This window comes from Mus caroli, chromosome 6 (assembly GCF_900094665.2).
Source record: "Mus caroli chromosome 6, CAROLI_EIJ_v1.1, whole genome shotgun sequence".
Lineage (NCBI taxonomy): Eukaryota > Metazoa > Chordata > Mammalia > Rodentia > Muridae > Mus > Mus caroli.
In genome coordinates this window covers 110085972-110145077 of record NC_034575.1, presented here as the reverse complement: position 1 = coordinate 110145077, position 59106 = coordinate 110085972, and the positions used below count along the sequence as shown (strand labels likewise).

Genomic DNA, 59106 nt, shown 5'->3' with positions numbered 1-59106 from the left:
CACAGAGAAAGGAGCTTCAGTTGAGGAAATGCCTCCATGAGATCCAACTGTAAGGCATTTTCTCAATTAGTGATCAAGGGGGAAAGGCCCCTGTGGGTGGGACCATCTCTGGGCTGGTTGTCTTGGTTCTATAAGAGAGCAGGCTGAGCAATCTAGGGGAAGCAAGCCAGTAAAGAGCATCCCTCCATGGCCTCTGCATCAGCTCCTGCTTCCTGACCTACTTGAATTCTAGTCCTGACTTCTTTCAGTGATGAACAGCAATGTGGAAGTGTAAGCTGAATAAACCCTTTCCTCCCAACTGCTTCTTGGTCATGATGTTTGTGCAGGAATAGAAATCCCGACTAAGACAAATTGGTACCAGAAGTGGGGTCTTCCTGTGACAACCTGACCATGTTTTGGGGAGGACTGTGGAAGGACTTTGGAACTTTGGGACAGAAGATCCATTCGGTGTTAAGAGCTCTGTAAGATATTGAGTAGGAGCTTGGAAGATAATGTTGAGAATAGTGCAGAAAATGGAGACCTGGCTTGTGAAATTTCAGAGGGAAAATTAAAGACTCTTTTCAGGGCCATTGCTATTTTGGATTGTGAAGATTCTGTGGTTCTGGTTAGCTGGGGCTGAAGAATCAGCTGTGATTAACAAGATACCAGAACTACTAAGATGAAAACTTGGCATTACTGGGACTATTGGTGCTGGTTAGCTGGAGCTAAGAAATTAGCAGTGATTAAGAGGAGACCAGCATCATTGAGATGGCATCTTCTGGGAAGTGTTTTCTGAAAGCACAAAGAGGCTGTGTTCCATAGATAGCCAAAGTTGTACCTCTTGCTGCATCAGGACTTGGTAATGTGTAAGAGTTACCTAGGTGGTACTGGATTTGAAGGCATGAAGGGGTCATAAAAAGCAGCTGAGGCTTAGCACTGTGAGAGGCCATGGAAGGCCATTTGTGAAGGTGCAGCCTCAGAAGCAATTAATGTCCCAGGACTGAAGGGATCATGCAAAGGAGTTGAAGCTTAGCACCATGAAGAGAGCCTATGAGAGGCTATTGGTGAAGCCTAATTACAGCGGAAGACGGCAGCGTTTTGGAGATGCCAGTACCATGAATGACCACCAAGAACAGTAGCAGCAGTGGAGTACAGGCATCTGGAGCCGAGAAGACAAGCTGTGTGCTACAAAGGACAGGGCTGAAGAAGTGACTCAAGCCCTTGGAGGATCCCAGAAGATCGTGAGTTGGATCCCAGACATTGGATAATTTTTGCTTTTGATTGTGACTGTGCCCTGATATTTTTCCCTCTTGAAGAAAGGAAGTATTTTAGTGGATCCCACAGTTAAGAGACTTTTAATTGTAAAAAAGACTGGATTTTAAAAGAGATGGATATTTCAAAGAGATTGAAAATTTAAGAATATGTAAAGACTGTGGGACTTTTAAAGTTATTTAGATCTTGGGGATGAATAAGAATGTAAGGGTTGAGGCTTACTAGTGATGTGTTTGTGTGTCAAGTTGACAAGGGGTCAATTGTACTGGCTAGTTTTGTGNCAACTTGACNCAGCTGGAGTTATCACAGAGAAAGGAGCTTCAGTTGAGGAAATGCCTCCANGAGATCCANCTGTAAGGCATTTTCTCAATTAGTGATCAAGGGGGAAAGGCCCCTTGTGGGTGGGACCATCTCTGGGCTGGTAGTCTTGGATTCTATAAGAGAGCAGGCTGAGCAATCCAGGGGAAGCAAGCCAGTAAAGAGCATCCCTCCATGGCCTCTGCATCAGCTCCTGCTTTTTGACCTGCTTGAGTTCCAGTCCTGACTTCCTTGGTGATGAACAGCAATGTGGAAATGTAAGCTAAATAAACCCTTTCCTCCCCAACTGCTTTTTGGTCATGATATTTGTGCAGGAATAGAAACCCTGACTAAGACACCATCCCTAAAGGGGCAAGAAGGCTTCTCTGATCCTAAAATTGAATGCAAATGTGAGGGAATATTCATACAAAATGTTTCCTTTTATGGAGCATTTTATTTATTGTCAGACTTGAAAAAGACTTTTAACATGAAGAAACCACAGTCAGTTTCTAGCAATCACAATCCCCTGGGCCCGTCATGTTTTACATTTCTTTTGTTTTTCTAAATCTTCAAATGCTCCTACAACTTGGCACTAGAGGTGATAGCTCCACAATGTTGTGAATGAGGTAGTTCATGCCTTCATCTGAGCCCTTGGGAGACAGAGGCTGTGAGTTCGAGGCCAGCCTTGTCTATATAGCAAATTCCAGGGCTGTTGCACAGTGAAACCCTGTCTGAATGCTTTGAGGCCAGCCTGGTCTACATAGTTAGTTCCCGGACAGATAGGGATACACAGAGAAACCCTATCTCAAAAAAAAAAACAAAAAGAAAATCAATATAAGGATGCTATAATTAATTAAATTGTTTGATAACCATTCGTAGTTTTAGTGGTACAAAGGATTTGCAAGGCTCTATAGCAGGTTGTCACAGGATGGACATGTAATGTGCTCCTCCGCCGGCTAGAGGGCGCTACGGAGCCTCGGCCTCCCCGCAGGTTGCCAGCTGCCCGCTCTGAAGCGCGCGTGCGTGGAGGGGCGGGACCGGGCGGAAGCGCGGTCCGCACGACCGGGAATTGCGAGCACAGGGTCTGCACAGCACCGTCTGTCCCACCGGCGGGCCAGCCCGCCCATGGCGCTGCAGGCGCTGCACAGCTCGGGCGTGGGCCTGCGCAGGATCCTGGCTCACTTCCCGGAGGACCTGAGTTTGGCCTTCGCCTACGGCTCCGCGGTGTATCGCCAAGCAGGACCCAGTGCCCACCAGGAGGTGAGTCGGAGGCACCCTCGTTCCCCGACCAGTCCCATGCCTGGCACCTGTTCGCCCTCGCCGGTCCTCGCGTGCCTTCTATCCCCGCGGAGCCCGGACACGCCAAGAGCCAATTGTTGAAATGTTCATCCTAGCAAAGTGTCCTTCGGTGTGAGCGGAATTTGGATTTCCCTGGTCAGGGTTGGCTGAAGGCTGCCCTCGAACTCACAGTACTAGTATTAAAAGGCTCATGTTGTCTCGCCAGTCAAATCTATATGTTTACATTTACTTAGTGGTTATATTGCAAGCGCACATGTACTTCTGCGCACACTTGAAGGTCACAGGACGACTTGAGGGAGTTGTTTCTCTCCTTGCACCACGTGGGTCGTGGTAGGTTGAACTCAGTTTATCTGGTTTGGCAGCAAGTGCTATTATATGCCGATCCATCACCAGCCTGAGCTGATAGGATAAGTGAGGCATGAGTAGTCTGCCTGCAATCTAAGTTGGGAGCGGTGAGGAAGAGGTGGTGGCATTGCAGAGATGTAGTGGGAAGGGGAAAAAAAAACAAAGTAGCATCCTACTTAAGTGATTTCAGCCTTTGTTGTTGGAGTTTTCCATAGCTTTTTAGCAATACAAAGACTGGTTTTGTCCACAGGGATTGATTTCATTGGCCTAGGACTTTAGCGGTGTGTAAAACATCCCAGGAAGCTAACTTTGAAAATCCCATCGAAAGATAAGGAGAAAATACGGAATGACCCGTGGGCTTCAGGTCGTTGATGGACTGGGTGTAGGGCCCAAGCAGGTAGCACGTTTATTCAGGTCAGCACAGTTAGGATTGAGGCTTGTTACTCAGAGTACTGAGAACAGCAGTTCAAGTCTCAGTGTGGTCTCCAGAGATCACTGTACAGTAGGGCATCCTGGGGCTAGCTCCTGGCCAGGTCTTTCTTCCAGTTAAAATTCACCTCCTGGTGTTTCTTGAATTTCTTCTACAACCTACCGATTTTCTCTAACTTGGCCACAAATGGGAAAGTATGGATCATGGGCATATGAGAAATTTGTGAGCTGTCCAGTTGCTTCATATAGATTATATCATAATTATACATTTTTTTTTTTTTACAATCATCCTTCAGCTAGGCATTGTGATGTACCCACTTGTAATCCCAGCCTTAGGGAGTCAGAAACTGGTGGATCCCTGGGGCTTCCTGGCTCCCAGCATACTTGGCAAGCTTCAGGTCAGTAAGAGATCCTGTCTCAGAAACAGATTAGATGGCGCGTGAGAGCAACAACTCGCGCCCTCTGACCTGCAAACATGGCTTCATATATCTGTACATACGTGGAACTATCCATGTTACCTCCGAATCTTAAATAATCTCACCGATGGTTTAAGACCGGCCTGGGAAACATAGCATCCCTGAACCTCCCGATAGACAGCTTGTGGGTTTTCAGTGAGGTTCCGAGCTGACCTACGCATCTCTCCCAGAAAGGACCCTTCTTTCCTCTTCTTTTTCATTCTCTGCATTCATGCTAACAAGTCTGTTGTATTCTCCCAGGACGTCAGTGCCTGAGTGAAGAATGCATTTCATTTTCTCATCCATATGCTCCCTCCATCCATTCAGCTCCTCTGGAAAGTTCTTTAATGTGGAAAATCACCCTGATCTCATTTAGTACTGCATGAGTATGTTTTGTTAACAGCAGCATCAGACTGGGGGAGTGGGGTGGGGGGGCGGGTTCTGGTGCACACCTGGCTCCAGAACAGGGAAGAGTTTCCACTAACGTGACAGCCGTTTTCCACGCTTCCTGGGTTACTTCTCCATGCTGCGTCCCCCTCTTACATTCCTCAGAACTCATACATGTCACATCCAAGAAAAAAATCCTTTCTCCTTATTCTCCTGACTAATTTGAGTGCAGTTTGTATGTTAAGCGTTCCTATGTAGAGTCTACTTGGGCATAATTTGTCTATCTTTAGTGGTGGGCTCTTGAGTTCTCCACCCTGAAACCTACCAGCCTTTTTTTTCCTTAATATTTTTAAACTATTTTTAAAATACTTGTGTGTATGAGTGTTTTATCTGTGTGAATGTATGTGTGCCACGTGCATGCCTAGCGCCCACAGAAGGCAAAAGAAGGCATTTGAGAAACACGATGTGGGTGCTGGGAATCAAGCCCAAGTCCTCTGCAAGAGCAGCCAGTGCTCTTAACCACTGAGCCACCTCTCCTTGGGTCTCCTTGGGTCTTCTTGGGTCTCCCCGGGCTCTGTAGCCTTGGGTAAAGTGCTTTCCCCAGCTCTTCCTTTCCTTCCAATACAACTGGAATAGTATACTTGCCTGGTGGGATCATTTTGGAGATAAACTAACTCAGTGTATGTCAAGCGATCAGACGAGGGCTGGCACCTGACGCATGATAAGTGTGACATCATTATTTATATGGATGAAAAGCAAACTAGCGTTGCTGTGGGACCTGCTCAGGTTTCTAACGGCAGACCGCCCTAGGTCTTCTGACTGTGAAAGGTAATACTGTAGCACTTTGGAACTGTTAATTTTTTCTCCTAGTGTTTTTCTTAAGTGGTAGTGCTGAACTCTTTGTTCCTTCACTTCCCAGAATCCCATGTTAGACTTAGTGTTCACAGTAGACGACCCTGTTGCCTGGCATGCAATGAACCTGAAGAAGAATTGGAGCCACTACTCCTTCCTCAAACTCTTGGGGCCCAGGATCATCTCCTCCATCCAGAATAATTACGGTGCTGGAGTCTACTTCAACCCCCTGATCATGTGTGACGGGAAGGTAAGGGCCTTCATGCCTTGGCCTTAACTGAGTGGTTTTAATTTGGCAGTAGAATTCCAATGAAATATTATGTCCACATTCTTAGGAAACAGCCTCACCCCATCCATCTTTCTTAAACCTCAGCATAGACAGGACTGGAGTCTCCATCTGTGCTTGACTGTAACTGGTATCCAAGAGCATGGCTGGCTATGATTGGACTGTATGTTATCTTTTGACCTTTGGCCAAGTAGTTCTCAGGTTTTAATCTGTTGGCCACACGGCTTGACTGGGCCCTGGGTAGGAATGCATATTTGAGGGCTGCTGTCTGGGAAGTATGGAGAAGACCACTGAGGACCAGGATAGAGAGTGATGTCATCTAAGAGGTACTACCAGGAAGTGAAGAGGGTGTCAGGTGACTGGGAGCATGTGTTGTCACATGATGGGAGGGAAGTTCTTGGTGTCCGTAGGTGGATAGGATTTGAGAGTTGCATCTTAGACGGCAGGTAAGATATTTGGATCCCCACAAAATAGATTGTCTTATGTCAGGAACCCCACCTGTTATGCAGAACACGTCAGGCACTGGCGATACAGCTTAGCGACATTGTACTTACCTGGGTCCTGGATTTGATCCCCAGCATGGAGAGGAATCAAGCTAAATGAAGCATCCTGGTTTCTCAGAGGGGCGGTGGGAGATGGGGTCGATCGGGGATGACCTGTGGGTTTGCCTGTGCCAACACTAATGCCGATTGCTTAGGGCAGTCTAACCTTTACAGGTGTGTGAGTCTCCTGGGGATCCTGTTAAAATGCAGGTCCAGATTCAGTTGGTCTGGGATGGAACCTGAGATTCTGGATATTTGACAAGCCCCAGGTAATGACCCTACAATCGGTCAAAGGTCCAGGCTGTAAAGAGCAGAGACAGGATTATGAGCCTGTGCGGTGCTCCGTCTGTCATCTTAAGGTCATGCCTTAACTTTTCTTATTTTATTTTTGTTCTGTTGTGTTGTTTTGGTTTGTTTTTTGAGACACGGTTTCTCTGTGGGGTCCTGCCTGTCCTGGAACTTACACTGTAGACCAGGTTGAACTCAGAGATCCACCTGCCTCTGCCTCCTGAGTGCTGGGATTAGAAGTGTGCGCACCACACCTGGATTTACATTAGCTTTGCTGGTCCTTTGTGCACCTGCCTGCTGCCCTGTGCAGTAAAGGGAGCCTCAGTCTAGATAGGGGAAGTGACTTCGTAAGGTCACGCAGCAAGTGCCCTGAACTTCCAGGCCTGCAGTGACTCTGGGGACTCCTCGCTGCCACTTGTCTGACGCAGCACAGCCTTATGCTTCCTTTTGTGTTTTGCAAAACACATAGTTTGGCTCTTTCTTCATAATTAACAATCTGCCAAGGCTGGCTTTGATAAGTAATTTCCAAACAATATTACAAGCTCAAGGAACCAAATGTTTGTGCATGGTTGTGTGCCACAGCGGCTGTACTTTCTAATTGAAATCTGCTAGCTACTTTCTAAATATTTACAGCCTGAGAAGGCTACTTAGGTATTTATTAACACCGTTAGTAAGCTGGGAAGTCCATGTTGGAGTTTTACACAAATTATTGTGGAAATGGCCTTGTCTTGTCATTCCATGTGCTTAGATGATAAGGGGGTTTTCATCTTTGGATGTTAATTTGTAATTGTCACCATTTGGAAGAGTCAACAACACTGAAAGTCACTGTCAGGAAAAGGAAAAAAAATTAAAGAATTATTTATTTTATGAATAATAGTACACTGTAGCTGTCTTCAGACCCCCAGAAGAGGGCATTAAATCCCAATACAGATGGTTGTGAGCTACCATGTGGTTGCTAGGAATTGGACCTCAGGATCTCTGGAAGAGTAGTATGTGCTCTTAAGTGCTGAGCCATCTCTCCAGCACCAGTGAAAACTTTTAATGAAAGAAAAATTTCTAATATTTTGCAATGCAAAGAATATCAGAAGTCCAGGTTGCAGTTTTGGAGTGTAATTAATTGTTAAACCCTCACGGTTGACTGTTATTTGAGGCATATTGTCATCCAGGCTGGCCCCAGACTACTCCTGGGATTAAGCAATCCAGTATTCCACCAGGTTCTGCAATAGCAAGCTTGTGGGCATGCATTACTATGTTCGGCTGTAGGGACTAGGGGGCATGCATTACTGTGCTCAGCTGCAGGGACTAGGGGCATGCATTACTGTGCCCAGCTGTAGGACCTAGCTCACACTCTGTTGGTGCAGTGCCACTGTGACTTGTCATTTATTATCATTGGACCTCAATTTCTATTTAAGATTTACTCTGTGTGTGTGTCTCTCTGTGTGTCTGTGTGTGCGTGTGTGTCTGTATGTTTCAGTCAGAAGTCAACTGGTAGGATTCAGTTATCTTTTTCCATCTTAAGGGTTCCAGGCTCACACTCAAAGCCATCAGGATTGGCTGCAAGCAGCTTTACCTACCGAGCCCTTTTACTGGCCCCTAGCACTCAGTTTCTTATTTCTCAAGTGAGGAACATTACCTAAGTCATCACTGCTGAAACTGGAAGGATCTAGCATTGCAGACTGATACTAGATGGTGTCTAAGAGCAGTACTGCCTTTAACAATCATGTATGTTAAAATACTGGCCATCTCACTTGCGGTACCTTGGGAGACAGGTCAGTCTTGACACTAAATCTCTGGGCAGCTTTGATAGAGATGTGGGTTTGTTTGTTTGTTTGTCCTGTTTTCTTTGGGTTTTTTTTGGAGGGGATTGTTGTTTTTATTTTTTCCAAGTTTCTATATATAGCCTTGGCTGTCTTGGAATTCACTGTGTAGACCAGGCTGGCCTTGAACTCAGAGATCCTCCTGTCTCTGCCTGCGGAGTGCTGGGATTAAAGGCGTGCACCACCAACACCCAGAAAGACATGGGTATTTGAAGGGTAGGTAGGTCTCTTAAGTTGCTAAGGAGACCAGCATCTTGTCCCTGGACAAGCCCTTGGCCGCTCCCTCCCTCGCTCCCTCGCTCGCTCGCTTGTGGACGTGGACGTAGCAGCCTGGTAGTTTGCTTTTTGTCATGTTCTTGTCTTCTCTTGCAGCTTATCAAGTATGGGGTTATTAGCACTGGCACACTGATTGAGGACCTCCTGAACTGGAATAACCTCTATATTGCTGGACGCCTCCAAAAGCCGGTGAGTCTGTGCCCTTCAGGGTGCCACAGTTAGCACCATCTCCAGTCTCTGAACTTGACCTTACTTGATCTTTGTGAGCTCATAAATATGAAATTTCAGGAAATGGAAATATAGGTAGAGTCCCCTTCCCTCCCATGAAGCTCATCATCCCACAGTATAAAGAGATTACCCTGTGATGCTGCACCCTAAGAGGAGATGGTATACGTAATATGTATACATACATCTTTATGCATGTAATATGCATGTAAAACACATGGTGGGCTTTGTCCTGGCCCCTGGCAGAGAACTCCTAAACCCTTGGAATTCCTGGATGGAACAGAGGTACCATGGCTGTTAGTTACACTGCACCACACTGCCAAGCTAGTGACTCTGGACGAGCCTCTGCTTAGCTTCAGGATAGGGCTGATTACCAGAGGAAATCGGCCTGTGATGAGAGGGCTCTCCTGCCCAACTCTAGGAAGGAGAAGGGGTGCTGGAGACTGAGTAACTCAGAAGAGGCTGGGAACTTACCCGTCACAGATAACAGAAGAGCCGTCTGGAGAGATGACTCCGTGGCTAAGAGCACTGGCTGCTCTTCTGGAAGACTCAAGTTCCATTCCCAACACCCACGTGGTTACTCACAAACGTCTGTAACTTCATTCCCAGAGAATCCAAAGCCATTTTCTGACCTCAAGTACCAAGAATGCAAGTGGTACACATTACATATATGCAGCTAAAACACTCGTACACATTAACATGGCAGAACTGTGTCTATGGAGCAATGCGACACATTTGTGTGCCCCTTACACATTCGTATGCTTATTACACATGTACATACTTAGGTAAACACATAGCGATGCCTTCCCTGTGTCTCTAATTGGGCTAGAATGTGTGTGCTGGGGTGGGAACCCAGGGTCTGATGCAAACCGGTTGACGCTATATGGCTGAGTGTCATCCCTGTTCCAGGAGAAGCAGTTTTAAATGTCCAGGAGCAACAGGCACACTGAAACTGCTTCAGATATTCACAAGAAATAATTGTATGCTTCATGATCATATCACTTCAAGGTCCTATAACTAGCAAAACCAACATTGAGGAAATTACTACAAATGAAAGTTTTTTAGAAAGCAAATTTTAGAAACCAAAAGTACCCATTTTCTGTCTCAAGTTTTCTTCCTGTTTCTTACTTTGCTTTTCCTTGAGACGTGGTCCTATCATGTTCCCCAAAGTAGCTGGACTACAGGTGTGCACCATAGTGTGTGCACAGTCCCAAGAGTACGATGCGCAGCAGGGGCTCTGCCACTGGACAATTGTGGTATTTGATTTCGGTGGGTTTCTTTTCCTTGAGGTCTGTCTGTTTTTGCAAACTCTGTAGCTTAATGGAGCAGAAATGGGTATAAAGTGAGAAGCCTCAGGCCTCAGTCTTCTGCCACTCCCTACCTTCATATGGATTTACACAGTTAGTTACAAATCTCAGTTTACCCACAATGGAGGAAGTAATCCTGCGCTGCCTGGAAATTAGAAGCAGGGTTGTATGCTCAAAAAGACTCAGCTTTTAGAACCCAACGTGTCTAGTCTTCTGACGTCTGCTTCCCAGGTAAGTGCATGCCCCGCGCCGCTCGCTGGCTAGGTCTTCCCTCACCTCGGGGTAGTCCTCTATGGGTGAGCATTCCCAAGTGTTTAATTTAGAGAAACTCAGAAATGCTGTTCCCCTTTCAGTGTTCTTGGCTGTCTGATACTTTTACATTAAAGGAAATTGAACCAAAGTGTACAAATGTGTACAAATGCTTCCTTATTATACTTTTGCCAGGAACACTTTAAAACTTTTTCAAGAGTTATTTTTTTATTTTATGTAAATGGGTGTTTTGCCTACAATGCATATCTGTGCACCACATGTGTGCAATGCCTGTAGAGGCCGGCAGATGGTGTCTGCTCCCCTGGAACTGGAGTTACACCATGTGGGAACTGGACAAACAGCCAGTGCCCTCAACTGCTGAGCCACCTCTCCAGCACATTAAGCTTTTTGTTTTGTTTTGTTTGTTTAATTATCTTTTAGAACCCAAAAATGCTATGGAATCTGTCTTAGTTAGGGTTTTACTGCTGTGAACAGACACCATGACCAAGGCAAGTCTTATAAAAAACATTTAATTGGGGCTGGCTTACAAGTCCAGAGATTCAGTCCATTATCATCAAGGTGGGAGCATGGCAGTATCCAGGCAGGCATGGCGCAGGAGGAGCTGAGAGTTCTACATCTTCATCCAAAGGCTGCTAATGGAAGACTGACTTCCAGGCAACTGGGGTGAGAGTCTTAAGCCCACACCCACAGTGACACACCTATTCCAACCAGGCCACACCTATTCCATCAAGGCCACACCTCCAGATGGTGCCACTCCCTGGTCCAAGAATATACAAACCATCACAGAATCACAGAGTAAACACGATGGCCTCTGAGTTGTTTCTTTTGCTGGGGAGTAAACCTAGACCTCATTTGTGCTCAGCACGCGTCTCAAGTGTGGGGCCACAACTGTCTGTAACTGTACTTCCCAAGGCTCTGACATCTTCTGGTCTCTTTGGGCATTATGCACATATGGTATGTGCTCATAATGGATGTTAAGCTTACTCATACTCATTACAAATAAATAAATATTTTGAAGCAAATCTTTGATGATGGTATGTGAGCACCTTACCCCTCTCCGGCTTCTTGACTCTCACTCCTGTGGGAATAAGTCTGCCTACCTCTTCCTATTAGGGTCCACAGCCAAACTTTTCACCTGTAGGTGGCAGCAAACACTTGTGACACTTGAACAAAAGTGGCGTCTTCTACAAGAAAAATGAGCAAGTGTCTTAAAAAAGAATTCTGAAATATGTGAACTCCTCGTTTTTTAGGTTTTAAAAGACATTCTATCAGACAATGTTGTCTAAACCTCCCAGAGTGTCTGGGGCTTGCAGAAGGGGATTTCTCATTCACTAGCAAGTGTTCAAAAAGACTATGAAGGATTTGGAAAGATGGGCATTTCTAGAAAGAGTTGGCTATAAATTAAACTTCTCTTACACTTTTGCTTGACATGGTGGTACATGCCTTTAACCCAGCTCTCAGGAGGTGGGGCAAGTGGATCTCTGAGTTCCAGGACAGCCACGGCTACATAGTAAGACCCTGTATCATAAAAAAGAAAGGAAAAAATAATTTAAATAAAAATGTATATTATACTTTCCTGTCAGCTTGCCTCATGGTTGAAAAGATGCCTATTTTTATTTCCTGGACAGCTTTAAGTTCTGAGTCTGTCTCTGTGTGTGTGTGTGTGTGTGTGTGTGTGTGTGTGTGTGTGTGTGTGTAGTGCAGGGCATGGTTCCCAGAAGGCTAACACTGAGCTATATCCCAAACCCTACAACAGATATTTTTCCAGAATCATGGAATTTGAAGTGTTTAATGGAGCTAGGCATAGTAGTACAAGCTCTTAATCCCAGCTCTCAGGATGCAGAGACAGGCGGATCTCTGAATTCCAGGCCAGCTTGATCTGCCTAGGCTTTAAGCCACCCAGGGTTAAACAGTGAGCACTGTCCCAAAAATATATATAAAGTAACTAAAATGACAGTTTTATTGAGAAAAAAAATTCACATGCCATATGAACATCTGTGTAAAATAGAAAATTAAGTGGTACTTTTAGTATGTCACGCCTAGGTGATTTCTTGCCATGATGTAACTTTATTGATTTACATTCTGCGGATAGAAAAATCCCAGTGAATTAGGGAGTGGGAGACCTGGTTTCCTAGTTCTGGCTCTGTAGTACTGGGAGCCAGCTTCTGGGCACCTCACCTTTGAAATGCAAAGATTGAGCAATTCATTTAATGACTTGGAAGGCAGCCAAGTTTCCTCTCTGCATGCTGAAGGAATAAAAATGAAGACCCCCACATCAGTTGTCCTGAGAGCCCACAGTCCGGCAGATTGACCAGGCTCCGGCCCTCGTGGCTTCAAGCTGTGACAGCTTAGAGAATTCCCTGCCCTGATGTTGAGATGGGAATGTTCAGGTGGGAGCTGAGGGAGTGTCACAGGACTGCAGGTCTGGGGTCTTTGAGACTAGAAGGTCACTCTGCACTTCAAGTAGTCTCTGTTGTCACTGTTAACTGGAGTCCCTCGTGTAACCCCTTTTCCCTGGCTTGAAAGGTACCCACAGATCTCCCCTTTGAAAGACCCTTCAGGCATCACCATTCCTCCCTGCAGTTGGGATTGCGAATGCTGTGTGTGCAGTCCAGGTCCAGGTCGGAGCCTTCCCAGTAGGTACAAACAGCTATTCACAAATGTGAGGGCTTTCTCCTTTTCCCAAGCCTCTCTGGCAGGGTCCCAAGTGCTCGCCGCTTTTCACTCTCACAAATAGCACTGCTACGGAGACGAGGTCCTAGTTCACCTTTCGCTGGAGAACCAGATCCGCACATTTTCCCCTCGAGTAAGGATGCTTTTATTTTTCACTCGCTTAACCTCAAATAGCAAGCAGACTGCTCTCCAGCAGTGCGTGCAGAGCAGCCTTCTCGGAGAACAAGTGGTATTTTGTTAACCAGGAAAAGAAGCCCAAGGTTACTCACTTCTTTGCATGTTTGAGTTATTCACATCCCAAAATAGCTTCTGTAAAAGCCACAGAAATGTACACAAAGGAGATGTGACACTCTTAAGAAGGATCTGGTAGATGGGGGGTAAGAATGGGACTGTGAATGTCGAGAGGCATCATGGGACAATCGGGAGCTCACTAGGCCTGGGCTGTTTTCTGTCAGGTTGTCTTCCCAAGATCCGGATTTCGTGTGGAATGCAGGGTTTGAGAGAGCTAGGGGAGAAGGCTGGTGAGATGGCTCAGTGGGTAGTGAACAGGTTTGGTTCCTGGAACCTACATAGTGGGAGGGCGAGAACAGACTCCCTCACGTTGTCCTCTGATTTCCACATGTGCGCTGGCATGTGAATGCACACACACATTAAAGCTAGGGGATGATGATAGGAGTTACTTTAGAACCCTAAATGGGGACGTGGGGGTGTAGCTAAGGGATAAGGTGCCTGGAAGACCCTGGGTTTGATCCATCCTTAGCACTGGGGGGGGGGGGCCTGGGGGTGAGAAGGTTTTGTTTCCCCATCTGTCAAGATGAGAAGTGCACCCCTGACTGAATCTAAGGAACCGTCCACAGGCACAGGGCCTGGTTTCCCAGTGTAGGCTTCAGCCTCAGCCTCTGGCTATCCTACAGTGTTGTTAACTTTTACTCCCTGAATGCAGTGACACTAAACTTACCAAGTGTTGAAAGGCTTAATTATGGACCATTATGTTCTCATCATGAGGGCGGAAGAGCTGTGTTGAATCAAATGGCTCTGCCTCACCTGCGGTGTATGAGGCTTGTATGTTATAAATAGTCCCACTCCTTATAGAAGGTAGCACATTCCTGTAACCTCAGCACTTAAGGGACAGTGTGGGGCATATCACCACAAGTTCAAGGCGAGCCTGGTCTACAAGACCATATTCTCAATATCAATGAGTCGAGCATGGTGGCACCTGCCTTTAAACTATCCCTAGGGAGGCAAGAGGAAGGAGGAGCTGCGTTTGAAGCCAGCCTGGTCTCCATGGCAAGTTCCAGGCCAGCTAAGGTTATATAGTGAGACCCTGTGTTTAAGGTAGATTTTTTGGCTTATTTTCAGGGCTTTCCCAGGCCTGCCCAAGTATAATATGAAGATAAACTGCTAGCATTATGTGATTAATGCTAGTGGGGAGGGAAAAAACCTAAAGAGGTAAAACCAGAGAAGGTCCTGCTCTGCCAAGGAAAGCCAGAACAGCAAGTGTGGGATTCCTGTTAAAGCCTGTTGTCCCGGAGTTGGGAAGCAGCAGAGCTGGGGACTTGAAAAATCCTGTTAACCATGTGCAGACTTGAAAACTGTGCGCCTCAGAGGAGACTCTGCCACTTGGAGTCGGAGCAGCTCCTGCCGCATCGCAAGGAAAGGCCCTTTCAGTAAGCACGTAAAGTGGCCACTGTGGACTTAGATCATACTCACCTTTGTGACAGCTCTTTGGATGGCTTTGGATCTGAACTCGATGCCTGAGAACTCAGTGACTGGCCCGAGGCCCCCTTCCATTCACACAGTCAGTAAACAAACATCGAAGCGATAAAATGCTGAAGTGTAATTCTCCAGGACATTTGTTCCTTTTCAGAGCCAATGGTAAGTTTCCTTATTCAAGAATATCAAGGGCTGGAGAGATAACTCTGTGGTTAAGAGCTCTGGCTGTTCTTCCAGAGGACCTGGGTTCTATTCCCAGCAACCATTCAGGGCCTCACAACCACCTGTAACTCTAGTTCCAGGGCATCAGACACCCTCTTCTGGCCTCTGCAGGCACATGTTGCATGTGCTTACATGCAGGCAAAACACTTATGCACATAAAGTATTTTTTTTTAAATAAGAATATTAATGCCGGGCAGTGGTGGCACACGCCTTTAATCCCAGCACTTGGGAGGTAGAGGCAGGCAGATTTCGGAGTTCGAGGCCAGCCTGGTCTACATAGTGATCCAGGACAGCCAGAGAAACCCTATCTCGAAAAACCAAAAAAGAAAAGAAAAAGAATATTAATATTTTGTCTCCCTTGAAATGATTTTTTTTTTCTGTCTCACAATTTCTCTGACTTTGACCTTCAGCCGGAGACTCTGGGATCTCTTGTTAGAGTGGTAATGGCTTCGTGTCACTGGGCTTGTGGTTGTTGGCAGGCAGAAGGGACGGTCAGTGTTTGTGCAAACCCAGTGTTTGAACACCACCTTCGTCTGCAGTGCTGTGGTTTAACTCTCTGCTTTTTCCAGGTGAAGATCGTATCAATGAATGAGAACATGGCTCTTAGAGCCGCCCTGGATAAGAACCTGAAGAGTGCAGTGACCACCGCCTGCCTCATGCTACCGGAAAGCTTCTCCGAAGAAGACCTGTTCATAGAGATAGCTGGGCTCTCCTACTCAGGTTTGTACAGCGCGTGGTGGGTCCTCCATCCATCACTTGCAGGGAGTTCATGGCACCAGCCTCATGCCAGACGGCTGTTTGTTAGGACATTTGGGGCATGGCCATAGCTGTTAGTACATTTGGGGTGTGGTCCAGCACAGGTATTTCCAACCAGTTAATCCCTGCTCCTCCAGGGATCCCAGATAGAGAACTAAGACCCACCAGTGTTTTCTACAGTCACGCAGTGCCCTGCCTGGAGCTGTTTGAAAATGTGTTGCACCACCATATCCTTAGTAGGCCACACTTAGTAGGTCCAGTTTGTGATTCCTGTGAGTAATAGGTTCTCTTTGTGCCAGCAGCAGCAGTGTTCTCTGCCTCATGTGATGTCTGCATGTGTGAAGCTTGTGTACATAGCCTGCTGCTCCTCATACCGTCCTCATCCTCAGCTTAACCACCACCTAGGACTCTCGCAGTGCAAGTTCACTTCACTGTACCAGTGACAGGGTGGCAGGTCCTCAACTCTACTGCTTCCCACACTTAAACTTAAAGGCTCTTCTTTCCCCACCATTGATTTCTCCGTGCATCATTTGTCTAAATGCTCACCTACTTTTCCTTTCAGTGTGTCCCTCCATCTTGGTGAAGCTCCCCCAGGCCCCAGTAAAGTCAAGAGGGTAGCCGAGAGGGCAGAGCCCTGTCTCACCTTAGCTGCAGGTGGATATCCCAGTCATTGGTTGGCTCAGCATAGTAAGATTCTCTGCAAGCTTCCCTTTACAGGGAACGAAAGAGTCCTTCCCCAGCATGCTCTGGTGCCATCCCAGCACCGCACACACACACAGATCTTACTGACAAAAGTGATGCTTTAGAAAAGTTGTTTCTGGCCAGCAGATGGGGGGTGGAGGGGGTGGCGCAGGGTGAGGGTGTCTGCCACGGAGCTTGATGATCTGAGACCCACGGTCAAAAGAGAGAGCCAGTTCTGATGAGTTGTTCTCTGACCTGTGTACACGTGTCACACACACACTACATACATTAAAATGTAGTGTGTTTTTTTTTTAGTCTGAGGACATAGCCAGTGACAGAGCACTTGACTCACATAAGCAGGTCCCTGGGTTCAGTTCCCACAACCACACAAAGAAAAAAGGGCTTGAAAACAAGTCCGGTAAATAAATACCCAGTTTCCCAGTGTTTAAGTTAAGAACCCGAATGCACAGCAGAGGTGCAGATAAGGTTTTGTGGAAGTGTAAGGCTGTAGGGGCTCTGGAGGTCCCCTTCTCCTCTTCTTCCTAAAACAGCTGTAATTGCAGCTGGAGAGAAAGGAAATAGGTACAGCTCCACCTTGGCTGCCTCTCGTCTTACCCGGCAGCATCCCGCCCCCATGAGAACACAGAGGCTGAGTGGTCTGGCTGTACACCACACGAGTGAGCCTGAGAGCCTCTTGTTAGCCCAATTTTACCTTCCAAATTTTGTGCTGGAAAGAAGGGCCCAAGTCCTCTGTGCCTGGCTGATGCATAACTCCTGTCTATGGCCCACAGCTTTGCAGTCACTCCTTTGTCCCATAGAGTGAATGTCACCATCATGCTGGGTGGGTTCTAGGAGTAGTTATTGTTAAATGTTGAACCTTGCCTGGGGTTTCTCAAATTATATAACAGTTTTCACCTATTTATGGACTGTCGTCATCTTCTCCTTCTCCTCCTCTTCCTCCTCCTCCTCTTCTTTTTTCTTTTCTTTTCCCTCTCTCTTCCCCCACCCCTGCTGGGAATAGAGCCCAGGGCCCCCTGCCTGCTAAACACTTACCCTAACTCTGAGCTCCAGGTCCTGACCTGTTAGAAATATATGCTTGGAGACAATGTCTCCTCTAACATCAGCTGGCCTTGAACTTACCCTGTAGTGGAGCTCTGAGCATGAGGCTGGTACCTCTAATTTTGATACCACCTGCCTCTCCCTGCTAGGGTTATAGGCAGGCCCCTCATTTTTCTGAGTGAACATTGGAACTTCCTGACCCTGCAGCTGGTTTTTCTTTTGGACCTAGGAGGAGGAGGGAGGACCCAGCTGTACTGTGAGACCTCACCATGATCTGCCCCGGGCAGTGTGTTGAAGGGCTGTGTTTCCTCCTGTCTTCCCTGGGCTTCTGAGAACCCAGTGTCCTTGAACCTCTCAGTTTCTATACCCCGCTGGCAAATACCCAAACCTCCCAAGTTTTCAGAACGTTCCAGCATTTAAATTGCCCCATTTAAAAGTCTTCCAAGTTGAAAGCTGTGAAGTTTAATGTTATTCCTTGGGGTGGGGGTGGGGGGGCAGGACATTGTCCTTGGACAGGTTCCTACCAGTACTTACTGGCAAAGGCAAGCTCAGCCAGGATCAGCAGGAATAGCAGTAAGCCTGTACACGGGCCCAGAGGACCACCTTGCTGGCCGAATTCATGGAAATGGGAGGCAAGGAAGGAGTAGGTAGGAGAGAGCCACCAAGCCCTGAAGTAGTTCTGAGAAGTGACAGCAAAGAGACTCCAGTGAATGACAGATCACCGGAAGCCTTCTCATGTAGGGTCACACAGTATTAAGAAGACTAGTTTCCAGCAAGGATTCTGGTGTAGCATTCATCAGGTCGTTCAGCATTCCTGCCTTAAAAAGCTGGAGATAGAATTCTGCTGTACAGGGTCAGAGAGACAGCTCAGCTCCTCCTACTTCTGTAAAGAACCTGAGTTTAATTCCCAGAACACATAACTGCCTATAATTCCAACTCCAGGGGCTATGCACCCTCTTCTTGATGCCAAAGGCGCCTACGTTCATGCATGCACACACACAAAATTAAAATAAATCTTTACAGAAGAGAAGTACCAGCATATGAAACAGACAAAGGTGTGCATGAAGCCTGTGCCTTACGGCAGGAGGAAAAGGGATTTATTGTGCAACAGGACTAACCCCCAGTAATTCCAGATGTGATAACTGATTGAACAATGACTTTTCATTTGTGCATTGCATTGTTGCCCCATTCTACAGATTGGAGAACTGAGGCTCACAGAGGTTACCAATCCAACACACTTCATCTAGAAGCTGGTAACCTTTCTGTGGGTGCCTAACCTTTTCCAAGTCCTCCCTCAAGTTTATTTGTAAAACAGAAATATGTATATTATGAAGACAATTCCAATGAGATGACACAGAGCTACACTGTCTATCTCATCAATAGCTGATACTCAGAAACCGACTGCTATTATTTTTATGGACAATATAGACTTCCTCAGGCTGAGGCACTGTAAATCAGTGGCCAACACTCTCTTTATCATTTTTATTGATAATCCCTACAAGTCCATTTGTATAAAGTACTGTGTAGGAAAGGGCAGAGAGACCACTGATTGCCTCGTGTATCTCTCCAGGCTGGAGTTGAGCTGTCAGTCATAAGTCTACACACATGCTGGCAGAAAGCATTGGGCAAAACTAGTCGAGCACTTAGACCATGGGGTTGATGGGCCCTGTATTCGTAGCTCTTTAGGTCTAAAGGATGACAAGTCTGTCTGGTGCTTGTGAAAGAGAATGGGCTGCCTTCGATGCCAGCGCTCAGGGGAGACCCACAAGTGATGGGCTCTGCTGAGAGTTGCTTTGTGTGGCCCTCACCTCCAGGGCCTGGGCGAGGTCATGGGTGCTGTGGACTAGGTCACAGGATCTGGCCTGCGCTGCAGGTCTGCACACAGCAGCTGTGGGCCCCTGGAAAGCCCCCCTCCCACCATCACTGTGTCCTGGGCTGGGTCTTGTAGCCCTGAGACTACAAACTGTGGGTCCCAGCTACATTTCTGTTCTCAGGTCCACAGATGCTGAGTGCTGAGTTCTGATCCTTCAGGGAAGGTGTGGCCATGTGTGCCCTGGGGTACAGCCTCTGACCTGTGCCAGCCCCCCCGCCCCAACCTCCACACCTTCCCCAGCTTTTGTTCAGTTTCACTTGCTTTTCTGGTCAGACAAGGGCATGCATCTTAATTTTTTGGTTTATCTATAGGTAAAGCCTTTGTTCCAGCCACTAATAGGAGAAAAGAAAAGGTCTTTTTGTCACACATGTGTGTCCAGCACACTCTGCGGTGTTTGTTTTGTTTTGTTGTTTGTTTGTTTGTTTGTTTGTTTGTTTTGGTCCTGGCCTGAACCGTGTGGTGAGCCTGGTTGGTTCTTTATTCCTCCCATGTGAGCTGCATTGCTCACATTGGAAAGCATTGGAAAGCAGCCTTTTGGTGCTCTCCGTGCTCGTTCGCTCATGTCTGTTAGCACAGAATAGAATCTCTTCTGTAGCCAGAGGAAGAGCCTCCCAGAGTAGCATTTGGACCACCTCCTGAAAACACTGCCTTAGTTATTTCTATTAAAATAAGCCTGTGTGCACTTGCCGAAGCATGAAGTTGGGCCTAAGTCATACCGTATACAAAATGAATTCAAACAGGGTCCTAGACGTAAGAGTTAATGTACAAGCTAAAACTGTAAAGCTCTCAGAGAGACTCAGGGTTAGGAAATGGTTTCTGAGATTACAACAAAAGCTGAAACAGCAAAGAAGAAAAACAAAGCAGTACTCCCTTAATCCCAGCACTCAGAGGCAGGGGAATCTCTGTAAGTTCAAGGCCAGCCTGGTCTACAGAGCTAGTTCCAGGACACAGAAACCCTGTCTCCAAAAACAGCACAAAGGCGTGAAAGATCAAGTGAGATGGGCCATGTCCAAGGACGGAGTGGTGCCCTTAGCATCCAGCAGAAATCACCCTCATGAAAGGCTGACAAGCTTCTGAATGGGGAGAAGTGTGAGGGTCCAGCAGACAGGCAGGGCTTAGCCATCAGCATGAGGGAAGGCGCTGCTGTAAATCTGCAGACAATGGAATGGAAAGGAGGCCAGAGTGAGTGCTAATGAGTGGAGAAACTGAGCCGTTCTGGTTGCTGGTAGGAATGTTAAAATGGCACAGAATGCACCTCCTCCAAATACTAAACACGTTAGCAACCCTGCGAGCCTACTCTCAGGTGTGTACTCAAGATAGACGAAACACATCTAACTGGTACTTCTCCAAGAATGTCACAGTGATCACTTGCTAATCATGACTAGCTTAAGAGTTGAGACAACCCAACATCCATCAACTGAAATGGGTAGATGAGATCCTCTCAGTAGACCTGAGTCCATAAGCACCACACATCTCATAAGGACTGATCCAGGCTACAAACAGCAAATGATGAAACACCACAGGCGGTGGCTGCGCGGGAGCCGGAGCTGCAGGAAGTGCACTTCAGCGGGTAGCATGTACCTGGTGTGCTAAACTCTTGGGTTTGGTCCTGAAAGACAGTGAAGAGCTGGGGATGATGCACAACTGTGACCCCAGGAGTCGATGGGCCTGCCTGAGCTGGGTAACCAGTTAGGTAACTGTAGAGACAGCTTGTCAGCCTCCTCCTGAGGCAGGGATGTGGGGTGACAGGAGATGGGGGGGTGTTCATGGCACAGGGTAGAAGAGGATGCTCTTAGGTTGATGGGATGGCTTCATTACTCTTAGACATACTAAAACATTGAGTCTCACCTTACGTGAGTGAGTTGTCTGGCATGTGAGCTCAGACTTCTTGGAAAAGTAGATATGTTGTTTCTGTCATAGCACATCCATTTTGAGCTACATACCAACCTGCACTGAAACCTTCGCATTTTGCTGCACAGAATAGGGTCTGTGTCTCCAGGGTCGTAAGGCTTCTAGTACTTAGTAGCCACCCAGATACTCATTGTACTGAAATGACATTGGTACTGTGGTTAGGTTAAAACAGCAAAGATAACCAGCAGTTACACACACTGTCCCTTGCTACCAATAGTTTCTGCTCTCATCTGTTCACCAGCTTAATTCTGAAAACAGCTGAGGCTGGTATGATTAAAGCATTTGACAGAAAAGGAAACTGGTATAGGTGTATCTTAGACTTACCATTGCTGGGATGAAACACCATGACCAGAAGCAAAGATGGGGAGGAAAGGGTTTACTTGGCTTACACATCCACATCATGGTTCATCATCAAAGGACCACAGGACAAGAACTCAGACTGGGCAGGAGCTGATGCCGAGGCCATGGAGGGGAGCTGCTTCTTGGCTTGCTCCTCGTGGCTCATTCAGCTAACTTCCTTTCTTTCTTTCTTTCTTTCTTTCTTTCTTTCTTTCTTTCTTTCTTTCTTTCTTTCTTTCTTGTATATATTCCCTGTGGAGTTGTAGACTATCTTCTTTTTTTTTTTTTTAAGATTTATTTATTTATTTATTATATGTAAATACACTGTAGCTGTCTTCAGAAGACTCCAGAAGAGGGCATCAGATTTCATTATGGATGGTTGTGAGCCACCATGTGGTTGCTGGGATTTGAACTCAGGACCTTCAGAAGAACAGTCGGCGCTCTTAACCACTGAGCCATCTCACCAGCTCCCTCAGCTTGTTTTCTTATAGCACACAGGATTACCAGCCCAGGAGTGGCACCGCCCACAGTGGGCTGGGTCCTCCCCTATCTCAGGTATGAAGAAGAAAATGTCCTACAGTTGGGCCTTATGGAGACATTTCCTCAATTGAGATTCTCTCCTTTCAGATGATTTTAGCTGTGTCAAATTGACATAAACTATCCAGTACATAAGCAGATTGCGTGTTTGTCTGTTTGTTTGTTTTGAGGTAGTTTAGCCTCATACTAAAGTGTAGCCCAGGCTAGCCTAGAATTTGAGATCTTTCTACCTCGGGAAGATTAAATAACTTGACTCAAATCACCATGAGGCATTTCCTCTCCCGAAAGCCAGAGTCTGTACCGTGCAGCGCGCCTGTCCCTCACTGTTCAACACGTCTGACTCACAGAGCTGGCCCGCTACATAGGGTTTCCAAGACAAATTTTCCCTCAGAGGCTTATCCTGGCGGCTCTCTCCATAGAACTCATCTCCGAGAGTTAAAACCATCAGCAGAGATATAACATAAAAAGCAGTAGTCAGTTCTCTCAGTGCCTGTGTTGGATGCAGCAGGATTTCTGAAGGTAGGAAAATTTCTTAACCATCAGCCATGGCATGCTATACCCGTTTGACTCATTCTTTTCTGAAGAGATGGTAACCCGGGCTATTGAGCTGCTCTTGCTGCACACCCGTGGGAGAATTCAGCTCGACAGGTGGCCGTCAGTGTACCCTGCCTGCACCTGACAGCCCATGAGTTGCCAGGGGTCCAGAACCAACAAGCCTGGTCCTTGTTCTCAGAAACCAGAGTGTTTTCTGAGGTCTTTAATCTCAATCATTACTGTGTGGGAGGGTTTGGGTTGGCTTGCTTCTACAGTTTGGTCAAGTACAGCCCTTCTGTTAAAAAATTTACTGCCAGCCAGGTGTGGTTGTGCACGCCTTTAATCCCAGCACTCGGGAGGCAGAGGCAGGCAGATTTCTGAGTTCGAGGCCAGCCTGGTATACAAAGTGAGTTCCAGGACAGCCAGGGCTATACAGAGAAACCCTGTCTCGAAAAAACAAAACAAACAAACAAACAAAAGTTACTGCCTCTGTAGGGGGTTAAAAAAAAAGTTACTACCTCAGACGAAAGAACTTGAGTATACAGGACCCTACTGAGAGGGAAGATGCAAGCTGGCCTTACACTTCAGTGCTGAACTGCTCCCTCAGTCTAATGAGCAGATTTTCTTTGCTTCTTTCCTTTTCTTCTTTTCTTTTTTAATGTTACATGTGGCATGCTAACTTGCACCCTAGGAAATCCCAGGCACGTGGCCTAGTCTTTGTGTCTTTTGTTGATGTACGCACTCCAGGGGGATTGACTGCTCTTCCTGAGACGGTGCACTACAGATGAGTTAGTTTTCACCCTCTCTCCTCACGTTAGAGCCTACACCCCAGTCCGAGCCTGGGAGGCGTCACGCCACACACATTCTATTGCAGGCAACTTTGTAATGTTACTCTTCCCCCGGCAAGCCTCCAGTTTGCTCGAGGAAAGTCCACTCGGCCATACATAGCTTCTTAGGATCCTCCCCCCACCCCCCAGAGGAAAGAATTGGCAGAGATAACATAGCTTCTGATATAATTACCCATAGTACTCTCCTTACCCACAAAAGTGGCCTCTATTGAGTGACAGGTTCTCTCACCTACTCCCAGGGGGCTCCTCGGCAGCTGGTGAGATGAGCTGCACCCATCTGTGCCCCCTGAGGGCTTCAGCACATCACTCGTGGCACTTCACTGGGACGTCTACCTGTTCTTTCTGGGCAGCACCAGGATGTAACCCCAGGGCCTGTGCCAGCAGGAAAGGGCTTCACCCCTGTGGCACATACCCTCCCCACCCCACCAGCCTCTTCCAGCACTCCAGCCTTCCCTCTAGGATTGGGTCATCATCCTCAGGGGCAGAGGAGTCGCCTGTCATCTGCAGCAGTTGCTGCAGTGGATTTGGTGGTATGTGCTTAGAACCCAGTGGAGCAGGAGGACCAGGAGTTGAAAGATAGCTTGGACTATACAGCAAGTTCTAGTCCAATCTAGGCCTATATGAGGCCCTTGATCAAAAAGCCAAAGGTGCACGAAATAGAAGTTGCACTGAAAAGAAATTGTTTTTATCCAGTTCATCCTGTAGCGAGAGTTACATCCTTCATTTCTCTCCACTTGAACTTTTAAAGATATATTTTATGAGAATAAGTGTTTTGCCTGTATATGTATCTTCACATCATGTGCATGTGATGCCCTCAGAAGCCAGAAGGTGGCGTCAGAGGAGTTACAGATGTTTGGTTGTGAACTGCACAGAGTGCTGGGGACCTAAAGTGGCAGTCAACAATTGGCCTCAGGCAGGGTTTTTCATCATGTTTGTCAGTGCAGAGGTTTCCATACTGGAAAAACAAAAAAACCTCTCATGGCCAGACCAGTGACCTTATGTGAGAGATCACTGGTCTACAGCTAACATGCAGGGCTTTGTAACTTCAAAGGCTCGTTTCCCCCAAGTCCTCCTCCAAGTCTTTATCTGTGTAGCCCTGGCTGTCCTGGAACTCACTTTGTAGACCAGGCTGGCCTTGAACTCAGAAATCCGCCTGCCTCTGCCTCCAGAGTGCTGGGATTAAAGGCGTGTGCCACCACGCCTGGCTCACAATGGCCATTTTAAGGCAGAAAAGAGGTGTTGTGCTGAGGGATCCCGCCGTGCTGCACCAGCGAGCCACCACTGTTCCCGGGCCAGGGTGGGAATTGTTCGAGGAAGACTGACTTCTCTGGTTGTATTAACTTAGGTGACTTCCGCATGGTGATTGGCGAGGAAAAATCAAAAGTGTTGAACATCGTGAAGCCCAACGTAGGCCATTTCCGAGAGCTCTATGAGAGTATATTGCAGAAGGACCCACAGGTGGTGTATAAGATGCATCAAGGCCAACTGGAGGTGAGCTGTGTGTTCCTACTACCAAAGGAAGAGCCGGTATTTATTTGTTTATGTTTTCTGAAGTAGGAGTAATTGAACCCGTTCCTCACACATACTAGACCCCTGAGCTACGTCTAGCCCTCTTGGTACTATTTCTTTTGAGACAGTCTTTTTTAAGTTGCCCAGGATGGTTTTGAACTCACTCCAATACCCTGGAAGCCTTGAACCTGGCAGTCTTCCTGCCTCGGTCCTCCAGGAAGCTGCAATTACAGGCCAGCTCCACAGGCCAGCGGCGAGAAGGATGTCTTTGTTGACTGTACTAATTTTTATGCTAAGAGTAACGAGCTTCACTGGCATTTTCATACACGTGGGTCCTTATACTTTGTTCCCTTTCACACCCCACCCTGAGTGCCCTGCCCTGCTCTGACCACTTCCCTTTTGTCCACTAGTCACTCAGTCACCGGTTGCTTCTTATCATGTGTGTTCCATCGCCCGGCCCTATCCACTTCCCTCACAGCCTCTCGTTACAGTAAGGTTGCCTCGCGGCCACGTTTCTGCAGTCACCATGGGTTCATTTTTCTTTAAGATTCTGTTGAATATCTGTGCCACATTTCCTTCTTGTTTTTATTGTTTTAGACAGTCAGTGGCATTCCAGGCTGTTCTTCGGGTCCCTATGTAGCCAAGGGTGACCCTGAATTCTCTGGTGCTCCAGAACTGAGGCTTGTGCCACCATTCCCTGTTTAAATAGGGCTGTAGTTCAAACCCAGGGCTTTTGCAAGCTGGGCCTACATTCCAACCCTGCAGGACACTTTCCTTATGCACTCATCTGTCCGTGAACAAAACCAGTTGTTTCCCAGCTGTTGTGAATAGTGCAGCAGTAAGATGGCTATGCCAAAGAACCTGGTGGCCATTAACTTAGACTCCTTCCGGTAGCACCCAGGAGTTAGGGTAGAGCTGGGTCTTTTGAGAACTTCCATTCAGTTCATTAGACCCCACATTGCTCAACAGGTGCCATTAAAGCTATTTAATTTATTGGGCTGGCGTGATGGCTCAGTGTGTAAAGGCATCTCCGCCAAGCCTGACGACCAGAGTTTAAGCCCCAGGATCCCATGTGGTGGGAAGAGAGAACTGACTCCACAAGTTGTCTCTGGCCTGGGAATGCCCATGGTTATATGTGCACACATACCCATAAATAACTAAATGTAATTTAAAAATAAATAAAATGTTCTGTGTTTGATCTCATAGACAAATGTGCACATGGAATACCCAGTTTCCTTCCAGTGTCTCATGAACCCATCCTTGAGGCAAGCCCCAAGGTTTAACTGTTGTTTCTTTTGTTTGTTCATTTGTTTTTGTTTTTTAATTTTTGTTATGTTTTTGTTTTCAAGATAGGGTTGCTCTGTGTAGCCCTGGTTGTCCAGGAAACTGCTCTATAGACCAGGCTGGTCTCATACTCTGCCTGCCTCTGCTTCCCGAATGCTGGGATTTAAAGGCATTGGCCACCTTGCCTGGCTGACTGTTGTTGATGCTGAGCTGATTCTGACCCTCCTTCCCAGCAGGAGTGAGGAACAGTCCATTGCTCCCCAGATCCATGGCCCCAGACATAGCCATGGCTCCACTGAGCTGCTCTAGGATGATCCGCCATAGCTAGTGCTGCGGATGCCTAGGCATTTCAGCTCGCTAGTGTTTGCAGACCTGTGCTGTAACCCACTAGGATTTATTTAGATCTTGGCCAGACTTCCTGGGGACATGACTAGGGCCATCAGGACTTTTCCTTGCTGGGGCTCTCTAGAGAGTTGGCACGATTAGGGTGATGGAGTTGGGTAGGAGAGAGAGCAGATTATTAGTTCATGGATCCGTGGAGCGGTTTCCAGTATGTGGGGCAGGCTAAAGACTGGAGACCCAGGAAAGAAGTGGTGCCGCAGCCTTGAGCCAAGAGCAGATTACCTTCCTCAAGGGACCTTGTGCCTTTCTCTTGTATTTCAGCTGGTACATGAACCTTCCCTGCTATGATGAGGGTAATCAGCTCTGTTTATATTCACCTGATCAAAATGTTAATCACACCTTTAAAGTGACCGAGTGTCTGAGCACTGCAGTTTAATCAAGGTACATAGAATGGCCACCACACCCCTGTGTCTTCTCAGTACAGAGAGAGCACTAATTTCTCCCTCCTAGGATGTGGTTTTACTTTTTCCTACTGCTTTGGCCAGTGGGAGGGAGCTCAGAGCAGCTGCTTACTCTTCTATAGTGGCAGCTCTAACATGCCTCTGGAGTTTGCTCACTGGAACACTCCTAATGCCAATCATCAGGTCAGGCATATCTGCCTCTGGGCCCCCACCTGGCTCTGTGAAGGTGCCCTGAAGCTAGAGTTCAGAGTTCTCCCAGCCCAGGGCAAGAGTTGGGTCTGCATCTTCTGATTATTGGATTCAGGTGGCTAGCTGTCCATGCCTGAGAGCATCTCTCAGAGGGCACTGAACCAACCTATCCAAACAGCAAGTAAGAGGAATACCTTCATCCTGCGACTGTTCTTGTTTGTTGTTATTGTTTGCCGACAAGGTCTCACTTTGTAGCCCTGGCTGGCCTGGAACTTACTGTGTAGACCAGGCTGGCCCGGAACTTAGATGCCGTGTGTGGTCACACATGACTTTGTGGAGTTGGTTCTCTCCCACCTGACATGGGTCCTGGGTGTGGAGCTCTGGTCGCCAGGCTGCTGCACCATCTCGCGTGCCCTGAAGCTCTTCTTCTCTACGATGCTAAAACCCAAACTCTGGTGGAAAAAATACTGTGAGCAAGCTTCCGAGGGGCCATTGTTCCAGGCAGCTGCACTCCCGCATAGCTTCCATGTTTTTATATTTTTAATTCTATGAAGCAAAATGCACTGCATTGGGGAACTAGTCTGGTGGTCTCGGCAGTAGGGTTAACTTTTGAATGAGTGGTCTCTAGGCAATATATAGTTTTATTTATGTCTTTGTCCTTGAGCAACTTAAGAAATGGAACCTTCTGAGCAGCTCAGTTATATGTAACAACTAATGACAACTAAGTTATGTCGATAACTAATTACTAATTTAGTTACTTATTCACTCACCTTCTGTGTAAGACTGGCCTTTGTCATCGGTATGTCCCTACAGCCATTTGTGAAGCGCAGCATTGCATAGAAGAGGCCCCCAGAGCAGGGGACAAATTTAAATCGAGTTGTCTCGTGCACCATCACACAGCATTCAGAGTGGGTGGGAACCTGAGTTTTGGGTTGGATCTGGGCGTGTTGGCTGCAGCCCCACCTCTGTTGGCTGCTGGCTTATGACAAGTAGGACACTGCAAACGTTGCAAGTCAGAAACTGACCCACCAAAGAGGTGCTGGAGAGGTGGCCCACTGGTTAAGAGCTACTCTTGCAGAAGACCTGGGTTCCTTTCCTAGCACCCACATGGTGGCTCAGAACTGTCTGTAACTCTGATTCCAGAAGATCTGACACCTAATTCTGGGCTCTAGGCACACACATGGTGCACATACATGCATTCATTCAAAATACCAGTGCATAAAATAAAATAATGTTTTAAAAATGTTTTAGAGACTTCTTTTCTCATGTAGAAGTAGAATATTCTAGAATCAGGGCTGTCCTTTTTGAAGGAACGTATGATTCTGACCATGTAAATACTCAGTTTCCCATGCCACCTGGGGCAGGTGTGGTGCTTATATCAGAGGAAGAAAAGCCTTATTTAATTATAAATGTGAGCATAGGAGTCCTGCATGAGACTCTTGTTTGTGTGGTTTCTAAATAGAAGCCATGTGTCCGACTAGCTGTGTCTAGACTTCAGAGCCCTTGCAAAGACGTCATCTCTCTCTCTCTTTTTCCCAGATAGATAAAAGCCCAGAAGGACAGTTCACTCAGCTAATGACACTGCCCAGAACCCTACAGCAGCAAATCAATCACATCACGGACCCTCCTGGGAGAAACAGAGACGTGGAAGAGACTCTGCTGCAGGTGGCTCAGGACCCCGACTGTGGAGATGTGGTGCGACTAGGTGTGTCCACGAGTCTGGGGTTGAGCAAGGGCTGGCTGAAGGTGAAAGCAGCCTTTGTGTCATTCAGACGCATTGTTTCTTCCTTCTTGCCTAATGAGATCGAGAGAGAGATTGCGTCTGCGGAGAAGAAAAGCATGAACAGTTCGGGGTTTTCCAAATCTCAGTGTTCACTTGCTTGAAGCAAGCAGTGGGAAAACTACCCATTGGCTGCAGCACAGCTGCCTCTGGTTTCAGGGACACAACTTCTAGATGTTACTTGAAAGATGTGTCTGTCCTTTGTGGAGGTCTGAGAAGGAAGAGACTGAGAGTACTTTCTTGGCTTCGCTGACATCTTCAGCTTCTCTCTGACTGGTCCCAGGCTGTGCCCAGCCAGCTACCCTCTCTGAGGGCCCTCAGACTGAGTTTCTCTGCACTCACCCCAGGGCGTCCTTAATGTTTTTCAAAAGATCCAAACCCGAGTGGAGCTGCAGATTTGTAATCTCAGCACTCAGGAGCCTGGGGCAGAAAGAAGGTTCGCCTCAGGTTCAAAACCAGCCTGGGCTACATAGTGACTTCAGGGCCAACCAAGGTTAATTAGCAAGGCGAAGCTCTGTCTCTAAAAACAACGGAAAGATTACAACCTTAAAACCTGAGAGACCCACCTCTCTCTTAAGTAGCAAAGGACAGTAGGGAAGACATAATTAGGAAACTGAAATGACCCTGTCTCTCAAACAAATCCATTCTCCCTTTGTCTCTCAGTAAAATATTTGTTGATTAGAAATGTAGTTTGCAGTAAGGAATTTGGCGGTGGCTCCACCCTCCCTCTCAGGAACCTGCACCAGGTTTTTTGAGAATCCCAGGTACCAGTTCCCCTAGGCCAGGCCAGGCCTTTGGTGGGTTGCTGCTACCCTGAGATGATGGGAGGCTTGGGCCCTGTATCTTAGAATAAACATCCTCATTTCCTTTTACTATGGGCACCTCGAGATAAAAAAACAAAGATCTCCTTACATATTTCTGTATCTTAGAACTGTGAACTAGAAGGCATGAGCAGCTTTAAATTCCTAAGATGGCCTTCGAGGGTCACCTCCCACCCCTCTTGTTTTAAGGTGGCCAAGTTGTACAGCAGCCTCTGCCGGTGCTCACACAGCTGGGCCTGGGCACAGCTGGCTCCAACAGGGCCGGCAACCCCCCACTGGTTCTGTTGACTAACTGGAAATGATAATTAGTATCGGAGTTTTAAGACCTCTAAGATGGCCAGCCTCTGTCCAGCTTCTGTTACCCTTTTTGCTTTTGTGTTTTGCAGCGATCTCATCAATCGTCAGACCTTCCAGCATCAGGCAGAGCACTAAAGGCCTTTTAACTGCTGGTAAGACCTTTGGGAACAGGCACCTGGGGTGTGCCTGCTGCCCAGGGTGGCCTCAGTGCTGTCCGTTGAAATACAGAGCTTTGCATCTGCATCTCCCTTGTACTGGTGCAGTTCTAACCCATACACCCCATCATTGTAGTTCTCCTAGATAGTCATGGCTGCAGTGTGACCTGAACTCCTGGGTCACCACCCGAGGTGCTGGCAGGAGGCTTGGGCTCTCCTCTCAGTCCCTAAATAACTCCTGTGTGGGGTTCTGCTCTCATGTTTCTGTATTGAAGTCACCCTTGCAAAGCACTGCAAACAGGGGAGTGCCTGTTCCACTCCTCCCCTTTCTCGGACACCTGCTTCCTTCTCTTGGTGTTTCTGTTTTCCCTGCTGTCTCCTGAATAGTGGGATTAGGTTACCGTTTTTCTGCTCCTCTACTTTAGCTTCCAGCTCCCCGTGGGCAATCGAAGGCAGTGCTTGAGCCACAGTTATACCCACCCCTCGGCCACTGCGTGCCAGGCCTGCCCGCCCATGGCCTCCCTCCTGCCTTAGTTCTCCTTTCCTATGTGCAGCTTGGGCCGAGTCTTATTGAAAGTTTAACCCTGAGGCGAGGCAGACGATGTGTGTTTCCTCCCCTGCCCAGAGAGTGTCTTCATCTGCCCTGCGGGTACATGGCTGTGCCATACACTCTCTTGGTGCACAACTTACAGATTCAAGTCATCCTTTTCTTCATAGCAGGGCGCTGTCAGAGAGAGAGAGAGAGAGAGAGAGAGAGAGAGAGAGAAGCAAGAAGGGGGAGGGGAGAGAAGACAGAATCTTGAAATAATTACTTCAATTATTCTCACTTTCAGGACTACTGTTGAAGTTCAAAGCTATTCTGATCCTTAGTCCATGTGTGTGTTCGGGAGGCTCATGATTCTTCCTTCTCCCTGGGGCTCTGGAGTCCCGTCGTCGTTGGCATGCTGTGCTGGGCCCTTTGATCTCTTTCAGAGTATCCCTTCATTTCCCACTGTGAAGTCCTTTATCCAGATTCGGGTGCTCCTAGGCCAGGGGTTGCTGTCCTTGTGTCTCCCGTGTGACCTCTGCTCTCTAGGAGGTTTGGCAGCCTCTGTGAGTCTGGGGTACTGGGTGTTACACAGGCTATGCAGGCGCTTTCTCACCCTAGTTAGTTTCCCAGCCTCCGCTCCTCTGTTCTTTGTGTCCAGCACTTTCATCAAGTATAGCCTTAGATATTGCCAGATTACCCACCAAAGTAGCTGTGTTGATGAGTAAGGTGTGGGAAGCCTTCTCTCTCCCCACGCTCTACTGGCTGCTCAGGCATTGGCCATCCCGCCTCCTGAGCTGGTAAGGAAGACTGACACTGATCAGGAGATGGCGCAGGGGTAGCTCCCAAACAGAGTGACTTCTCACCCTATGCCTGTTCCTTGGGTGTGAGACTGCCCTGGAGCTGGTGTGGCCACACTCGAGGCTCACAGCCCAGTGCATGTCCCTCGGAGCATCTCTTCCCTGGATGCAGCGATGCCCCCAAGTCTGGAAGGATCTGGCCAGGTTTCAGCAGCACTAAACACTTAAGTCAGCTGCAGAAAAGATCTCCCACAATTCTGCACGTAGCTTGGTGTCTCTGACTAAGGTAGTCATGTATTCTGAGCTCCTGCTGGTATACTCGGGCAAAGCTGACATGGGTGCTCTGTTTGCTAGAGCGAGTCAGGCTGGTGACTTGTGCTGTGCCTGTGGCTGGTTGAGATGGGTTTCTGGGCTACAAGAAGTGTTTGATGCTTTCAGTTGCAATAATGGCGTTATTTGGCTTTTTTAATCTTGTTCTTTCAGAGGGACATGCTAAAATATTTATGGATGAAATAATATGATACCTGGGATTTGCTTTATAATAAACAACAGAAGATAGTGGATTCTGAGTGTTTCTGAGCTGACGTGGTGAAACTCAGTAAAGTAGGGCTGTATCAGTATTCTGTTGTCCTAACAGCATTTTTACATTTTTATGTAAGTCGGCATCATATATCCCTGGCCAGCAGCAAACATGCTACGTAGACAAGAATGGTCTGGAACTCTCAGCCCTCTGGCCCCCACCTTCCGTGTGCTGGGATGACAGGCATGGACCACCACACCTGGTTTTAGCGCTGATCAGATCCATGGCTCCTCACTTGGGAGGCAAGTGCTCTGACTGAGCCACCACCAGTCCTCGTTGGTTGCTTGTGACACTATACTGCTATGCAGTACAGGACGGTCCTCCTACCTTATCCTCTGAGTGCTGGAATTTCTGTCTGTTAGTACAGTTTGGGCATGAGTATGTTTTAGCATTTTTGTGACTTGGGGTGGGAGATTTTAGAAAATCCAAACCATTTTTCTTCATTGGCCTGTTTAGCTCAATGAAAAGCTTTACTGCTCCATACACTGTGGGCTTAACTAAACTGTATTTCACTTAAAACCTTGGGACCCTTTGGGTCCAAACAACCGAGAAACTGAAGGACTCCATTTCATGATGTGCCTGATTTTAATAAAAGCTATCTTTAGTTATGGTAATGTCTTACCACAGCCTCTGCGTGTAAAAAATGAATAACAATACAGTCATGAGCCGCACCAAAGTAGACCTAAAATTGCTTTTCCTATTTGAATAGTGACGATTATTAGCCAGGAGTGAAAACAAACAAACAAAAATAATTGTGAATCCCTGCACCACCTCCTGATAACCTCCACCCTGAGATAGGCCCTGGGCATCTCCCCACTGAGTTCTGCCGTTTGCCAGCAGAGGGCAGTGTTAGCAGAACCTGCCATCCAGGATCCCTCGGGGCGAGGACTGCCCTGCTTCCCCTGAGCAGTGTCTTGCTTCACTTCTCAGGGCCCCACATTGTACAGCGGGAGAAAGGGCACAGGCGGTGGCAACAGTGGAAAACGATGACCCTGCTGCAGTTCTGTGGGTCTTCTGGCCTTGTGTCTGGCCTCTCTGTGCATGTGGTAGCCTGTGAGATCTGTAACCCGCCCTGCAGATTTTGTTGGGAAGCATGTTTGGTGCGCTGTGTTTGTGAGCAGCACGGCCCCTCTGTCTTAATAGCTTTCCCTTGCAGTTTGTCAGATACACTCATGGTCTAGCTTGAAGTCAGAAATGCTCTGTTCCTTTTCTCTAGAAGTTTCTTCGTTAGGAGCTGGTTTCCATCTCTCTTATACTCTGTTGCTAGCAGAGCAGCAAGATTCTCCTCAGGTTTCCTAGTTCACCAGGAACTAGCATCAGCACGGAGCCCCTGAAGAAAGTAGTTTGCCACTGAGGGTAGCCAGTCTCTGCCAACAAAAGACCAGCAGAGCCAACTGTCTTTGTCTAAGCAGCAGCCCTTTACAGAGTCTCTGTGCCTGGCTCGAGCCTGCTGCAGCAGTTTGAGTGAGCGGGTGTGAGGACAAGTAGGTAGGAAATTGGGAGTCAGTGACCAGCCTGAGAGATAGGCCAGAGCTACACAAAGGATAGCCCCAAAGCTGCATTCAGCATTCAAAGACTGCTGAGCCTCCCTGAGGCCAGAGGGAGGCCACTGAGGATGCAGGAAGAGGGGGAGAGCTGTTACTAGAGAGACCAGCAGATAGGGATAGAGCCAGCTAGCCATCTGAAGGAGCCTTGTGCAAGCCCAGGCCAGGGCAGCAAGGGAAGAGAGCTGGGAATGGAGCGCTTGGGACACAGGAGAAGAGGGAGGCAGGAGGCAGATGCAAATCCCAGAGGCAGGGGCGCCACCCTCTGAGGTGTGGGAAGCCAGGGTGCTGATGAGTCTAATTCTCCCTCCTGCCTTTATGGTCAATCAGAGTTAACTCTCCCAACTTCAAAAGATTCCGCTGAATTAACAGGACACGCTTAGTCTTATCCCTAAGAAATATCCCAGCATGCCTCACTGCTCCTCATCCCATTCCTGAAACACAGTGGAGCCAATCGTTATTTTCATCTTACATCATCTTTCTGATGATCTGTTTATCACTTAAGGTTGAACACCCACCCTCCCTCCCTTCCTCCTCCTCCTTCTTCTCTCTCTCTCTCTCTCTCTCTCTCTCTCTCTCTTTCTTTTTCTCTCTCCCCTTTCCTCCTTCCCTCCTTCCCTCTATTCCGATTGGGTCTCTGTAGCTGAGGCTGCTGTGACCTCGGTTGTCTGGCTTTGCTCTCTGGGTTCTAGGGTTGTAGGTGTCCACTGCCGCACCCAGCTATGTCTAACGTGTCAGATTAAGTTGTAGCTCTGCCTCGGATGAGCCTTTCCCTGTGCACAGGTCAGTTGGAGGCTCACTGCAAGTGTTCAGAGGCTCACTGACTTTGTCCTCATAGGTGTGGATATAGAATTGTGTCAGGCCCCACCTTACAGTGTGTGCTGGAGAAGTTGGCCCACTGATGGCCCCTTCTTCTTGATGCTTTTTCTTCCTGAACTGAATACATGCTTTAGACGGGGTTTCTCTTCCTCCTTTCTCCTGCCTTCCCCCTTCCATCCTCAGAGCTCCAGCCGCACCTGGACCCCAGTCCTGTTTGATGTGGTAATGCTAACAGCTCCTGCCCTGGGGTGCCACTCTGGCTCCTCCACAGAGCCTCCGCGGGGGCTTTCCCACCTGTCCCCGGTGCTTCACAGCCTTTGCTGTCCTTTGAAGAACACTGTTTCAATTTTATGAAATTGTTGGCTGAAATATTTTAAGCCTTTGGTGAAATTAATTGTTCTTAACCTTGAGCAAACCTCAGCTCTTGAGAAAACCTGTTGGGATCGAGCACGTTCAGAGTGGTGTGGCTATGGGTGGAGCCCATGGAAATCTAACCTCAGGGCCCCTCTGCATGGAAGTGCACATAAGCAGTCATTTCCTAGTGTTCTTTGTGGCACAACCCCCTGCTGCAGGCTTTCTGACCACTGAAGGAGGGATTGTGTTCGGTCAAGGGAGGCATCTAGTGCTCTAAGCAGCTGAAGATGGCACCCAGGGCCACTCAGCTATGGTCAGCATTTACCTGGCAATCTCAGAGGAGCTCGTCACTAAGCTATGGCAAGAGGAGTCGGTCGGTCTCCAGTCGTGACTCAGCAGCCTGGGCTTGCTGTGCTGAGTCCTGCATGTGTGACTGCCTGGCTTCTGCTCGGCCTTCTGGTTGGTTCTGCTGAAATTCGAAACAGCACCTTATGTAATGATCTTCCAGCCTTGGTGCTCAGGTGGGTGAGTCTGCCCAGAGTCATTGCTTCAGGGAGAAAGTTAAGCGGGGTGGAGGCAGTGAGAACTCGGAGTTTCTCAACGAGATCCTGTCGAGCTGAGAACACGAATCCAGACACATCTGCTAATGATTTCGGGAACCCTGCCTTTCTCCCTGGCGCTGCCTGCAGTAGCCGCAGGTGAGGCAGCTTCCAGTTAACAGGGCCAGGTAGTTTAAAAGATCACTACCCAGTGAATCCTCCCACCTTGTCAACATGGTCACCAAGCCACAGCCAGGAGCATACACTTCCAATCCAAAGCACAAAGAGAAAAAGGCTTCAGCTACTCGGGCCACACCCTAAAGCACCAACTGAGAATACTAGCACCCCATTTATCCCTTGGTATGCGTTTCCCATAAGCCTCGGTGAGCCTCTTCTCTGGGATTTTGTAGTTGGGATAAAGTCAGAGGCCTTTATAAGAGCCAGCCTTCACTCTGCCACTTCAGAAGACTCAGCTAAGCATCTCCTGTGCGCTGCTGGGTACCAGGTACTGCACGAGGTGAAAGGAACGCTGGGTGAATAGAACAAGGGCCCTGTCCTGGGGAGCTGTCAGTCTAGGCAGAGACAGGAGAATCAGCTACAAGTGCGGAACAGAGGGGTAAATGCTATTTGAGAGGCGAGCACCAGGAAAGAGAGCAGCCTGGCATGTGTAGTTGGAACTGCATCTGCTCTAGGCAGACAGGTGGCGTGCGTGGGACACAGCAGCAGTGACTGGGATGCTCGTGCTGTAGAGAGGGAACACCAGAAGGCTCCTCCCTTCTCAAAGACCTGGGAAGCTCAGTGGCTGCCAGAACCCCTTTCAATCCCAGGAGTCCTGGTCAGAAACAGAATGGTGCTGCACAGCAGGGGCCCAGCTCAGAGTCTCTGCAGCCTCCAATGGCCTTCAGCTCCCAGGTCCTCTCCAACACCCCAGTCAGCCCACTGTAGCCCGAACCCAAAGACAAGCCTCTGGGACGGTAGCTGCATGTCCACCGAACAGGACTCACTCCTCATCCACGCTTCTTTTTTCTTGCAGGTGTGAAGAAGTCTGTGATTTATAGTTCACGGAAACTGAACAAAATGTGGAAAGGGTGGATGAGAAAACCGTCCTGACTTGACTGATGTTGTGTTACTTGTAGATTATGAATAAATGGCTCCGTGCTTTTTAAGAGTTGCTTGTCACTCTGGCTGGCTGCTTGAAATCGAGGAGACCAAGGTTTGAGTCATGCTTGGTAAGGTTTGGTTTGGTTTGGTTTCTCGGTCTTTATTAGACAGAGTCTCACTTTGTAGCCTGGCTGGCCTCAAATTCACAGAGATCCTCCTGCCTCTGCCTCCTGAATCTGGGATTAAAGGTGTGTGCCACGATGCTTGGCTATGGTTGATTTTTTTTTTTTTTTAATTCACTGTCAGACACTAGCTCAGGTGCTACCCAAGCACATAAGAGGACTTTGCATCCCAAGAAAAGGCTTCTAGGTAGAGTTGTGAGTGCATTTTGTGAGCCATGCTGAACAAAAGGTTCTGACTTTGAGGACACACTGAGTTAGACATGACAGGTGCTGCTACTGTACGTTTGAACTTGTAGCCTGTAAAGTCTACAGGGTGCATAAACTGGGCTCTCTTCTAGTGCCCTAGTCCCCATTCACTTGGTGGGGTTTTGGTTTTTATCTTTTCAGTTTGTTTTTTTGGTTTGTTTTGTTTTGGGGCTTTTGGTTTGGTTTGGTTTTGGCCTGTTTTGTATGAAGTTGTGTAGCAGACTGACTTTTGGGTGCAGAGCCCTAGATGACCCTTTGCAGCTTCTGCCAAGCCAGTACTGAGACGTGTGTACGTACCGAGAACCCAGCAGCACAGGACACACTGATCCACCCTGCTTTCCTCTCTGCCCTTTGTTGTGTTGGCTTCTCTAAGGCTGGCTCCAGTCACTGCCATCATCTTCTTGTATCATGTCATCAGAGATCCCCCCCCATATCTAATATGACCCCCGCTGTTTATAAGACACAGAGAGAACCTGCCCCATAGCCAATAAAGCCTTTCTGTTCCATGGTCAGTTCTGTGCAAAGCAGCTACTCGGTAGAGCTTGGGACGTCAGGTTCATTTCTCAGATGTGGACTCAGGTCTCCTGAGAGGAAGATGTAGCCTAGGGTCATGACACAGCTGAGTAACAGCTTGCATGTCAACACTCCTCGCCTCTGGTCTTCTGTCCCCTGCCTTGTCTCATGCAACCTGCAGCCTTTACAAGTCACGAGCGCGTGAGCCCTTCCTCTCCCCCTGTCCTGAATTCTTGCCTATTCTCCTGTACATTCCTAACAGCAGATTTATATCTAAGTTGGGATTCATCAGGTATAGAGCAGGTCAATAGGATGACAAATGAGGCATAGTGTGGGGAAAATATCCAGGGAGGAAGTCTGGAAGAGAGAGGGCTGGCTTTTCTCGAGTCCCTGCAAGCCTCTCTGTGGGTACTGCTATGAGCACTGGCCAAAGGATGAAGCCAGCTTGATCAGCTCGTACTTGAGCCGCTCACCTTCCACAGGAGGCAGCTTCCTCCCAGGCTCAGCTGGCAGAACAGAAGGAGCCTCCTAAATGTGGACAGAGGAGGAAGGACACCAGGAAACAGTTACATCACCCACCACACGTCTTATCTGTCCCATCAAACCTCAGGGGCTTTGTAGCCCTGTGTCCTCTGTCCACCTCAGCACTGTTCCATTGCTCAGTACTTCAGGGCTGACCCTTGGTTCTGATGTGTAGTCTGACAACATAGGTTTTCTGCCCTAGAATTCATCTCATTGCACCCTAAATTAGCAGCCTTGTGGCATATACTTAGTGCTCTAGGTTGGCTTTCTATTGCTGAGATAGAAGACCATGACCAAAACCAATGTGGGGAGGAAAAGGTTTATTGCAGCTTGTCGTCTGTCATCCAGGGAAGCCAAAACAGGAACTGGAGGCAGGAACTGAAGCAGAGGCCCTGGAGAAGTGCTGCATCCTGTGTTGCTCCCGTGGCTTATGCAGCCTGATTTCTTACAGCTCCCAGCACCCCGTGTTCAAAGTTGGCACTACCCATAGAAGGATAGGCTCTCCCATATCGTCAATCAAGAAAATATCCTGCAGACTTGCCTACAAGCCAATCTGATGGAGGCATTTTCTCAATTGAGATTTTCTCTTCCCAGAGACCTTGGCTTGTGTCAAGTTGAAAGAATTATCTAGCATGCTGTAAGACTTTAGGCAAGTTGTTTAATCTCTGTGAATAGTGTTTCCCACTGCAGAATAGGGATGGTGTTACTGTTCTTTCAGGTGATCTCTGGCGCTCATGTTAGTACTGTAAGCCCAGAATTTTCTTTAGTTCAGTGGTGGTCACTGCCATCATCTTCTTGTATCATGTCATCAGAGATCCCCCCTCCCCTCCATGTCTAATATGACCCCCACTGTTTATAAGACACAGAGAACCTCCCCTCAGGCTAGTCAGCACCCTCCAGTTGAGCTCTGTTGCATCTTCTGCCCCATAGCCAATAAAGCCTTTCTGTTCCATGGTCAGTTCTGTGCAAAGCAGCTACTTGGTAGAGCTTGGGACGTCAGGTTCATTTCTCAGATGTGGACTCAGGTCTCCTGAGAGGAAGATGTAGCCTAGGGTCATGACACAGCTTAGTAACAGCTTGCATGTCAACACTCCTCGCCTCTGGTCTTCTGTCCCCTGCCTTGTCTCATGCAACCTGCAGCCTTTACAAGTCATGAGCGCGTGAGCCCTTCCTCTCCCCCTGTCCTGAATTCTTGCCTATTCCCCTGAGCATTCCTAACAGCAGATTTATATCTAAGTTGGAATTCATCAGGTATAGAGCAGGTCAATAGGATGACAAATGAGGCATAGTGTGAGGAAAATGTCCAGGGAGGAAGTCCCTGCTCAACCTGAGACAGGCGCAGCTTTGCCCTCACAGCTGTGTCCCAGGTGTTCAATCTGGGACGCCCCAGTTTGTGTGTCCATAATATTGCCGTCGGCATATCAGTCTGCCCAGGTTGGTGTCAGAATTAAATGTGATGGCATCCATGAAGCACCTAGCATGCCTCATAGCACACAGTAGATCTACAGGTGTCTGTTAGTGTATTTAGATGGTGATTTTCCACAATATAACCACAGATAAAACCAGATGTGTCTGTCAGAATCTTGTCAAGAAAGGAAGTTTTTCTTAGGTGTATCAAATAGAGTTTAATACTAGTTCCTAAATGCCAGAAGGGCTAGTAAACAAAAGAGAGGGTACTTCAGAGAAGGAGAGAGATGACCTGCAGAAGGCCAGGGAGCTGCTGGTACCCCTTGGCTAGAAACTACAGGCCCATGCCTGCTGTTGTGTTGCTAAAGTTACTGCCCATAATGGTTTCAAACTGTTCGTAAAAAAAAAAAAAAAAAAAAAAGAAAAGTACTGACCAGTGGGCGGAATCCAATTCTTCCTTGAATATGAGCTGGCTTTAGTGACTTCTAACAGAACACAGCAAACAAGATGTTAATGTGATTTCAGAGGCCAGATCCTAACCGGCAGTACGGCTTCCACTCTGCTCTCTAAATACCTACTCTTCGAACGGTACTGCCACCCAGTACCATTTAAAGGGTCAAACGTGTTTGATGTGGCAGGTAACTGAGTGAGCAAAGCTTTGTGGTACTCCAGCCTGGCCTTTCTGCCTAGCTAGGCTCAGTCAACTCCATGGTCTATGACTGAGTAAGCAAATGAATGCTGTTCAGGACCTGTGTACCAGGTTAGACAAAGGGGACAAATGTCCTTCCACTGCCAGATGCCACTTGGCAGCCACCACGGTTGGTGCTGCTGTGGTGGGAGTCAGGCCAGGCACCCCTCTCTTCCTCCTACCTCATCTCCCACACTGCATCCCCAGTGAGCAAAACCTAATGGGAAGCTGGCTGCTGAGAGCCTGGAGAACATTTATTGCAGGCTCTGGTCCCGGCAGAGCAGAACAGATAGGGAGGATGGGTATGAGGCAGGCTTGCCAGAGAGCACCTAGCCCAGTCCCCTCCTGGCTTAACTCAGCATCTGCTGTGCCCTGCATTCCATGTGGACACACATTCCATGTGGACACATCTGTCCAGCAACAGCTGCAGCCAACAGCTTCAAACAAGAAGCAACTGCAAGAGAAATGCACCCAAGCTGGCCAAAAGGAGCAGCCACGTAGTCCTTAAAGCAATCCCATCCCCCTCTGCCATTGGTGACCCTGACAATGGTGACACTACTGGCGGTGGTCATTGTCCATACTCACTGTAGAGAAGTGCAGGAGAGTGGGTGAAAAGAGGTGCTACCATGAGCGCGTTTCTTCATTCTGCATCTGTGTTCCTGTCATCCTCAGCCTGTGCTTCAGTGGGGACAAAGTCCCTGGCCTGTGGGAGGGATCCGAACCTTCAGGACCGAAGAGCGGTCCTTTGTAGTCTTGCCCCTAAACCCGCCATCAGGGACTGCTGTTGAGGAGTGGGTCTGATGAGTGCTGTAGATTCAAAGCATTGCTCATTGTTCCTCAAAGGCAAGTGCTGTTTTATTCTAATGACAACTGTGGAACTAATACTCCGCTGTTGAGTATTTCGCACTCAGAGCCACTCGGTCACATGATGGACTGGGCTCAGAGCCAACGCCATTGAATGCTGTGATTCCAGCTGGTGCCTTAGCTGCCATGTACCTTGGCTGAGCAAGCAGAAGGGCCCCATACAGTGGAACTCTTGGTGTTAACTTCTACAAGGCACCCGCCTCTTACAGTTACAGAGCCTTTACTTCCCTCCACTAAAGAAGCTGTCGCCCTAATTTCTGGTAGAATCCCCTAAAACACTGCTTCAGAAGTCACCACAGTCATGTCTTTCCAGATTGGTCCCATGGCTGGATCAGCTCTGCTTAGGACGCACTGGCCTGGGTTTGGTTCCCAGGGCTAACGTGATTCCTCACAACATCTGTAACCCCAGTTCCAGGGGATCCAAACCCCTCTTCTGCCTCTGCAGGCACTACACACATTTATATACACGCTCAGGAAAAGTAATATTTAGATTTATTTTTATTTTTTAAATTATTTATTTTATGTATATGAGTACACTGTAGCTGTCTTCAGACACACCAGAAGAGATCATTGGATCCCATTACAGCTGGTTGTGAGCCACCATGTGGTAGCTAGGAATTGAACTTGGGACCTCTGGAAGAGCAGTCAGGGCTCTTAACTGCTGAGCCATCTCTCCAGCCCAAAGATTTATTTTTAAATGTGGGAATATAGTGTGTGGGTTCCTGGGGAGGCCAGAGGTGTTGGATCTTCCTAGAACTGATAGCCACCTCACATGGGCGCTGGGAACTGAACTTGGCTCCCCATACTCTTAACCGCTGAGCTCTCTCTCCAGACCATCAAAAGTAAATGCTAAAAGAGAGAAAAGGATAAATTAGCAATTGAGGAAGACACCTGGCATGGACCTCCCTACATGTGTGCATACATAGCATAATACATGTATACATACACACTAATTAGAAGGTTTTAAATAGGGGCTGGAGCAATGGCTCAGCAGTTAAGAGCACTTGCCGCTCATGCAGAGGACCTGGCTTTGTTCCCCAGCACTCACGTGCAATGACCCACTGCCACCTGTAATGCCAGCTCCAGGGGACCCGACGACCTTGTAGGCTCTCCAGGCACTGCACGCATGTGGTTCATAGTTATACATCCAGGCATAGGCAGTAGATAGATACTTCTTACATTTTTAAATAGCGAAAATGACCTAGCTAGCACTCATGGGAGGCTGATAACATGATGCATAACTAGCCTCACTAATCCTACAAGGGAGATAAGACCTCTTTCTTTTCCTCTGGCCATCAAGGAAATCAGTTTCCTGCAGGACTGCAAAAGGAACAGGCAGCAGTCTCATAGCAAGGCTCTGAATTCAGTTGTGTCTGACATAAAAGTCCTACTCTCCCACCACATGGAGCCTTTGGGCCTCACCTGCAAGGTGTGGTCCCTTCTCTCTGAGTTCACCCAGATGCAGTCTTCTGCAGCTGCCTCCTGCCGGTGTCCGAGATATAAGGACACTTAGTGTGTTTCCTTCCGTGTGCTATTTCCGTCTGACATCAAAGCTGTAGAAAGTTCCCTCCAGAGGCTGCCAAGGATGCAGCTCAGTGGCCACGTATGGATGTCCTGTTATGTTTAAAACTACTGAGCCCATAGATTGTCTCTCAGACTCACAGATGTGGAGGCCCTGGACTCTAAAACAACCTACCTGTGTGCTGAGGGACCAGTACCACTTAGTAGTGTGGAGATGCCTTGGGTTCCATCCCCAGCATCACCCCTCCCACAAAATCTTCTAGAATGGGCCTCTTTGAGGAGATCATGTGTGACCTATTGGAATTAATAAGAGATTTTGAAACCAGTGGAACTCCTTCCCTTTGCAGGCAGGGCAGGCCTCGGCTGTTGACAGCCTGTACCAAACCCATGTCTCCTCTTCCTTCATGCCCCTCTCCCTCCCTCCCCTTGGTTTTACCCCCTCAGCCCATAGGTAGGTTGTTAGAGTCCAGGGCCTCCACATCTGAGTCTGAAAGTCAATCTATGGGCTTAGTAGCTTTAGACAAAGTAGGACAACCATAAACGTAATGCCTCCCTTTAGCTAGCATCTCACCGTCCTCAAACCCTGTGGAACTAATCTATGAGTGAGCTACAGATATGAGGAACCCAGCATTGTAGGCTACATTGGTTGTGTAGAAGTCGGTGGCAGGATGTGGGATGGAGGAGAATCTGAAGCAGTGGGTCTTATAAATTGCAATGTAAATATCTGGAATGTGACACCAGAGGAGGTCGCAACACATAGGCTGAGAGCCACCAGAAAGGAGACAGTGCACCACCTGGTTTCAGTTAAGAGTCTGTTAATATAAGAGCCACTAATCAGGATTGGCTTGGGGAGAAGGGTGTAAGATCTGCCCTTACAAGACACGGCAAGGAATTGGGGGGGGGGGGGGTGTCAGTCTTTCATTTAGTCAAGCAAGTAACAAAAACAACACATTCAACCAGGTGTGGAGGGAGGCACAGGCCTTTAATCTTCAGAGGCAGGCAGGCAGGCAGGCAGATCTCTGTGAGTTCAAGACTAGCCTGTTCTACAAAGAGTGTTCCAGGCCAGCTAGAGCTGCACAGTGAAACCCTGTCTTCCCAAAATAAATAAATAATAGTAAAAAATTTATGGTGTGCTAGGGTCTGGAAGCCTGGAGCATTGGTCCCACTGTAGTGATCTTACCGTGCAGAAAGTAGCCACGTGAGTAAATTATGGACTGTGCTTCTCTCTAAGTGCTTAATTGAAGGAGTAATTATAGGGTGCTGTGGAGTTTCATCAAAGCAATGGCAAACATGGGCTAAGCCATTACTGTATGTCAGGTACTGTCCTCAGGACCTTCCACATACTCCCTTCATCCTCACCACAGCCTTATGTAATAAGACTTTTTATCTCTTTGCTGCATGAGGCAACAGAGGCCCAGAGATGTAAGATCTTGTGTACAGGGTTGCAGGCAGTACACGGCAGCCAGGATTCCAAACCGGGCCGTCCTGTTCCAGAGCCGTTCTCTTTCACCTTCTCGGTTAAAGCACTTTTAGTCACTCACTGTTTTAGTGAGGAGGGTAAAGCCAGTGTTGCCTGCCCATTGCTGTAAGAAGTTGCCTAGAGGAGAGCAAAGCGCCCCAGACATAGGATGAAGCTCTGTGTGTGGAGGGGGAGGGATTTAGGAACCGGTAAGCCAAAGATGAATAAAGTAGCAGGTGGCTTCTGTTCAGGAGCAGGGCTGTGACAGGCCCAGTCAGGAAAGGCCTTACGGGGCCTGGTAGGAGGTTGATCCAGATCCCCATGGCAGTGAAAGGCTCCGGCATGTAGAGGATAGCCAAGGTCACATTTATCAAATGCACCAGGAAGGGGACAGGCACAGTCCTCAGCGTGGTACCCACAGGTCACTCGAGCCCTGCGGGGCAAGGGTGTGTTTGTGTCTGATGCATTCCCTGGACAGCCTCTTGCCTCTTGCCATGACTCCATTCCTGTGAGAGGAGTGAGTTTCCTCCCTGACTGCCCTCAGGCCTAGCCTCCCGACTTAACTCCAACCATGGCTGTTTATAGTACCCTCATCCACAATAGTTAAACTAAAATGATCCCATGTATCGCATCCGGCAAATATATTAACAAATGTCATACAATGGGATATTAGTCAGCAACAACCAAAAAGAATAAACTGAGGAGATGGCTCAGCCAGGAAGCCAGGGACGCGCTTGCCACACAAGCCTGTGGACCTGAGTTCAGTCCTCAGCACTGGAGTAAAAAAGCTGGGCACAACAGTGTGTGCCTATGATCTTAGCACTGTGGGGGTGGAGACAGGATGAGCCTGGGGCTTGTAGCCAGCCAGTCTAGCCATGTTGGTGAACTCCAGTTTCCTGGGCTAGGTTCTCAGAAAATAAGGTGGAGAGGCTGAGGAGGCGGCCCAGAGGGTGAAGTGCTGGCCGCACAGTACAGACCGGGGGTAGGGTGGGGTGGGGGGTGGGGGCTTAGCTTCTATCCCAGAACCCACATACAAGCAGGGCATGGTATCATCTGTAACCCCAGCACAGGAAGCATGAGAGCTAGTGCAAAGACCCAGGCCCCAGAGCTCACTGGGCAGGCCAGTCAGGGAATGTCTCCTTCGTTCAGGGTTTTGTTTTAGATTCATAAGCCAGCGCTGCCTCTGTTTATGAAGCAAAGCTGAATTTGAAATATGTGTGTATGCATGTCTGTGGGTTCGCTCACACGCGCGCGCGCGCACACACACATCTATTCAGACAGACACATATACACAATTAAAATCTTAAAAATAGCATCTTATTTACTTAGTGTCTGTATGTGTGCAAACATGCTCCCAGATCAGAGGACAATTTGGGACACTCCATTCTCTTCCACCATGTGGGTCCCAGAGAACAAATTCCAGTCATCTGGACTCTGCGGCTAGTGATATCTGCTGAGCTCCGAATTTATTTATTTCTTAAGATTTTTAAAAAGTCTTTATTTTCCTTTTTGGCATTTTGAGACAGGGTTTCTCTGTGTAGCCTTGACTGTCCTGTACACCAGGCTGGCTTTGAACTCACAGAGATCCACCCACCTCTGCCTCCCAAGTGCTGGGATTAAAAGGCATGTGCCACCACCATTTGGCTCCAAAACTGAATTTAAAGACACAGACAAGAGCTGGGCACATGTGCAAAAAAATTCCTGGTGCCCACCCACTATCTCCAGCACTCTGCCAGAAGATAGGAGGCATCGGCCATCCCCAGAGCTGGCAGTGCACTGGGGATGGAAGGTGGGTTAGGAAGCGATTGCTGAGAGCTGCGTGTCTATGGACCTCATGTAGTGGGTGGAGGGACAGGACAGAAATGGCAGCCATATGACACCTAACCTCCGCCCATTTGCATGCTGAATGGAAGATTCCCAGCCTGTCTTTATAGAAAGGGTAGGATTCCGAAGCTTCGGGTTTAAGAGGCAATCTAACATGATCGCACATGGTCCTCCTGTGCTGCAGATGTGTAACAGCTGTCTGGCAAGAGACCCCCAGACCCGGGCATCCTCCTCAGGGGGACTAACAAGTCCCCGTCTGATCTTGCAGCTGCTTCCCTGGAGAGGGGTGTTGTGCTGAGGCCCTGAGCACTGGTAGGTTCCTGAGGAAACAGACTCTGAGGTCAAGATTCACTTGAAGACACTTACTGGAGAGGCACATAAAACTAACACCTGGGAGAAGATGAGGGCAGCAGGTGATTCCTCATGAGCCTCATGAGGGAGAGCGGGCTGCAGTGGTGAGGGTCCTCACGTGTGTCTGTGTTAAAGACTTGGCTATCAGTCTGGGGGGCTGGGAGGGGGAGACTTAGGAGGAGGAGTCTAGTGAAAGGTCATTGGGAACAGCAATTAAAGGGGTTTAGGGGAGCCCAGTCCCTCGTCTCTTTTTGCTTCCCCATGAGGTGAGCATCTTTGAGCAACGATAGCATGGACATTGTACCACAGGCTCAGAGCATGCCACCTCATCACAAGGTCAAAAGCAGCAGGGCTGATTGAGTATGAATTGACGCCTCCAAAACAGAGAGCCGAGATAGACCCTTTCATAGTCAATTAGTTGACTCTCTCAAGGGTGTTGCCATAGATCTTGAAAGCTTACAAACGCAGACGGCCTTTGAAAAATTGGTCCCACATTGAGGCAAGGTGGGAGCCTTTACATCACACTATGCAGATTATCGGAGCTGAAGGCATAAGCTTGGCAGGTTGCTTCCTTCAAACGCTATCGTTTTCACAGTAGGACCCAGCTGTGAACCATCAGAGTCCAGAGTCTTGGCAGCTGCAGGAACAGTAGTGAGTGCCTGCCTTTTTCTAGAGAGGAAATCTCAATGGTGCTGAGGTCAGAAAGCTCTCTGGATGGTTTGTTTTAATGGCTGGAAACCGTTAGTGCCTCTGTAATACAGGAGAAACACCCAGAGAGCCCCTTTCCAACAGGCCTTTCCTAGATGTCCTAAGACAGTAGCGCATCGAGGCAAGCCAGTAAGCGGTGCTCAGTGTGTTCTCTGCTCGAGCCCCTTCCACGAATGCCTGCTTTGGCTTTGCTGGATGACGGACTGAAACCCGTGACAACAGAGAAATGAGCTATAAAACGTGTTCTAGTTGTTTCCCTGACTGTGGGAGGTATCTTTCTTAATTCAAAGATTATTTTAAAGTTTCCTTTGTGGGAGTAACAGCTGTGTGTTTCAGATTTTGGAACTAATTCCAAATATGAAACTGTTGGAAGCAGACACCCGAATCTGTTGAGAGGTGGGCCAGGCCAGTTCAGCAGGTAGGGGAGGGGGTGGAGCTTAGGTTTGGCGTGCTTTTATTGGAACCGAAGCTACAGCTCACATGTGCAGCCACCACGGCAGTGCTTTAATTTAACTAGAGCAACAAGCATATGTTTTGCAGATATTTTTATTCAAGACAAAAAAAGCATCTGGCCTTTTCCCAATAACGTGAAGGCTTAACTTGTTTCTAAGTGTGAAATGCTCTTAAAAAAATATAGTCACCCTAGGGGAGGGCTAGATGACATCTATATGAAAATGCCATCATGAAACCCATGGCTTTTTATGATAGCTTAAAACAGGTTTTCAGGCAGAGAATAGTGGTGCACACTTTTAATCCCAGCTCTGAGTTCAAGGCCAACCTGGCCTACAAAGTTAGTTCAAGGCCAGCCTAGGCTACACAGAGAGACAGCTGTCTCAAACAAACAAACAAACAAACAAACAAACAAGCAACAAATTCAGGTATGTGCTTGCGCACACTTGCTACATAAGTACCATGTGCTAACAGGTAAGGCCACTGGACCCTTCCCCTCTCCTCGTCCCCTCCCCTTTCTCCTCCCTCTGGGTTCTGGGTCTGCCCTGGGACCCTGCTTGCTGGTTGTCTCACCTCTGACAGGCCACTTGAGCTGTGCTTCAGTTTCACCATCCCTGTAAAGAAACGCATCTGCCTCTCACTATCTACAAACAATTGCTTCTAGGGCCTCGAAGATGCCGAACCCTGAAGGCGCTCCTGTTGCATATTGGCATCCTCCGACATGCTTCACCTCTTCTAGGTTTCTCATATGCCTAATTCAATGTGCCGGCTATGTAAATGGCTATGCCATATCACTTAGGGAGTTAAGAGAAGGAAAGGGGTCACAGATCTTCAGGACAGAGACAACCATCTTAGGCTTCCCAGTGTACATGTGACAGTGCCTGGTCGGGTGACTCTGGAAGCAGATGGTCTCACCTGGCTGGAACATGTGGCTGTTTGGCAGATGGTTACATAGGTACACAGGATCCTGCAGCCTCGCCTTCAGTTTCCTCTTTCTCCTTATTAACAGGAGAGCACATTTCTACCATCTCTTTCAAAATAGCATCTAAATGCAGCCCTTCCCTTCCCAAAGCAAAGCCACATCCATCCTACACGACTGCAGTTCTCACTCGCCACCTCAGAAAATGACAGTGGTTTCCACAGGCCTCAGTGGGTACCCAGATCTCAGTTCAAATCCCAGCCTATTGCTCTTGAGTGGAATGGCCCCTGGAGGCCTTCATCCTCCGGGAAGTTGTCTTTCTTCCTCTGAGAAATGAGGATGGCATCTACCGCCAGGGTTGGCTTGAGTCTCAAGTAAGTGCCATAGTACTTTATCCACCCTAAAGAGTGCTGATGTCTTCTTGTGTTTGATGAAGCCAGGTGATTATGAGCTTGTGTCTTGCAATGAGGAGAATGCTGGATATGGGAGAGTTATCCACTGCCACAGTGGCACCTCACGGAAGTCACGACCCGCTCCTCCCGCAGCCCCGGGGGAGGTTGTGATGTTTCCATTCTGCAGTCGCCTCACGGTACCTCACAGGCTCAAGTTCAAGTTTCCACTCACCACTCACTGTGTGGCCCTGGGGATTTCATTTATCCTAATTACTATGCTCAGTTTTCTCTGAAGCTGTAGTCTCATTAAGGCTGGCACCACCCAGGAGCCCACTCTGCTCCGTTTTGAAAACTCAAACACCTTAGAGCTGCATTGACTCTGGGAAAAAAAAAAAAAAAAAAACTCAAGTGGTCCTTCACACACACACACACACAGAGAGAGAGAGAGAGAGAGAGAGAGAAAGATGGAGAGGGAGAGAGAGAGATTAAGTCACTGATGCTTTGAATGTCTCTGTTTCATGCCCACTTATTCAGTCAGACATCCAGTCAGACATCGCCCTATCATATCTTGCTCACAGTTGGATCATAGTAAGTCATTAGTAATCCAAACCTGAGACAAGTCATCTCCGCCATATTAGTGTGACTTTCTGTAAAACCTCTCAACATACAAACCTCTCAGAACTTGTTTACAAAACAGGTACTGGCTCAGTCTTAAAAGACTCTTGTATAGCATAGCCACTGAGGCCTGATCCCAGAACCCGTAGTTTAAACAACAAAGTTGTGGCTGGGCATGATAACACATCTCTTTAGTCCTAGCACATGGGAGGCCCAGGCAGATGAATCAGGCTCTGAATTTGAAGCTAGCCTGATTTATATAGTAAGTTCTAGGCCAGCCAGAGCTATATAGTAAGACCCTGTCTTAAAACAAAACAAAGAGCCAGGCCCTGCAGCATGTAGCTGTAATCTGGGGATTCCTAGGCTCTCTGGCCAGCCAGTCGAGTTGAATCGCCAGCTCCAGGTTCAGTGGGAACCTATGTCTCAACAAAAAAAGAGGAGGAGAAATCGAGGAAGACACCCAGCATGGACCCTGACCTCCACATGCATGCATACAAGCACACACATGTACACAGACCCACAAGTGCACACACACATATACAGGCACACACACGCACACTTACATGTCCAGGGATGTGAACATACACCCAGACCAAAACCAAAACAAACAAAAAAACCATGACACACACACATAAGAACATATACACAGATAGACAGACAAAGAAAAAAAGTGTGTGCTTGTGTACATGAATGGCTTGTATACAGCTGTTGGAACTGAATGGCCAGGCTCGCCCTTTCTTGATGAAAGTATAACACTGTCCTGAGAGACACAGCTGCAGAGCAGGTCAGACACGTGGGAATTGGAAAACAGCAGGATGAAGTCAGGAATGTGACAGAGATGAAGAGGATGCTGGGAGGTCAAAGCCTGGAGCCAGTATAATGGGTGAACAATGATTATTCAGTGACAGCAATGAGGAAATGGTCTCATTCATAGCTTGAACCTTGCTATGTTTTGTCCCCTCAAACTCCCATATTGAAATCCTTGCCCTTGAGATGACAGCATATGGAGATGGGCTGTGGACTAGAGAGATGGCTCAGCTGTTAAGAGCATGTGCTGCTCTTCCAGAGAACCCGAGTTCTGTCCCAACACCCACAAGATCAGTTCACAATTGCTTGTAACTCGGGCTGCAGGGGATCTGATGACCCCTTTGACCTCTGTGGGTGTGGGTGCTGCACTCACACCTACCCCTACACACACACACACACACACGTTTAAAAAATAAGTCTTTATAAAAAGAGGGCCTCTGAGGAGGTCCTTTATAGGACTGACCCACTTATGCCACCATGAGGAGGTGAGCCTCACCAGACACCAAGGCTTCCAGAACTGTAGGAAAATGTGTTTTTATTGTTATAAGCCATTGTGTCACAGCATTTTCTTAAAACAGCCAAATGGATGAAGATAAAACTTCAAAGGGAGAGTGGTAAGGTCAGGCGCAGGGCACACCTTCTGTCTGGGGCCTGTAGGTTCTAGCTGTGGGACAGTGGCATGTGGCCATTCAATGGAAACCACTCCTTCTCTGCTCTTGGTACAGCTGGCAAGTCCTGTGCCAACCTTACCTTACAATTAACAGCTGTTCATCCTTCATTGTTGCTGTTGGAAGGAGGAAGCTGGTGGGCCAGATCTGTTGGGCCAGTTCTGAGGTAAGCACTCCCCTCAGACAAAAGGGCTGTTGTACCCACTGGTTCTCTGTGCCTTCCAAGCTACTAAGAGAGCTCTCCCTGGCCCTGTTTTCTCCAGGAAGTTCCCTGCATGTGCGCAGAGCACCCGTCTAATCCAAGCATAAGGTGCCCCAACCTGTTTTAAGTGCCTACTTAGCCATGAACACATCAGTGGGTTTCGTGTTTCTGCTTAATTAAATATGTATGCTGTTGTAAATAGAGAAAAATTACAGCCATAAGCACACCAGCTCTGGAGAAAACAAGCCGGTGAGCGTGCCAGGACCGTGTCTGCAAGTCTATCAACCAGTGGTTTGGGCCATCAAATCCGCACTAGCCGTTTGCTTTTCTACGTGGGTTTTGTTGTTTAGGTATTTTGTTTATTTTTATGTGAGTATGTGTGTAGCATATATACATGCGTGTGAGCCCTGGGTGCGGAGGCCAGAGGTAGGTAGGAGTCCTGCTCCTTTGCTGTCCACCATATTCCTTCAAGCCAGGGTCTCTCACTGAACCTAAAGCTAGGCTGGCAGCCAGCAAGTCTCAGTGGCTCTCCCATCTCTGTCCTGTGCAGCCCCGGGTTACCCGCCCATGCAGAGACATGTCCACCTTTTACACAGGTGCTGGCTGTTCACCCAGGCTCTCTCTCAGGCTTGCAAGGCAGGCCCTCTTCCCTGCTATGCCAGCTCACCTCCCCAGCCTTCTGTTTGTCCTGGTATCTGTTAATTTTTTTAAGCAAATTATATTTAGGAAACCTTAGCTTTGTGACACTGAGTGAGGCTCTTAGTCCTAGGAAGCCATATTCTCCTCTGGGAGATCTTCTGCACTTGGCAGAACTCTCAAGATTAGCTTCGTGCATGTGAAACCTTGGCCTTGGCCTGTGGTGCTCCTAGTAGTATTAACATCAGAACACTGTTTAGCTCATGAACCACCAGGAAAGCTAGGCTGGGCTGGAAAAGGTGAGGGTATCCTGCCTAGAATTCCCCCATTAGCAGAAGAGGCAGCTGAAGTCATGCAGAGAGGGGGATCCAGGGTCATATGGAGACAGCAAGGTCCCACAGAATCCCAGCCCTGGTGGCTCTCCACTGGCTCTGCTGTCCTCTTCTGCAAACCCTGGCCTCTCTAAAATGCCACATGCCTCCCCGGAGGCCATAGACTAGTGCCTGTGCTCTCTTCTCTTTTGGTAGTCAGCCAAGAGGAACAAACTTGCAGTGACTCACCAGGTGAGCCAGTCCCCAGCGACTCTTCCTGTTATACAAAACACTCCTCTCTGACTATGCCCACAGTTTGTATTCCCTGTTATTTTTATTCGTCCCTTCTGTTTGGAGAATCCATAAAGTGTGTATGTGTGTGTTGTGGGGGGTAAGGAGGGGGGGTACCTACAACACAAGACTGCAGCCTGATATGCTAACCTTGTGGCCACCTGGAAGAGAAAAAGACTGGGTAGGCAGGTTGGCATGAGTTCAAGGTAGGGGCTGATGGCAGCCTCAGGGCATCGTGGAGCAGGTTTGGGCGGTAGTAGAGAGGGAGGGAGGGACTTGTCAGCTCTTGTCTGTGTGCTCAGCCTGCTCTCTGGGGAGAAAGAGACACCTGGCATATGCCAAAGGCTGGAGCACACAAAGGAACCCAGGAGGACCTTGGGGGTAGCATTGTTTCTCCAATTTGAGGCTCTCTTTTATTGTTTACAACACGCCATGTGCTTTTAAACTCCTGGTTGGCTGCCCCCACCGCCTCCCCCATAAGCTCCTCAAATATACTGCCCACCCCCCACCCCCACCCCAGCACACTATCGGTTTGCACACCGCCTTCCTGCTTTGTGGCTCTGCTGGTTAGGAGTGGCTGCCTGCCCAATGGCTCTCCTGAAATCCCCATTAGGTCATCAACAGCCAATCAGAGCTTCTGATCAACTTGGCCTAACCTGTGTTTCTACCTGGGTTGACATAATCCTAAAAGCAAAGAAACTTGACAGCTTTCCTCAGCTAGCCGAGTCTTTTTACTGGCTTTTTGAGAGCTTACAAGTGCTTGGGGGGGGAGGGGGCGGGGGGCGCGGAGGGCTCCTTACTGCCTCGGGGAAATCTCTGTTGAGAGCCAGTATGGAGCCCAGATCCATTCTTAGGCTCAGCTTGTGGATGGGGCTTCCCAAGAGTTAAGAGCAGATCACAGGCCCATTCAGCCACCCTCCAGTGTCCTCTGCAGAGTCATGTTTTCCAGTCCAGGGCTAGCCATTTGGCTCAGCCGACACCATGAACTCAGACTTCAGCTATATCAGTCAGATACCATTGTACATACTACAATTCCAGCACCTAGAATATGGAGACAGCAAAATGAGAAGCTCCGAGTCATGCTCTGTCTTCTATTGTCAAGCTTACAAGGATCCTTTGAGACCAGACCCAAGCCCAATCCAAGCTGGGAGTACGATGGTGCACACCTTGGTCCCTGCACTTGAGAGGCAAAGGCAGTCAGATCTATGGGAGTTTGAAGCTAGCCTGGTCTACATAGCAAGACCCAGGAGAGCCAGGGCTATGTAGAGAGACTCAGTCTTTAAAAGAAAAGAAAAAAAAAAAAGAGTTAAGGGTCACCATCAGCTACACAGTGAGTCTGGGACATGAAGGCCATTGTCTCTGCCATTTCCATCAGTCCTGGGGTTCAGTGTGCTGAGGTCAGGGATCTTGTTTCCCTGACTTTCTATCCCCGCCAGGAACAAACTATGGACAACAGCCAAGCTAGGTTCAGACTTTCATTAAAGTGCCAGGAACCTGGCTGTAGCATTTCGTCTGACTTGATTCTCCTTCCACTCTGTGTCTGCTAGCTGAAGCATCAACGGTGCTCAGAAGCCAGCTGAATGGCTGTGCAACTTGAGACATATGCGCCATTTTCCCTCTAACATCAAGATGCAAAAAGTCCCAGTCCTTTCATCCTCAGGTACATTCGAGACCAACCACAGAAGGAGTGCCAGCGGCCAAGGACACATGAGGATGCTCAGGGCAGCGCAAAGCCAAGCCACCGGGGCATAATTGGTTCACGAGTACCAGTATGGCTCTTGAAGTTAAAGGCAGAGTCCTGGCACAGTGCTTGCTGGGCTGCATCACACAGTAAAGCTGCTGTAGGTGACCGTCGGGTGGCTTTGCACAGCTACCAGGACTCCAGTAATCCTGCTGCCTTGGCCTTAAGAAGTCAGGACTACAGACAGGCACCACTGTATCTCCCTAGTATGTATACATACACACATACATACACACATACACACATACATGCATACATAGGTATGTATGTTTGTGTGTGCATGCACATGCCGATGCACGTTCAAATGCCATGGCACCACATATAGAAGTCAAAAGACAGCTTACAGAAGTGGATTCTTCCACCATGTGATTCTGGGAATCAAACTCAGGTTGTCAGACTCAGCAGCAAGCTCCAATACTTGCTGAACCATCTCACTGGCCCCAACAGCCAAGATTCGTAAATGCTGTTCCCATTGGATGGCATTTTACACTTGTTAGGTTGAGCCCATAGAGCCTATAAAAATGTTCACAGTAAACCAAAATGCTAGATGCACTGCTTAAGTTATTTATATATTTATCCTGTGCGCACAGATTCTAAGCATGTTTCTACCATTGAGCTCCTCTAGCCTTCAAAGTTAGGTAGGTAGGTGGAAGGAAAAGAGAGGGAAGGAAGGAGGGAAGAAAGGAAGGAAGGAGCTATAATGTCAATGTTAAATCTATCAAATATGAGCTTATAGGATAGCCAGAGCAACTCCTGTAATGTGTGTGTGCACGTGTGTGTGTGTTACATGCATATGTGTATTTAATGTATAATATTCTAAAGATTTGAAACTAGAAGTGACTTGGTTTGGAATCTTGTCTTTACCTCTTGTAGATTTGTTGCTCTAAGTTTCTTAACCTTTTGGAATCTCAATTCCACTATGTATTGAAAAGGAAATTATGGCGTGTCCTCCACAGACTTAATGCCTAGAATTTAATGAATGACTAACACATGTAAAGGTTGGATAGGATCCACCCCTTGGTTAGGGCTTGACACATGGCAACTGTGTAGGATGGTGACTTATGCACAGCTGCCTCCATGTATGTTTGTGGGTGATGGTTAAGGGTATAAAGGCTGGGAGTCCAGTGGGTCCTCAGTCCATTTAATAATGAGATTGTCCCCAAGAAGAACCACACAAAAGGCTTATATTCTGTTGTCAATTCTGCAGGAGAAACAATGGGAAGAGAATGAAGCCTGGTTCCATTCTATTCAGCACATAGGATTTTAAATGATAGTGGAACGGCCAGAGCAGCAGCGGGGCAGGAGTGGTGAGCGGGGCAGCTCTGCAGCAGGCCAGCAGATCCCACCGAGTCAGAGAGCATCCTGTAGGTCCTGGTCTCCCAGGACTGAGTTTTCTTTGCTAGCACTCAGCAGTATTGGATTTTTCTTTTGTTTGGGGGTCAGTGGGAGATTGAGACAGAGTTTCTCTGTCTCACCCTGGCTGTCCTAGACCTTGCACTGTGTAACAGTCCTGGCCTCAAACTCAGAGATTTACCTGCTCGAGTGCTGGGATTAAAGGCATGCACCACCACTACCAGGATCAACAGCATAGGGTTTTAAAAGGTGTGTGTGTACATGCATGGGGGTGTGTGTGTGTGTGTGTGTGTGTGTGTATGTGTGCATATGTGAAGTTTAGAAGAAAACACAGTTTAGAATGTATGAACACAGAATAAATAAATAACTTCTGGGTGCACCTGACATTTTGTCCCGCATGAAGGTATATGTTGTGACAGCTTGGTCCTGTCTATTATGGTGTTGGGAGCTGGTGAAGGTCTGAAGAGGTAGGCCCAGTTGGAGGTTACTGGGACCCTGGTCCCTCTTTTCTCTTTCCCTCCCAGCTGCCATGAGCAGAGCCCTTTCTTCTGTCACAGTCTACAAAGCAATAGAGCTGGGAAAGGGGACTAATGGGACTGGGGGAGAAAGGAAGGGGACAAGGCCTGAGGAGGAATTGCTCAATGCAACTTGTACATACACTCATACACACACACTCTCACATACACATACATATACACACATATACATATCCTCTCACACACATACATACACATACATATACAATATACTCATATACATACTCATACATACCTACACTCACACATACATATACACAAATATACATAACACATACAATTATATATATATACATATATATGGAAATTAATTTTTAATTAAAATTTAAAGAAAGCAACTAAGGTTGCACTGTGTTCTTGGTCGGCTAGCACATAACCAGGCTTGAAAGAGACCCTGAGTGTGTGTGCTGTCTCCAAATGCACTATTGTCACCCTGCCCTTACGTAGTGACATGACCAGTGATGGAAGGAAGTCGCACAGAATTGCTTCTAAATTGTGGAATGGGAGCAAAGATTAAACAGCCCCGTGATTTACTTCTAGGTGACCTTCAGCTGAGGAGCCGCTAGTGGCACAGAGAGTGTGTCACAGGGCATTGTCATTTTGATGTCTGGGGCCAGTGGTTCCTCAAGCCACTATGTGGGTCTGATTCCCACTTGGTGAATAAACAGGGTGACATCATGGTGCCATGATCTCAAGGGACTGTTGGAGTTGGCCTGCTGTTTGCTGGTTGGGAGAGGCTGGCAGTGGTCCCTGGGGATGTTTGTCATCGCTACAGCTCATAGTCCTGTGGCTCTCAAGGGATGGGTGACAAACTGCCGTCTTTTGGTCCCTTCGGCCTCCTCATGGCCCTCTATACTTAGTCTGCTTGTCTCTACAGTCCAGCCAGAGTCCTAGCTGTGCTACCCCAGGAAACTTCCTGAGCATCTTGGGCCCACATTCTGCTCATATAGAGGGCAGAGGACACAGAGGCACAGACACACACAGACACACACAGACACACACAGATACACACACTACATTGCAAAAATTCTTCAAATGTCTATTAAATGGGAATGGCATTCAGTAACCAGTAAAGGGAGGAGAAGCCATACTCTCAGGTCCTGTTGGCAGAGTCTGCAGTAGCTGTTCATTAATTATGACATTGAAAACCAACACGTATCGAGCACCTCAAAGGGCAACAACACTTAGCATCTACTATAGTCCAGGTACTATAAAGCCCTGAAAGAACTTGTTTTTAACAGGAAAGCTAGAATTTGACTCCCAGATTACCTGATGACCAGTCATTATATGATGCTGGACCATGCTAACTAATATCACTCATGAGGATAAACAGGCATGAAGCAGGATCTACCTTGGGGAGGATAGATGTTTTATGAATGAAATCATGATGGGTTGTGCAAACAGTCTGGCAAATCTGGACCCTATAACCAGCAGCCCCCACAGGGTGAATGAGTCAGTTAGCTCTGCGCTGTTCAGTGGTGTGGCCAGCAGGGCAGAGCTCCTTAGAGGTTTCTCTGCGGCTCTGGGGTCTCTTGGCTGTGAGAGGATGGGTACTTTACCAAGCTGCCTTGGCAGTAACTGTTGAATGCAGTTTAGCAAAGGTGACAATGTCCTTCTCTTCAGGGGCAAGCTGAGCATCGTAGCTGGACAGAATCAAGTGTCCCTAACACTGGAAGGCTGGTGTGCTTGTCCATGTCCCTCCCCATCACCTGAAAAAGATTCTGTGCTGGTAAGTTTTTGTCAATGTGATACAAGCGAGGGCCATTTGGGAAGAAAGAGCCTCAGTTGAGAAAAAGTTTCTATTTGAGGCTTGTGGGCAAGTTTGTTTTTGTTTGTTTTTTGATTAATGATTGGTGTAGGAGGGTCCAGCCTACTGTGACTGGTGCCACCCCTGAGCAGGTGGCTCTGGGATATACAGAAATGCAATCAAATCAAGCCATGAGAAGCAAGCAGGTAAGCAATGCTCCTCCATGGCTCTGCTTCAGTTCCTGTCTGCTGGTTCCCATGAGCTCCTGCCCTGGCTTCAGTTAGTGATGAACTGTGATCTGGGAAATGTGAGCTGAAATCAACCCATTCTTCCCCAAGCTACTTTGAGCCATGGCATTTACCACAGCAATAGAAAGCTGCCTGGTGGCCTTGTTCTTTGGGTCACTCAGGGGAAGATGTCTGCAAAGCCCAGACTTATGATGAGACGTAGCTATGCCATTCTTTGCCAGAGCCCTAGATATTGTGTTGTCTGGTCTCTCTAACTAACTGTGAATGCCATTCCTAAGGCATCCTTTGCCAGCTTAGGGTAGGCATCTGGCCAGGCTGGGGCTGAGGGAACTAGGGAGGTAGGGAGAAGGGACCCTGCCAACCAGGCTCAGGATAGTAGGATTTCCCAGTGTTTCTCAGGCTTAGAGGACATACCTAGCAAGCTTCCTATGTGAGTAGTGTGAAGACTGGAGAGAACAGAATTTGAGTCAGATGTGCTCAGTTGCTGCTGTGGCTCCTCAGGAAAGTGTTGTGGATTGAGATGGTCCTCCGCACTTCAGCCTGGCTCTGTCAGGCCAGCTGTGCAGTCTTGGGGAAATAGCTGAACCTCTCTGAACATTGATTTGCTCAGATAAAAGATGGTGAGTGATAGCCCTGTCATCACAGTCATTGTAAAGGTGGACTTGGATCTCCCACTGTGAGACACTGAAGAGGGACATGGGATCTGATGTTAGATGCTTGGAGGAGGGAGGTGCTCAGGGTTTGGTTGTCAGGTCTTCAGGGTGTAGCCTCATGGTCAACATGCAGATGCCTGTGCAAAGATGGAGCCAGGGCCTTGGATACAGTTGGCTGGGTGAGTGCTTGTTTGCATGCAAGCGTCCTGGGTTCAGTCTCTGGAACTACCAAAACGACTACCAGATTTATAAAGAAGAGGAAGCAGGACTCGCATGCCTCTCCCTGCACACCTGGGGCCATGCACATGCACTTCCCACCTCCTAAATTATGAATCGAAGAAACCTTTCCTCTTCTTAAACCGTAAAAAGCTACACTTATTTATTCATGTGTGTGTGTGTGTGTGTGTGTGTGTGTGTGTATGTAGGCCAGAGGACAACTTGTACAGTTGGTTCTCCCCTTCTACAGTGTGAGTTCTGTGGATCAAACTCAAGTCATTAGTCTCAGTGGTAAGAACCTTTACCCAACAAACCCAAACCTTATTTCTTTATAAAATGGCCGTGCTTCTGACATTTGGATATAACAACAGAAAACTGACTAAGACACTTGGTTTAGGTCTTTTCCTCCTGAAAGCAACCAGTTCCTAAGACAACTTTTCTCTTCCCTTCCCTCCCCTCCCCC

General features: G+C 47.9%; 1 protein-coding gene across 1 annotated transcript; it reads left to right on the top strand.

Annotated features, from left to right (window-relative positions):
• Window positions 1–2587: 2587 nt before the first annotated feature.
• On the top strand, window positions 2588–36643 carry Tamm41 (TAM41 mitochondrial translocator assembly and maintenance homolog). Its single transcript, XM_021165318.1, has 8 exons — window positions 2588–2808; window positions 5383–5565; window positions 8621–8713; window positions 15504–15654; window positions 24818–24963; window positions 28797–28962; window positions 30245–30307; window positions 36506–36643. Exons 1-8 carry the CDS (start codon window positions 2674–2676, stop codon window positions 36580–36582), a joined length of 1014 nt encoding a protein of 337 aa, XP_021020977.1. The 5' UTR covers window positions 2588–2673; the 3' UTR covers window positions 36583–36643.
• The last annotated feature ends 22463 nt before the right edge of the window (window positions 36644–59106 follow it).

What these genes read in the sequence shown, in the direction of transcription:
- Tamm41 (XM_021165318.1), top strand. Translation starts at nt 2,674, where the DNA reads ATGGCGCTGCAGGCGCTGCACAGCTCGGGCGTGGGCCTGCGCAGGATC. An exon ending in TGATCATGTGTGACGGGAAG is followed by an intron (nt 5,566 to 8,620) that starts GTAAGGGCCTTC and finishes CTTCTCTTGCAG; the next exon opens with CTTATCAAGTATGGGGTTAT. An exon ending in TGCATCAAGGCCAACTGGAG is followed by an intron (nt 24,964 to 28,796) that starts GTGAGCTGTGTG and finishes TCTTTTTCCCAG; the next exon opens with ATAGATAAAAGCCCAGAAGG.